Source organism: Carassius carassius, chromosome 5, assembly GCF_963082965.1.
Source record: "Carassius carassius chromosome 5, fCarCar2.1, whole genome shotgun sequence".
Taxonomy (NCBI): Eukaryota; Metazoa; Chordata; class Actinopteri; order Cypriniformes; family Cyprinidae; genus Carassius; species Carassius carassius.
Window position 1 is genome coordinate 12,949,066 of NC_081759.1, and position 72,089 is coordinate 13,021,154.

General features: G+C 40.2%; 1 protein-coding gene and 2 long non-coding RNA genes across 4 annotated transcripts; 2 read left to right on the top strand and 1 right to left on the bottom strand.

Annotated features, from left to right (window-relative positions):
- Window positions 1-30,582: 30,582 nt before the first annotated feature.
- LOC132140182 (rho guanine nucleotide exchange factor 15-like) lies at window positions 30,583-51,187 on the top strand. The gene is made up of 16 exons (XM_059548991.1): window positions 30,583-30,946; window positions 31,698-32,420; window positions 32,800-32,854; window positions 33,619-33,683; window positions 33,915-34,162; window positions 34,282-34,442; window positions 34,570-34,722; window positions 34,923-35,052; window positions 35,162-35,236; window positions 45,851-45,943; window positions 48,272-48,426; window positions 48,791-48,958; window positions 49,065-49,144; window positions 49,578-49,682; window positions 49,759-50,146; window positions 50,310-51,187. Exons 1-15 carry the CDS (start codon window positions 30,583-30,585, stop codon window positions 49,908-49,910), a joined length of 2,727 nt encoding a protein of 908 aa, XP_059404974.1. The 3' UTR covers window positions 49,911-50,146; window positions 50,310-51,187.
- Window positions 51,188-56,375: 5,188 nt separating this feature from the next.
- Window positions 56,376-57,846, top strand: LOC132140291 (uncharacterized). The gene is made up of 3 exons (XR_009433764.1): window positions 56,376-56,548; window positions 56,988-57,098; window positions 57,746-57,846. It is a non-coding gene; the product is annotated as an uncharacterized LOC132140291 (long non-coding RNA).
- A 1,900-nt stretch (window positions 57,847-59,746) lies between these two features.
- LOC132140292 (uncharacterized) lies at window positions 59,747-61,931 on the bottom strand. Of its 2 annotated transcripts, none has more exons than XR_009433765.1 (4): window positions 61,302-61,931; window positions 60,937-61,190; window positions 60,245-60,373; window positions 59,747-59,780 (listed from the first exon to the last, which is right to left on the bottom strand). It is a non-coding gene; the product is annotated as an uncharacterized LOC132140292 (long non-coding RNA). The 2 variants fall into 2 exon arrangements; XR_009433766.1 differs by having other exon boundaries at window positions 60,937-61,091; window positions 61,302-61,930.
- Between the last annotated feature and the right edge of the window lie 10,158 nt (window positions 61,932-72,089).

A 72,089-nucleotide genomic window follows, 5' to 3' on the forward strand; every position in this document is an offset into this window, starting at 1 on the left:
CTCTTCTGCTTGCCTCCGCTCTCTGCCGACCCGCTGCCATGCTGAACTTTTCCGTGCCTCGAGTCGTTCCAGTAACGTTATGGGGCCGGCTGCATCTTTGGAATCCGCCACTTTATATCCTCTATCACGCAGGTCTTTCTCCACTTATCCCGCTTCGTTGTATCTTTTTACTCCATTATCCCAGTGCACTCTCATCTTTGTAAATGGAGTCTGAAATCGAATCCCCGCTTCTTTCAATATTTTCTTGGCTTTAACATACGACTTGCATTGCTGCACCACAGCCGAGGTGTAATCATGTTCGAAGAAAATCCTCCGCTCTCCAAGTGTGACTATTTTCTTTTCCCAGGCTCTTCTCAGGACTTTCTCCTTCGTATTGTAGTGTAGGAAATTCACCACGATGGCCCTCGGTGGTTGATCTGTTTTAGGTTTCGGCGCCAGAGCCCTGTGCTCCCGTTGAATTTGACAGTCGGTTTCAATGTCAAGTTTACTCCGGATAAGTTCTTCAACGAACTGAGTAACAGACCCCTTCTCTGTCTCTTCTGACACTCCGAAAATCCGCAGGTTATTTCTTCTGGACCTCAACTCGAGGTCTGTCAATCTTTCCGTCATCCTTTTGTGTTCTTGCATGAAATCGTGTAGTAGACCATCAGTCTCGGTGCTCCAGCACTCCATTTCTTCAACACGCAACAAGGTGGCCTCAGCTTTTGCATTTTGCTCCTTTATTTCTTGTGTTGTTGCCACGATTTTTTTATTTATGTCCTCTTTAAACTCCTCTAGCTCGCGTTTCATCTGGGTTTTGAGTTCATCTTTAAATGTCCCGAGCTCCGCTCAGGTGGCTGCCTGGTATTGAGTAAATCCTGAAGCCCACCTCGCCGATTCTTGAGCATTACACATTGCAACACGATAGACACAACATACAACTAGTCTAACCGTTGAACAAAGACTAAAAGCATTGAGTGGGGGGACTAGGATCCTGTTGCTCACTCAGTCATCCTTGGTATAGTGCTGAATATTTCCCCCACATGGCGGTGGGATATTCCCCTCTGGCACATTAACATATAGTCTATAGATCAGACCATGGTGAGGTGTCTGCATAAACACTGTTGTACCGGCCCCGAAAGTCAGGAAGGACACATTTGAAGAAAAGGTGAAAGAATAATTAGAAGATTTAGAAGATTTTAGACTAGTTAGGACATTCATATGTTAAGTTACATCCTGACTAACTTTTCAATACATGTTTGATACTGCCAGTCAGGGTAGCACATTGCAAACCAAATACACAATAGCACAGTCAGCAGACAGGGGGCTACGCATGCATGTCTGGGAACAACTTCATTCACAGATGGGCAAGCGGACTGCGTGGATCAAATTTTTTAACTCCTATAAGTTCACTTAGAACCTTGTTGTTTTATTTCTTAAACTTATTCACTGCTTCTTCATTTGCATTCATGAGTGGAAAACGAGCTGGAGCTCTTAGGGTCTAAAAAGAACAAGGCAAGTTGGACCTCATTGCATGCACAACACAACAACTGACAATGGCGAACGCATGCTCGAACTATGTGAACTAGCAGACCTTCGACCAGCGCATACACACTTTCCAAACAGGAAAAGTCGGCTACTCACCTACTGTTCACCAACTTGGCCACATGTTGATCTCGACAAAGTGGTGGAAATCACTTAAAAACTACTGCGCTTACAAACCAATTCACGTCGGATCCGACCACAAAGTAATGAGCGCAAACTTCAAACTGAGCCTAAGAGCACCAAAACAACCAACCAACAATCGATGCAAGTTCAACTGGGAAAGACTAGCAGAACTGGAAATCAAAGAGTCTTTCAATTGCGAACTTAAGAATCGATTCAGCTTGCTAATGGACGAAATGGAAGCCCTACCAAGTAAAACTGCCATGATCCAGCAACACGCTGACGCACTGGATGCTGCTCTACGCGATACAAGCAAAATAGTACTTGGAAAGAGGCACAAAGCAAAGTTTGCGATCTGGGTCACTGCTGAAACTCTCACACTACTCGACATCTGCAACAAGGTCACGGCAAAGTACAAGCGAACACGATTGCCCTCGCACAAATTGATGTGGCAAAGCCTGCAGAACCAAGTGTCTGAAGCATTCACACATGACAAAGAAGCGCATCTCAGCCACCTGCTTGAAGCGCTTGAGAACGCAGACAAGAAGAGAGAACACGGCAAAACCTGGAAGATCGTCAATCAGATCTCAGGTGACGACAATAAGGCCGACCCAAGCAAAGTAAAGAAACTCGATGGATCAATGCCCAAAGATAAAAACGATCTACTCAAAGGCTGGCGCGAGTACTTCGATTCACTGCTAAACAACAAAAACAAAAACGCAGATCAAACAGTCCACCCAGTTCCGTCACCCGACTCTACTGACATCAAAACTGCTCAATTCAATCGATCCGAGATAGAGCAAGCAATCGAAGACCTAAAGCGCAACAAAGCGCCTGGACCAGACTACGCAATGACAGCTGAAGTGCTCAAAGACGGCGGCAATTTCATAGTCGACGAGCTGCTCTATATCTGTCAAATGTTCTACAAAAACTGTCATGCACCCACTCAATGGACATCGAATCTCATCATACCTCTACCGAAGAAAGGAAACCGGCAGCTAATGACAAACTGGCGCAGAATTACCCTGACATCAATTGCAGCAAAAATGTACAATCGCATGATCTTAAATCGAATTCGTCTGCCCATCGACATTATGCTCAGAAAGAACCAAGCAGGCTTCAGAACAGGCCACAGTCGCATTCAGCAAATTCATATTCTGCGACGAATAATGGATGAAGCATATGCATGCACAAGATATCCCACTTTACATCACATTCATTGACTTCAAGAAGGCATTCGATTCAATCGACAGAGAAATGATGTTCGCCATTCTCCGACACTACGGCATTCCAGCAAAGATCATTGATGATCTTCGTCATCAGTTAGGAACCTAAGTGTGCTACTTGATCGCAATCTTTCCTTAGAAAGCCACGTTTCTAGCATTTGTAAAACTGCATTTTTCATTTCATAACGCGAACAAATATCATGCCACATCACTGACAAAAGCAAGATTACTCTCAGCGAAAAGGAAATCAGCGAGTTGGCAAAGAACCAGAAACAATGGAACTGTCTTTTTGCCGCGCCTAGGCAAAAGAAACCGAAAGGAGAGAAACCTCTCGCCGACCTCTAGCCCAGCTCGACTGATGATGATGATGACCCTGCCTATTTAAACCGGTCTGTTTCTGTTTGTTTCATGGAGTCCTTACTTTCCATCACCTAGTTTCCTCACATTCCCTTGTGGTTCTAGTTTGTAGTATCTTGTTTCCCGTTTCCTGTTTGTTTTGTTTTTGGACGGATGTTTCTGGTTATGACCTTTTGCCTGTTTTTGGATTTTAATTTTGGATTACCCAATAAAACTCACACTGCTTTTGGATCTCTTGTCTCCTGTGTTCCCGAACGTTACAGAAGGACTCCATCATGTCTAGATCCAGCAGTGTGGGACTTTGTGTCCGTTCCCCAGCCAGTGTGGAGGAGCGGAGGGCCAAATTCCTTAAATTAACCACCCTCCGTCAAGAGGGGAATGAGGTGGGTGGTGTGGCACAAGTGTTCTTGACCCTGGCGGGTGGAATGAGATATAATGATGCGGCCCTGAAAGACCTTTTCAACGTCGGTCTGGATAACCCTGTGCCAGAAAGGGAAATGGATCAGCTGGACGCCTTTGATTTTTGGGGGTTCATCTTGTACCTACAACATCGGTCTCCGTTGGATACCCCAGTCACACCTGTCTCTCCCGGTGAGATGGCCGGGGTCTACAGACAGGCGGACCGCCAGCCCAGCACCACTGCACAATATGGCCGCCAGCCTAGCGCCACAGCACAAGGTTGTCGCCAGCCCAGCGCCACAGCGCAAGATGGCCGCCAGCCCAGCGCCACTGTGAAAGATGGCCGCAAGCCCAGAGCCATGGCACAAGAGGCTGCCTGTCCAGCACCTCTGCACAAGATTACAGCCACAGTTGACCCTCCAGAGTCGAGTCAGGTCACCGTTGACCCTCCAGATTTGGCTCAGGTCACCGTTGACCCTCCAGAGTTGGGTCAAGTCACCGTTGACACTCCAGTCAGGTCACGTCTCAGCCGAACTCTCTGAGCGCTCGACTTATCCTGTTGTGGCCATGGAGGCCACCCTTAACCTGTTCATGTTCTCTGTTTCAGACTTGCTTAACCAGACTTGCTCTCCTGTGTCATCGATCCCACTGTGGTGGTCTTCGGCGCCGCCCTGGTGGGCTCCTGTCCCGACCGCACGGCTGTGGTGGTCTTCTGCGCCGCCCTGGTAGGCTTCTGTCTCGACCGCACGGCTGTGGTGGTCTTCTGCACCGCCCTGGTGGACTTCTGTCTCGACCGCACGGATGTGGTGGTCTTCTGCACCGCCCTGGTGGGCTTCTGTCTCGACCGCACGGATGTGGTGGTCTTCTGCGCCACCCTGGTGGGTTTCTGTCTCGACAGCGCGGCTCTGTGGTCGTCTTCTGCGCTGCCCTGGTGGGCTTATGTCTCGACCGCACGGCTGTGGTGGTCTTCTGCGCCGCCCTGGTGGGCTTCTGTCTCGACCGCACGGATGTGGTGGTCTTCTGCACTGCCCTGGTGGGCTTATGTCTCGACCGCACGGCTGTGGTGGTCTTCTGCGCTGCCCTGGTGGGCTTCTGTCTCGACCGCACGGATGTGGTGGTCTTCTGCGACCCCCTGGTGGGTTTCTGTCTCGACCGCATGACTCCAGTTCCACCTGATCCACCCGGGATACTTACCCTGTCGGCTCGGCCCTGGGCCCCGAACTTTCTGTTCCCTCCTGGTCTTGTGTTTTGTTTCTTGTTTTTTTTTTTGTTTTCTATCGGTTACCTTCTGTGGACCTGGCCCTCCGTCCCTCCCCCTTGTCCTCCGCTGGTCCTCCTCCCTTCTGGTTTCCTTGTTGTTGTTTTTGTTTTTTGCACTTCCTGTCTCTGTTACCCTCTATTACCTCTATTGCCTATTTAAACCGGTCTGTTTCTGTTTGTTCCTGTTTGTTTTGTTTTTGGACGGATGTTTCTGGTTTTGCCTGTTTTTGGATTTTGATTTTGGATTACCCAATAAAACTCACATTGCTTTTGGATCTCTCGTCTCCTGTGTTCCCGAATGTTACATTTGGTTCCTGACTTGTTCGGTACTGAAAACATTCAGGATTCATTACCCTTTAGACACAACCACATATCATCCAAATCATCTCCCAAGTGGATGGCAGCAAGGATCCAGGATCAAGAGATCATTCTTCATGAAGACTGTTCCACAGTTAGCAGTTTCTCCTGGGTGAAAAACTAAACCTGGTGGTTTCACCATCACTCAGGCAAGTCTAAATACATTTAAATTGATTTCAGTTGGTTTCAGGTCATCCTGACCGTTCTGCTGTACTGGATGTAAGGCCATGCTGGAACTGCATTTCTCAATGTTGAAAGATTTCTGCAGCGGTATCCAGACATATAACGCCCCATTCACACGTGGCGTCAGCATCAAGGCCTCTCGTTTACTTTGAATGGAGTGACGTCAAGCATGGAAAAATTAATTGTGGGTCCATTGCTCGTCCCAGAAGTTGAAAACTTTTCAAGAGCCAATGCAGCCATCCTCCAGTCAGAACGTCTTATGCAAATACCCTAGCGCAGATGCAAGCCAGTCGAGTGCATGCAATACCAGAAAACTAATGTGATTGGCTGTCACTATGAGAAGAGACAGTATCTGCCAATTCCGATCAGATATCAGTGTCTTTTTTGCATTTTTTTTAATCAATGTAGAATTTCTATACTTCTGTGTAGGGATGTCAATTTTCATAGTTTAACCCTCTGGAGTCGATTAACGTGGATACGCGTTATGAGTCATTTTCTCCTGATAACCCCGAAAAGAACTTAAGTTACACTTTCAATTTTAATCGTACAGATAAGAGCAATACATCAATGAAATCTGTAAAGGGTCTACTTTTTTTGGATACAGACATAATAACAACAAAACTTTATGCACTTATAAAATAAAGATAACAAACAAGGTGTGCTGTCTGCAGCCTTTGTCTGCGCTGATCTTCATTTACAAACAAGTCATTAAAATGAACTGTAACTCCGTGAATACTCAACGAAGAGACATGAAAAATAAAGCCTCAACAAGTGTTGACATTTCCCAACACCACAGCAGTAATGACTTTATGAACTACCTTACTTTTAAAATCGATACTATTAGAGATAAAATTGCAACCATTCAGCCGTCAGCTACAGTATCACATCAGACAGTGCACTATAGACCCCCTGAGGAACAGTTCCACTCATTCTCTACTATAGGAGAGGAAGAATAGTTTAAACTTGTTAAATCATCTAAACCAACAACATGTATGTTAGACCCTATACCATCTAAGCTCCTAAAAAAGGTGCTTCCAGAAGTCATAGATCCTCTTCTGACTATTATTAATTCCTCATTGTCATTAGGATATGTCCCCAAAACCTTCAAACTGGCTGTTATTAAGCCTCTCATCAAAAAAACACAACTTGACCCCATAGAACTAGTTAATTATAGACCAATCTCGAATCTCCCTTTTCTGTCCAAGATACTAGAAAAGGTGGTATCCTCACAATTATATTCCTTCTTAGAGAAAAATGGTATATGTGAGGATTTCCAGTCAGGATTTAGACCGTATCATAGTACTGAGACTGCTCTTCTTAGAGTTACAAATGATCTGCTCTTATCATCTGATCGTGGGTGTATTTCTCTATTAGTTTTATTGGATGTTAGTGCTGCGTTTGACACAATTGACCACAACATTCTTTTGCATAGACTTGAACACTTTGTTGGCATCAGTGGAAGTGCATTAGCATGGTTTAAATCGTACTTATATGACCACCATCAGTTCGTAGCAGTGAATGAAGATGTATCATATCGATCACAAGTGCAGTATGGAGTACCTCAAGGCTCAGTACTAGGGCCGCTACTCTTCACGCTTTATATGTTACCCTTGGGAGATATCATCAGGAAACATGGTGTTAGCTTTCACTGTTATGCTGATGATACTCAGCTCTATATTTCTTCGCGGCCCGGTGAAACACACCAATTTGAAAAACGAATGGAATGCATAGTCGATATAAAAAACTGGATGACGAGTAATTTCTTACTGCTAAATTCTGAAAAAACAGAGGTGTTAGTTATAGGACCTAAAAACTCCGCTTGTAATAACCTAGAACACTGTCTAAGACTTGATGGTTGCTCTGTCAATTCTTCGTCATCATCTCAAAATATATCTAAATTACGGCCTATGCTCTCAATGTCAAATGCAGAAATGTTAATCCATGCATTTATGACCTCAAGGTTAGATTATTGTAATGCTTTATTGGGTGGTTGTTCTGCACGCTTAGTAAACAAACTACAGCTAGTCCAAAATGCAGCAGCAAGAGTTCTTACTAGAACCAGGAAGTATGACCATATTAGCCCGGTCCTGTCAACACTGCACTGGCTCCCTATCAAACATCGTATAGATTTTAAAATATTGCTTATTACTTATAAAGCCCTGAATGGTTTAGCACCTCAGTATTTGAATGAGCTCCTTTTACATTATAATCCTCTACGTCCGCTACGTTCTCAAAACTCAGGCAATTTGCATCAACTGCAGGCGGCAGATCCTTTTCCTATTTGGCGCCTAAACTCTAGAATAACCTACCTAACATTGTTCGGGAGGCAGACACACTCTTGCAGTTTAAATCTAAATTAAAGACCCATATCTTTAACCTGGCTTACACGTAACATACTAATATGCTTTTAATATCCAAATCCGTTAAAGGATTTTTAGGCTGCATTAATTATGTAAACCGGAACTGGAAACATTTCCCATAACTTCCCATGTACTTGCTACATCATTAGAAGAATGGCATCTACGCTAATATTTGTCTGTTTCTCTCTTATTCCGAGGTCACCGTAGCCACCAGATCCTGTATCTGTATCCAGATCAGAGGGTCACTGCAGTCACCCGGATCCAGTACGTATCCAGACCAGATGGTGGATCAGCACCTAGAAAGGACCTCTATTGCCCTCAAAGACAGCGGAGACCAGGACAACTAGAGCCCCAGATACAGATCCCCTGTAAAGACCTTACAGGGGGAGGACCACCAGGACAAGACCGCAGGAAACAGATGATTCTTCTGCACAATCTGACTTTACTGCAGCCTGGAATTGAACTGGTTTCGTCTGGTCAGAGGAGAACTGGCCCCCCAACTGAGCCTGGTTTCTCCCAAGGTTTTTTTCTCCATTCTGTCACCGATGGAGTTTCGGTTCCTTGCCGCTGTCGCCTCTGGCTTGCTTATTTGGGGTCACTTCATCTACAGCGATATCGTTGACTTGATTGCAAATAAATGCAAAAAGAAAAAGAATGAAGCACTTTATTCAGCAGAGATCATAAACATGAGTAAGTCTCTTTTTATTTATATACTTGTACTAGTTTTCACATAACGTGTAAACATTTTACTAGTTAGACTTTTTCCAAAGACTTCCAAACTATAATTCCTGACTAAATGTATAATCAAGTGAAACATTATGAGGTTTCAATAACAATATACAATACTATACCATTCAAAAGCTTGATGTAAATAATATAAATGTAACAAATAGATAACTGGAACAAATGTAAAAATAATGCTGTTCTTTCAAAATTCCCCCTAAAAAACCTGAAAAATATTCTCAGCTCTTTTCAACATTAATAATAATGATAATAATAATAACAATACATTTTGTTTTGTAGAAAATAAGATTGTTAAAAGGATTTCTGAAGGAAATTATTAGAATATATATTATTAGAATTTTTTTTTTTTTTTTGAATAAATGCAGTTCTTTTTAACCTTTTATTCATCAAATATATTAAACAGCAGAACTGTTTCCAACACTCATAATAAATCAGAATATTAGAATGATTTCTAAATGATCATGTGATAGACTGGATGTTACATGTGACACTGAAGGCTGGAGTAATGATGCTGAAAATTTAGCTTTGCATCACAGGAATAAATTATTTCTTTAAAGTATATTCAAATAGAAAACTATCATTTTAAGTTGTAATAATTTTTCACAATATTACTGTTTTTTCTGTATTTTTGATCAAATAAATGCAGGCTTGATGAGCAGGAGAAACTTCTTTCAAAAACATTAAAAATAGTAATGTTTCCAAACTTTTGGTCTGTACTGTATATATATATATATATATATATATATATACTTTTGCACATCCTGTCATACCGGTGACTGGGTGTTGCTGCAATAGATGCAGCATTTTGCAGTATTAAGGTTAACGATTAATTGATTCCAGTTTGCAAGAAATCTGAGTGTCTGACTCTACACTAGAGGAACTCTTTCCTGAAGAACATCAGGTGCTGAGAAGAAGCCTTGTTATTACAGCAAAACACTGCATCAAGCCTCCTGTCTTTATCTCAGAAGAGCCTGTCTTCTGCTGCTGGGATAAGAAGGACACTCTTCCTCTTCTCTATCGGCTGTCCGGCAGCTAACTCTGCCTCCTCAGCACTGTCTGAAAGAGTCTTCTCCACAGTCAGTAATCAGAAATCACAGATTCTATTGAAAAAGTCAATATGCTCATTTTCTTAAAAATTTTGTTTTTTTCGGGTGGGACAAATAATCAGTGTTGGGTATAGTTACTTTGGAAAGTAGTTAGTTAGGTTACAACGTTACCATCAATTAAAAGTAATCAGTTATGATACAGCGTTACCTATTCATAAAAGTAACGCGTTAGAGTACTCATGCGTTACAAAAAATTAAAAGCCGTTTGCAGCGGCTCACACATGACAGACACAGCCCCCGGCCCCTTTAAATGCACCTAAGTCGTGACTCCCGACAATGAATAACGTCAGTCATCCGACTAAATTAACACTGCAGGATAACAATAACAGGAAAGACAGTCAGCAATAGGCTATTCCACATGGCGTTTTATTTATTTATTATCACAGAACATATTATTAATCAAAATTCGCACCTACCCAGCCCGGGTAGCCTAGGCTACTGTATATTATGAGCACCACAAGATAACTCCTGATTTTTCTTTAACTTTAAATAATGCAGTTATCAAAGTACAAGTATGCTTACTTGTAAACACAACCTTTAACAGGCTTGCAGATTTAAATCCATTTAGAAATGCTGAACAACCAGCCAGCCAATGATCTAACAGAAATTAACAGCTGCCTGTCAAACAAAAATGATAACAAACCGAATTAAATCCTTCACTGCCACACAGGCAAATGACAAATTGCTTAATAGGCAAACTAATTATCAGAATCAGAATCAGAATCAGAATGAGCTTTATTGCCAGGTATGTTCACACATACGAGGAATTTGTTTTCGTGACAGAGCTCCGCAGTGCAACATAACAGCGACAGAACAAAAAACACAATAAGGAATAAAAAATACAAAAAAATACAAATAGGTGGGTAAGGATTGACAATATACAAATTGACAATGTATGGCAGGTATATTAAAATGAGCATTTATGTATGTACATGTATATTATGTGGAAAAATTTTAACTGTACGCTAAGTATGTGTGTTTGGATAAATAAGTGTATGTGTATATAAATATAAGTAGTATAGTGTGTTCCATGTATGTACATGTATATTATGTACAAAAGATTTACGTGTACGCTAAGTATGTGTGTTGGATAAATAAGTGTATGTGTATATAAATATAAATATAAGTAGTGTAGTGTGTTCCATGTATGTACATGTATATTATGTGCAAAAGATTTACGTGTACGCTAAGTATGTGTGTTGGATAAAAAGTGTAGTGTATATAAATATAAATAGTGTAGTGTGTCCCACAGTTATTATCAGCTGTTCATAAGATGGATTGCCTGAGGGAAGAAACTGTTCCTGTGTCTGGTCGTTCTGGTGCTCAGTGCTCTGTAGCGTCGACCGGATGGCAACAGTTCAAAGAGGGAGTGTGCTGGATGTGAGGGGTCCAGAGTGATTTTGACAGCCCTTTTGCTCACTCTGGATAAGTACAGTTCTTGAATAGATGGGAGGGTTGTACCGATAATTCGCTCAGCAGTCCGGACTACCCTCTGTAGTCTTCTGAGGTCAGATTTAGAAGCTGAGCTGAACCAGACAGTTACTGAAGTGCAGAGGATGGATTCGATGATGGTGGAGTAGAACTGTTTCAGCAGATCCTGTGGCAGGTTAAACTTCCTCAGCTGGCGAAGGAAGTACAACCTCTGCTGGGCCTTTTTCACAATGGAGTCAATGTGAATGTCCCACTTCAGGTCCTGAGAGATAGTGGTGCCCAGGAACCTGAATGACTCCACTGCAGTCACAGTGCTGTTCATGATGGTGAGTGGGGGGAGTGCAGGGGGGTTTCTCCTGAAGTCCACAATCATCTCCACTGTTTTGAGCGTGTTAAGCTCCAGGTTGTTGAGAGTGCACCAGACAGCCAGCTCTTTAATCTCCTGTCTGTAAGCAGACTCGTCACCATCCTGAATGAGGCCGATGAGTGTGGTGTCATCTGCAAACTTCAGGAGCTTGACAGAGGGGTCCTTAGATGTGCAGTCATTAGTGTACAGGGAGAAGAGCAGTGGGGAGAGAACGCAGCCCTGGGGAGCTCCGGTGCTGATTGTACGGGTGCTGGATGTGTATTTTCCCAGCGTCACTAGCTGCTGCCTGTCTGTCAGGAAGCTGTTGATCCACTGACAGATGGAGGTGGGCACGGAGAGCTGAGTTAGTTTGGGCAGGAGGAGGTTTGGGATGATCGTGTTGAAGGCAGAGCTGAAGTCCACAAACAGGATCCTCATATAAGTCCCCGGTCTGTCTAGGTGTTGCAGAACATAATGCAGTCCGATGTTTACTGCATCGTCCACAGACCTGTTTGCTCTGTAGGCAAACTGAAGAGGATCCAGCAAGGGTCCAGTGATGTCCTTCAGGTGGGCCAGCACCAGTTTTTCAAATGACTTCATGACTACAGACGTTAGAGCCACAGGCCTGTAGTCATTTAGTCCTGTAATTTTGGATTTCTTTGGGATGGGGATGATGGTGGAGCGTTTGAAGCATGAAGGGACTTCGCACAGCTCCAGCGATCTGTTGAAGATCTTTGTGAAGATGGGGGCCAGCTGGTCAGCACAGGATTTCAGACAGGCTGGTGTAACGCAATCTGGGCCTGGTGCTTTTTTCCTTTTCTGCTTCCTGAAGACCTGGCGCACCGCATCCTCGCTGATCTGTATTGCAGGTGTGGGGGAGAGGGGGGATGCAGGAGGTGTGAATGGTGAGAGCGCTTGATTGGAGAGGTGTTCAGGGTGGGTTGCAGGAGTTGTGAGTGGTGTGAACAGTTGTTTGGAGAGGCATTCAGGGTTGGTTGCAGGAGTTGTGAATGGTGAGAGCGGTTGATTGGAGAGGTGATCAGGATGGGTTGCAGGAGCTGTGAATGGTGTGAACGTTTGTTTGGAGAGGCATTCAGGGTTGGTTGCAGGAGTTGTTATTGGTGTGAACGGTTGTGTGGAGAGGTGTTCAGGGCAGGTGATGGGTGTTCTTTCAAACCTGCAGTAAAACTCGTTCAGATCGTCTGCCAGTCGTTGATTTTCCACAGTGCTGGGGGGTGGTGTCTTGTAATTGGTGATCTTCTTTAGACTTTTCCACACTGATGCTGAGTCGTTCGAAGTGAACTGAGTCCTTATTTTTTCAGAATAAATCCTCTTTGCCACTTTGATCTCCTTTTCCAGTGTGTATTTAGCCTGTTTATACAAGACATTGTCCCCCTTCACGTAAGCATCTTCTTTGGCCTGACGGAGCTGTCTGAGTTTTGCAGTGAACCACGGTTTGTCATTGTTGTAATTTAGTTGAGTCTTGGTAGGAATACACATATCCTCACAGAAACTGATATATGATGTTACGGTCTCTGTGAGTTCGTCCAGATCGGTGGAAGCAGCTTCAAAAACACTCCAATCAGTGAGGTCAAAACAAGATTGTAAATCCTGCTCTGCTTCATTAGTCCATCTTTTTACAGTCCTTAATACAGGTTTAGCTGATTTTAGTTTCTGCCTGTAGGTCGGTATAAGATGAACCAGAAGGTGATCAGAACGTCCCAAAGCTGCTCGTGGAACAGAGTGAAATGCATCCTTTATTGTTGTGTAACAGTGATCCAATATATTACTGTCTCTTGTGGGACAAGTAACATGCTGTCTGTATTTTGGCAGTTCACTGGAGAGATTGGCTTTATTAAAGTCCCCAAGAATGATTAAAACAGAGTCCGGGTGTTGTTGTTCTATCTCTGTGATGTGCTCAGCGAGTTTCTGTAAAGCTGAGCTCACGTGCGCTTGAGGAGGGATGTAAACACTAACCAGAATGAACGAATGAAACTCCCGCGGCGAATAGAACGGCTTGCAGTTAATGAAGAGCGTTTCGAGATTTGAGCAGCACGTCTTCTTTAACACAGTTACATCTGTACACCACCGTTCATTGATGTAAAAGCATGTCCCGCCGCCGCGCGATTTCCCCGTTGATTCTGCGTCGCGATCCGCTCTAAACAGCTGAAAGTCCGGCAGATGGAGCGCGCTGTCCGGTATGGTGTCATTCAGCCAAGTTTCCATGAAACACAGAGCAGCAGAGTGAGAGAAATCTTTATTTGTCCGAGAGAGCAGAAGCAGTTCGTCCGTTTTGTTGGGAAGAGAGCGGAGATTTGCCAGATGGATGCTAGGCAACGGCGTTCGAAATCCGCGTTTTCTGAGTCTCACGAGCGCTCCCGCTCGCTTTCCCCGCCTGCGCGTCCTCTTGAAGCGTGTGATCAGCGCAGCCGCTCCGCCGACAAGAATGTCTAGCAAAACATCAGAATAGTCGAAAACTGGTGAAATATCGAGAGATGTGTGTTGCCGAATATCCAGCAATTCGTCCCTGGTGAAACTGATTGCAGGAATATAACTAAAGACAGGACAAACTAACAAAAACACAAAAACAACTGCAGAGCACGTCACGGAGGCAGCCATCCTGTATCGGCGCCACTCGCCAAATATTATTAAAGTGTCACTCACAGTCACAAGCCTAAATTCGCTTTAACACAGTCCATAAACCAAACGCTGTCCTCTCTGCCATCTTGCCGGGAGTTCGAAACCCCCCCCCCCCCCCCCCCACACACACAGGGTCAGGCGCAGGGCACAGACGTATCACAGCCATTGACTTTACGATCACAGAGCTTCGGCTCCGCTGATACATCCGCAGGTGGCACAGTAGACCTAGGCCTACTGTCTGACAAAAAGCAGGCTGCAGTCAGGATTTTCCTTTCCTTAAAATAACGGATTACTTTTTTAAAAAAATAACGAAGTTACTGATTACTTACGCACAAAACTAACGCGTTAAGTTACACATTTCAGGAAAAAAGTAATAAGAGTACTCTAACGCGTTACTTTGTAACGCGTTACCCACAACACTGCAAATAATACAGGAGAGATGCTAGAAATCTCTATATTGTTCATTTTTCATTTCTTTACTCTTTATGAATGTTTTTTTCTTCTCAAGAATTATGGTTCTTTGGTAATTGCTTTATTGTTTAGGTTTATCTTCTGATAGTGAGCACAAAAAAAAGAGATCATGTCTATGATTTACTAATTCTTTCCCTCTATGTACTAAAATGTGCATGATTACTTTTACATTTCATCAATTTGCTAAATCGTATGCACAATTTACTAATTCGTTCTCTTGATTTATAAATATTGTACACAATTTAGCAAATCGAGGGAATGAAATAGTAAATTGTGCGCAGGAATTAGCCTTAATTTTTTCATGCATGGCATGTAATTAAAGCACATCACCACCAGACATTTATACCAGGAGCCTCATATACGACGCTTAAGAAACAGTTTTACTTTATTTAGGAAAAAAAGTTCAGTATCTGCTGAATTGTTTCATATCTACTTATCATGTATTTATTTGTTGCACCAAATTATGTAGAGTTGTATCAATAAGTGTACTGATAATTATTTATAATTTTCACTGATAACTTCATTAACTATCCCCATCCTTAATAAGACAAACATTTTTTAAACGATTGTTTATATTGTGTAATCTATGAATTGATGCGTTTAGTTTTCTGTGCTCATGACTTGCTCATGGTCATGGCTTAGTATTTGTAGAAAGTAGTGCTGAATAAATGTTGATTTGTGAATGAATGCAGTGTGTTTTTGTCTATTTTATAGAATTGAATGTTTTTGTATTGGTTTGCATTTCATGTATGTAATGAATGTATTTACTATGAATCCCCTATAATTAGATTACAATTAGATTTCATAAGGTTTATTTTTTACACCAGAGATGGATTGAGTTTATTAGTTCTTTATGTATTTCAAGGTAATGGTGAGGTGAAAATACGTTGATTGATTTATTCGTTGCTGCAACCAATATGATCCGGTAATGTCACATCATCACAACGTGCCAGTTTGGTCGTTACATGTCCCAGCGACGTTCCACTATAACGTCGCCCCGACGGATATGGGAATCACAAAGTTACGTCACTAGAACGTTATTTGGTATGTAGCTGCGACCAATATGGTACTTTATAATAACGTCCTCATACCGTGCCAGTTTGGTCATTAGGACGTACTTATCACGTTCCAGTGGCGTTCCACTATCACGTCGCTACGACGAATATGGGAATCACAAAGTTACGTCGCTGGAACGTAACGGAACGCTGGAATGGCACTCACCATGGGACAAGGAGGATGGACGGGGCATACAGTGATGATATGCCCCGGGGCTGCGCAGTAGAGGCATAGATTCTGGGCCAGCCGTCTTTGTCTTTCAGCCATTGAGAGTCGATATGAGTCCACTAGCATGGGTTCGTTGGCTGGTTCTGGGGAGCTGACGGCTTCTGGTCGGCAGAGTGGCGAGGTGGAATACGTCTGGCCCTGGTGCTCTTCTAAGCACAACTGCATACGGGTGGTGAAGCGGATGGAAAGCTGGATGAACCGTTCAAGTCCGATGGTGTCCTCGTATGCAGCGAGATGCAACCGCACTCGAGGTTCCAATCCCTGATGGTAGGTAGTCAGTAAAGCCTGTTCGTTCCATCCACTGGAGGCCGCTAGAGTCCTAAACTGAAGGGCATATTCATTGACAGACATTTTTCCCTGTTTGAGATTATACAGCTTCTCACCAATTGACGAGTCCCAAGCTGGTCTGCCAAAAACTTCTCAGAAATGGTCGATGAAGCTGGAATAAGACTGGATAACTGGGTTATTTTGAGTCCATATACTGTAGAATCTGCCCACAGTAGTGCTTTTCCTTGCAGTTGAGAAATTACAAATGCTACCTTGGATCTCTCGGGGGGGTATAAGTGCGGTTGCATCTCCAGGGCCAGAGAGCATTGAAGGAGGAATCCGCTGCACTCCTCCGCCGAACCAGAGTAGGGCGCCGGCCTGGCCATCGGACTGGCGTGAACGGAAGGTGAGGAAGTGCTGGCATCATTGACGGAAGTGCTCGCTGGTGTTGGGGATGCAGGTTGAGCTGTGAGTGTCCTACGGAGTGCATCGACCAGATCTTGAAAGGGGTCCGTGAGGCTCATGCTTGTGCAAGCGGTGTTGGTCTGGTCTTCTGTTACAGAATACCCGGGAGGCTGAGGAGTAAGAGAAAGATAGTTTTACTGAAGGCACAAGCAGAGGAGCGGGTAGTGCTGGGTAGAGTGATGAATGGTAGCGATGAATGGATTCGTGATAGCTGGGTGAAGACATCAGAGGAGGAAGGTGTACCACACACACGCACGATGGAGACTAGGATCTTCGGAGGATCGCTGGAGAGAGGTAAGTAGAGGTAGAGTTAGTCCTTAGAGTTAGCATACAGGTAAGACCTTGTCGCTAACGAGACCGGATGCTGACTGAGTGCGTGTGTGTGGTATTTATAGTGCTGATGTGATTGGGTCGTGATGAGGGTCAGGTGGAAGTGATTAGTATTCCGGTGAGGGCATGCGCTGTGAGTGAGTGGAGGTGGAACCTGGCGTGTTTGTAACAACAATATAGCTGGAAAGAAATATTTAACTTCAAGTTGTGCATCGAAACGTGGATTTAAAATCTGAAGGATCCTCTCACAACCTTCAGACGTCTCAAGCGTTACGTGAAGTTAGCGTTACGTGTAGGCCGCGTCACTTGGAGGGTCAGGGGGTAAAACTTTTGAGGCTACCAGAGCAGGAAACGGACAATACTCCGACCACCAGTCGTTTAAGGACTTCGGAGAATAATGGTATGTATTAAAGCAGAAAATCTTGTTATTACGTTTTATGTTTTGCGTTTTATTCAACAAAATAATAAAACCTTTATCAACATTTACAGAGCAAGGATATGTAACAGCGTGGACCGATTCGATGTTACATGCCTGGGACCAAGTGTCTTTCAACGATTGGGCAAGCGAGGAGGAGACGGAATAGTTACCTCACGAAAATCCTTAAGAACTGTTCTGTGAACGTTATTTAAATAGAAGGCTTGATTATGATATGCTTCGCCGTGTTAATCTACAGTTTGACACACTTTGATTTGAGCAGTCAAGCATTGTCCTATCGGGGTGCAGAAGAGATCGTTGGTAACGCACAAAGTGATGTGGTGTCGATTTTGAGGAACATCATAGAGTGTCAGCAACAGCACAACGAATCCTTACGTCACGCGGCAGAATTTTGGAGAAGTTGCCACGACAGCTATATGGTGAATTTCGGCAGTTTCAACAGCGCATGAGCAGGATACCGGGAGAAATCCATCAGATACAAGTCGAACAAAATTGATCTGTTAATACTCTTACGCTGATCACAGAACGTATAAATCTTATGCAAAGAATGTTATCAGATTTGTCCGAATGTGTTATACATGGTCGACCTTGATATGTATTGAATTGTTGCTTTTTTTTATTATTATTATTCTTTTTTTTTTTATCGATTCGTTATTACCGCCGGATATTTCTTACATTATTGTTTGTTATTGACAACGAGTCATTATTATCGTTAGTTATTTCTTACATTTATTATTGTTTTGTTCTTGGTAGTGAATTATCATTATCACTAGTTTCTTTCATTTATTAATATTGTTTGTTGTTGTCATTGATTTATACCTTACAGTATTGCATGTTATTGTCCCCCCCCATATTAGGTGTTGTTTTACTTGCGGAGAAAAGGTGTTTTGAATTTATACCTACTGTATGTTTCTGTTTTTGTTATCTGGTTATGTCACATTGTGAATCGGTGTTGGTGTTTTCAGGAGTGTGCATGCTTGTCTTTAAACTTGAAAAAGGTGTATTTTTGATTTAAAAATAAATAAATAAATAATATTTCAAAATGAGTAGTAAAAGATGTCACGATGATTTACATACCCACACTTAAGAAGATGATCAGAGATCATTAAGACCCAGATATGATTTTCAAAACATTACAGAGCAGTTACGTGAAATTAACAATCATTTACAGATGTTACCGCCTAATCCTCTTTACATGATAGATAGATTACATGAGTTTATAGATGAACAACACTAATGGTTGGGTGCAGGTATAAACAGCGATGATCAGGTCGGTGCAGGACCTTCTAATTGTAATGTATTGTGTTTCCACTAGACCGCGCTGTTACGTTGTCTGCGCCAGTGCTTTTTGTATACAGATCAGCATTAGCTGCAGCATTAGGTGCTCTTCAGTAAAATCAGCTATCGTGCAGTTACACTCGCTGTCTTTATTGTCTCCAGTATCTTACATGGTGTCAGAAGTGTAACATGGCTTCCCCACAATTTGAGCACCCAAAGATTGACTGGGAGGCTGCAGATTTATACCAGGAATTAGACCGTTTTCGGAGCCATGTCACGTTTGTTTTTGATGGACCACAATCCGAACTAACTGCAAAGCAGCAAGCCGGCTGGCTGGGTACGTGGATAGGCGGTCAAGGCAGAGAAATTTACAAAACGATATATTTGAAAATTTGTAAAGAGGATCCCAAAGGTGTTAGACAAATTTGAGAAATATATCAGACCAAGGAAGAATAAGAGGATAGCTCGCCATCGTTTTAAGCAGAGGAAACAAGACGTAAGTGAGAGTTTCGACCATTTCGTTAAAGACCTACGGCTACTGTTAATGGATTGCGCATATGCAGACCCTGACGACATGTTGATTGTCGCGGGTGTGCATGAAAAACGAGTGCAAGAGAGACTATTAGACAAAGGAGAGGAATTGACACTAGCCAAGGCTATTGAAATCCCTCAACAATATGAGATGTCTCAGAAACAATTGAAAATAGTCAGAGATGATGTCACATGCTCTCAAGTGTCCACTGTTGCAGAACGTGTTCAACCTAAGCCGCCTGGCCAAAGCAGAAAAACATGCTATCCAGATCGCTAGTTCACTCAGTCAAAACCATCAGCTTTCTGTGCTAGCTGCGGTAAACATCCCGATCACAAATGGAACGAGGGCAAATGCCCAGCCAAGGGCTCAACGTGCATTTACTGCCACAAGCCCAACCACTGGATGGCAGTGTGCCTTAAACGTGCTGTTCACACAGCCGGTGTATCTTTGTAGAACAAACTGGCTGAAAAGACACTTTTGAGTGTATCTTTTACAAAATTAATCAGAGCTTCGATCAAACACCTGTAGGGCTAGGTACTGGAACTCTGGGTTATCGGATAGTTTATTAAACCAATAGGTGATCCGTCCGGTATATTAGAACTGTCGGGTCCATTTATTTTGAGTCTAGTGTATAAAAGAGAGCTATTAAGGTCCAAATAATCCTTTCCCGTGCCAGCGATAAAGAATTCTAATGGTGATGAATCGGTTATTGCGGATAGAGGTGGTATTTCGACGTTAGTATTTTTTTCAATGGACATCTGTGTCATGGGAATCGTGAATAAATCTAACTCTGATTTAATTCACTCCTCGGAGAGGTGAAGGAATAGAGCCATGTTTAGAAAATAGTGTTCAGAGGTCTTTTGGCACGGACGGTTTTCTTTACACCTTTAGTGCAGGATCGCCGGTTACGTTTTGGGGCCGCATGCTTGTTACTGCGACGTTTAGCTTTCTCCACACGGCCACTCCCCCTACGCAGACGCTCACCCGGTGGTTTAAAAGAACCTCGTGACATCACCATTAAGCCGTTGCCATTTTGTCCATTATTATTATTATTGTCGTTATACGATTTTGATAGAGCGCTGGTCACAACATCGCTAGCTATATTTCTAGCAGCAGTTTTTAGATGTGGTTTTACTATACTAAAACCTCTTTTCAACAGCGGTAGTGCCATCCTAAAAAGAGATTTGAAGATGCCACCTATGCCTGCTCCATTCAAAACTGGACCGCCAGCGTACCCTGGTAACCCGTTACCCGCCTGGTTCCGGTAGTATGTGACATATCGTTCGGGGTCCATAGTTGCGTAATAGTTTTGCTAAAACTAAAACTTATTTCACCGGTCTGAAGTGAAGTTTAGCCACAACTTTACCATAAGTAAAACGCACGTGTTTGTTCTGATCATCTTTAACCTCAATGCAAATATCTGTAATATTAGATTTATTCACAGGTACATAATGCGGCTTGTCGAATCTAACACTGACACTGTCATTAGATGTACTGTTTATATGTACAGTTCTCAGTAGCGGTACATACGAATCAACTACTGATTGATATTTGATCATATCACTGTATATATACATGCTATAAAATGCGCCTCTTATGTCAGCTTGATGTGGTGCGTATGTGACGACAGGTGCACGGTCTGAACAATTTTCGTATTGTTGTTTTGCAGTTCCTAGAGACACAACAGACTATAATCCTAGAATAATAGCCAACTTCCCATAAAATATCAAAGATGTGTTTGTCGGTGCTTTTAGAAATATCCTGTTTTTGATGTGATCGTAACCAAGTGTGACTTTCGGTGGAAGGTTGGTGTTGATTTCTCTAACCAGAAATAGTACATCTTCATAATAACCCGGTTTTAACGTATTGCATACTTTAGATACATTTTGTAGATTTTTTTCTTTAAAGTAGATAATCACATCACTGTCCTCACATCACTGTCCCCCGTAATGCTTCTCATCATATCCCAGTATATTAGTGTCGGTGTTAATAATAAAGGTGGCATCCTCCTCATTAAATGTATAGCAGGAAATAGGATAATAAAATTTGATTAAACCGACTTCCCATTGACCTTTGAGGTTCATACTTCTTGTGAGTCTCGTTTTGTAATTTGAGATACGGTTGTCAAGGTAAACATCCGTAGATGCATTACAAGGTAGCGTGATATAAAATCCGCCCTCACTCATGGTGTAGTTTTTCACAAATGCTACTTATGACACCTCCGGTAGTTACTTTAATGGATTCTGTATGTCCACGATTTCCTTTTCTGGTAACCATGAGGAAAACTTAGTAGGCCAACCCAGCCACTTGACAAGACAAAGCACTTTATGGCCGCTCTTTTTTCGATCTAAAATATTTTCTATTTTAAACGATTTGTCTTGGTTCACAATGATTTTTTGTAATTCTTTTTCATAAAAGCAACCGTCGATAACATCACCGTCATAATCTTGTAGTCTGTGCACTGGAGGGTTTCGTGGTATACAGGCGGCTATAGTGAAAATTTCTCTGTGTAATTCTGTTCATTACCCTTCGAAAATACCCTTCTAACTTTTGACGCTCTAACTACATCCCCTATTTTATACTTAAAGACAGGTGTACCTTTACGTAGCTTTCCATACAGATTATTAAACACATCCGTCTCATTTTCTTTATTAACGTCCAACGGTCGCATTTTAATACTTTTGTGATAACTGGCGTTATCTCCTTCTATAAGATCTTGTAAGATATTGTAGTAACGCTTTGAATTGATAGCTGTTAAAAAATGCCACATTTTTTATTTAATCGTTTGATTAAAACGCTCAACACAAGACGCTTTTACATCACTTGCTGTAGCAAAATGATGTATGTTATGCTTTTTCATCAGTTGTTGGAAATGTTTGTTGAAAAATTCTGTACCTTATTGGTCTGTAATTTTTTAGGTATACGGTTTTCTTTGAGTATAGATGCGAATGCTTTCGTAACCTCTGCACCTGTCTTATTCTTCAGCGGACACACCCAAGCATACTTGCTAAAAACAAGTAAAAGTCAGTAAAAATTTGATACCGTCGTTTTCTTTCGAATAAGCAGACATGTCAACCAGATCTGCTTGAAACTGTACATCTTTTCCATACACTACCACTCAAGTATTTTCATGTCAAATCATGTATTTGATAGGTGCTGTCTTGTGTAATGTATAAGTGTCCTGAGATGATAGCCAATCTGATATTTCTTTATCCTTCAGAGTTACCCCGTATTCCTGTAGTACACCACATTTTAATCGTTCTTTACCTCCCAAAGAACCAGGGTGCGCTGGGTTGTAGTACACTTTTTTTCATTAATTCAGACATCTTACCAACACTACTGTTTACACAAAACAATGACAGTTATTAGAGTTATTAGTGCAATCGTTGCAGAAGACACATACAAGTTCAATATGATTGGTTGTACATTATCTAATTATACATCATCTAGATATTGAAGGAATTTCACACACATTAAAAAAAAATTCTCTATCATATACTCAACTAGCATGTCAATAATTTTATATACATCTATGGCAATATTTCTTGACAACAACATTACACACACATCGGTTACATAAGTACAAAGACATAAAATGTTACCTATTTTAAGAATTTCTTCACATTCAGGCATAAGTTCGAGAATATTTTAAACAGTCATGCGAGTGTTATACCTGTTTGTGAGGCACTGAGTTGTCATAACACACCACTCCTTCAACATGCCCCTCACAGCTAACATTTGTTTTTTTTTATTTCATTAAACGTTTATTGTCCACATAACATTCACTCTCATCATCTATAATCTTATACAATAAACAAGTTATTTCACTCTTAATTCTTTGTTTAAATATGAGTTTTCCCAGACAGTTTGTGCTGCAGAGGTTACCCATGTCCCCCGGTTAATAAGAATCAGCAGGTGTACTCTTCTTCCAGCTGTCAACAGCGTCGTAAATGGCCTGCTCGCAAGTTTCTTCCACAAGTTTCATCCGGAGTTCTGCCAGACCTTCCATTATGTATATCTCATCTCTGAGCTCACACAGAACGCCATCGACAACACCCTGAATTCTTTGCTGATGCGGTGTTAAACCAAACAGTTTCAAGGTTTGTGCCAGAATGAGTTTCAGATCAGGTTTACACAATTTATACGAGAGTTGTTCAAAACACCCCAGAAAATAGTATGCAGGTGCCTCATAGAGACATGAATGTTGTGTTTGCGAAGGATGATCGACCTGACATCCATAACAATCTTTCTTCAGCTGCTTGTCAACCTGTTGTTCCAGAATTATGGCGACAACAGCTTTAATGACCTTATGTCCAATCACCCCGATGCATCCATCGACTGTGTCCGAGACGTTTTCAGAAATTGCTGTGCCAGATAGACCAGCATGGGGAGGAGGTGGATTGTACTTTGCAAGGAAGGCGAGGTTATGGTATCCAAGCTCTGTACAGAATTTGTTCAGCCAGGCGTCATTGTCCGTCGCTGACCACGGTGCGGATGCATTGTCATCGCATACAAAGTGTGGAGCTGGCGAAGTATTTTCTTGAGTCATTTTGGTGGTGGTGATGTTGCTTGAAGTCTATTTCGACAGAGGCCCCTGACGCTTGTATTTAATGATTATAGATGGTAGGCGGGGCCATATGAACCCCTCTCCGGCTGGACACACACCATTCAGGGTGAAACAGTTTCACTTTTATGTTGTTGTATCTGTCAAAACAATCTTTCCAAATATTTCCTCTAACAGAGGCACGTCTTTCCACTGAAACAAAAATTTTATGTTATAGTATTTAAGATGGTCCTCTTCAGATATTGGCTATGCACGTTCAGGTAAATCCAAGAGGCAGTCACTACAAAGAATATATACATTCTAAGTGTGTCAGCGGTGCTGTGAGGTCGATTCAACGGAGATGCCTTAACACTTTGCTGGGAGATCTTTTTTTCTTTTGTTTAACTCTCTGTCAGTAACAGTTTTGATTTTTAAAATTGTAGTTAGTGGTAAAGTACCAGTGTTGGGGAGTAACTAGTTACATGTAACGGCGTTACATAATTTAATTACAAAATTAATGTAACTGTAATTAGTTACAGTTACTAAGAAAAAATTAGTAATTAAATTACAGTTACTTATGAAATTTTTAACGATTACAAAGGGGATTACATTTGAATATTTACACACATCCACATACAGATTTAACTGATTTCTTTCCCAAATTGCACTGACTATTCTGAGACATACGCCCTAATAATTTCCGGGATGCGGAAACACTGTCTGTTTCGTAGAATCCAGTCATAAAAACGGAATGCCTAACGCGGACGCAATATGCCACATTTTGGATGACTAAATCAAAAGTAGGTCAGTACACTTGAATCAAAACATGACATGGACTAGTGTATGTGAATATTAAGCCCCAAAAATGCAATATATGACTCCTGCACATTCTGCGTGTCTATGGAAATCAGGCGCGGACTGGAAACCGGGAGAACCAGGACAATTCCCGGTGGCCTGGCAGCCGATTTGGCCCGCAATTTTAATAACATTATTGTATAATTGCCTGCCGAATGTACTAAAGGGATCATTTGCGAATCCGACATTTGATAATTAAATCTCTAATAAATCATGAATTGTTAGTCGTGACTCGCATGTTCTCCGCGCCTCCGCCAAACGGTTTGGATCAGACTCAGATTAATCAATGCGAGAGAGAGAGAGAGAATAGAGTGGACTGTGGAAGCGCACAGCTGGAGCAGAGAAGCAGAACTACTGTTCAGGGTTTCAGGTCAGTTTCATCTGTAAAGATGCTTTTTTGTCTTAGTTTTTTTATTTATTTAATCAAGCAGCAGCACGTTGCTCATTAGTCATCACTCAAAATACTATATAAAGGACATCATTATTATCTGTTGTAATGTTACAGTAGTAATTTAGCTGAAAAATAATCAGATTTTTTGGGGAAGCTATGACAGACAACAACACAACCCTTACGAAAATTAACGTTTTATTATTTTACTATAAATCCAGAGAAAATGGTTACTATTGTTTAACTGTGGTAACCAAAAATGTAAAATTATTTTACAAATGTATTTATTTAAAAATAAATACAAATCCATTTGCAAAACAAAAAACAAAATAAGGTTATTGTACTTTTATATAGGCTAATAAAAGCATGGTAAATTTTTGTAAGGGAAAAACATGACTCGTGTACAGTATTAGGATTTTTCTATAAATATATTGTAGTATTGTACAGTATTGTAGTATTGTTAAGTATAGTTTTGTTCAATCTTGAGTATTAAAGTCATGAGAGAGATGGATAATGGGGCAAAATAAAGAGACTGAAGAGAAAAATGGAAGAGAAGGTGCAGTTCAGGAGATAACTTTTAATTATTTTGCATGTCCCCAAATTAAAGATTTAAACCTTTTTTATGTCAGGTCCATACAAAAAATAGTTTTGTCCATGAATTTGTTTGTATGAGTTTGAATTTTCCAGTCTGAATTTTTTTCCCAGTCCGCCCCTCCTGTAAATTAATGGCAAAGACATGCAGCTTCATTTACTGCACATAGACCTACTGAAGCTCGCAGTGTTTTCAACCTCTGCCGTCTCAATATATGAGTACACAAGCACATAAACATAATTTCTAGAACTGCTCTGTGTCACTTCATGCATTTTACTTATTTTGAGAAAACTATCATCATATCATATACAAAGAAACAGCAGTTAAAAAAAAACACCAATGTTTCAGGAGTTTATTATACAGAATATGACACATGCTTATTAGATAACTGTATTTGAGTTGATGTATATGCTTTTATTTATTATTATTTAATTTTCACAAATTTAGAAAAGTAATCAAAAAGTACTCAAAAGTAATTAGTTACATTACTTTAATAAAGTAATTGAAAAAGTCACACTACTATTACATTTTAAACAGGGTAACTTGTAATCTGTAACCTATTACATTTCCAAAGTAACCTTCCCAACACTTTAAAGTACTGCATAGATTTGACAAGTATCTTGTCTGATGTATTTTATTTTAGATCCGTGTAAATGCCTACCATCTTTTTTTTCTTTTGTTTTAACTTTTCATCACGTTGTGACTAACACCAACTTTTCTGGTTTGTATCGTTGCTTTACATTCGCTTCTTTTTTTTAGTTTGAGGTAAGGTACAAATTCTATACAACTCTGTAACCTAGTTTTCTAACTGGTAACAAACCTTAAAAGTTTTTAAATTGTAATGCTACAAGCTCTCACATATTTTTCACGTGTTGCTTAACGAAACGTATCTGATAGTTTTTGGCTTGTTTAGTTGTTTTAAATAAATATCCAGTAACCTAGTTTTCTTTTTATTTAATTTGTAACAACTTTAACAAAGTTTTTACACCTTTTCCAACTACGAAAACGATCATTACATTGTTTCCATTTCGTCTATGTTTATAACCTTTTTCTTGAAATGAACTGTGTATTTAAAACCTTAATAAAAACTTCCCTGATACCATTTTCACGATTTCACATTTTAATGTTAAAAAAAAAAACACATAGTTTCCCAACACAAAAAACACATTTCCATCCCTCCGAAATTCCTTCTTAGGTTCATAAGTTCAAATTTAGGTCACTGGGCTGTACAGGGAGGGGAGGGGGTGTACAAACAGGTGTCCATAACAGATGGCTTTTATATTACCTTCATCAATCAAATTTTTCGAGACAAGGCGCCCAGGACTCTCTCGAGTGTGTAATATGCAGCAAATTATAAAACTATTTTCTTAACAAGCTTGTTCTCTACAGTTCATCTGAGAAATAATAGCACATTCACAGCTGTTACAAATGCCAATGCAGAGCAAAGTTTAAGTACAAATAATTACAAAGATTACAATTCATAAATGTAAAAAAAATATATGACATTTTGAAGTAAAATACTGAAAAGGTATTTTCTTGTGAAATGTTTAATGCCCTTATTTTCCTCTTCTTTTTTTTTTTTTAATGCAGTACAAGTGATATCAAGCCACTTGACCGACCTGAACAACACGGTCATACCACAGCTCATGTTTCTGAGATTGGCTGTGTCCAGTTCCATCTGAATTCTCTTCTTCTTAAGGTAGTATAGTTCAGAATAACTGGCTATACATTTAAATCTTATTTTATACTGAAAGGCCAAAAAAGGTCGCTGTCTGGATTTAAATGAGGATAAAATATACCTAAAATTTAAGGATTGACTCATTACTTGAAGTGATTCATATGTTTCTGGCATGTTGTGTGTTTGACGACAAATTCTTTAAACCCTAACTGATGCAGTGTGTAGCATTGAATTTCAACAGCCAGGCCGCAGCTCGTATCCATGTCTATATTCGAGGATAACAATGTCAAGATTCATTAGGCTAAAACTGTCAAAGGTGACCTAATCCCTATTGAAAGTATTTAGGATGTGCTGGAGTTGACATTGTTTAAACAACATTATGCAACATCACAACATTTATTTTCATTAAGAGTTTCTTTTTTTTCTTTGGCTATTGTATTGAATGGGAGAGTCTAGCCACTCTGTAAAGTTTACTCCAGCACATTCTCAAGACAATCAGTAGAGTTAAGCTCAGGACTGGTGATCAATTCATAAATGAAAATGATTCCTTGTGCTCACTGAACCACTATTTCAGAAATTGAGCCTGATGAATTTTGTTGTTGTCATGCTGGAATGTGTACATTGGTACGTCCTCCGACATGGTTGTTTAAGAAATGAAAAGCTACACATTGCATCAGTTTGGGCTAAAAGAATAATTGCCAAACATGCAATAATACAGAAACATAAAAATAACTGCAATAATCATTAAATTCTAGACTCTTCAGTATTTGCTTATTTAAATCCAAATAGTGACTTTTTTTTTGACCAGGCAGTGTACATTTGAATGAGTCTACATATCCAACATTTCAGAGTTTGTAAACAATGTACCCTTGACATTTCTGAATCTGACATTGTGACTGGCATTGGAACAATATTCATTCTCTTTGTCTATCCTCCAGGACTGTGAAAGTGTAGAGGCTGAGTCTGGAATCACACAGACAACAGTGGGCATGTACATCTTTCGTTCGAGGGTGCTGGTGCTGGTCCTGGTGTGGAAGTTCTGCAGTGTCACTCTTGGGTGTTTGATGATTGTTGGACTGATTTATGTGCTTAACTTAAGCTACGCAACGAAGCTCAAGTGCACGTTTGAAGAAAATCCTTGACACAAACAAAGCTGTAACCAAAGAACTCTTAAGTAATGACAATTGAGATGTCATTTTTGGGATGTCAAATTTTTGTACTTGAGTCAATTTAAGTGTTAAACATTTAAAATGCAGAATGTTCCTTTCTACTCAGGGACTCCTAACATGTAATTAAATATGCATGAAAAGTGTGGTTGTGCAGAGACTCTCAACCCCTTATGGCATTTTTTCATTGTCCTAATGTTCTAAATTATTGCATGTCTTAGATTTTTTTATATATATTTTTTTTCCAATTCTAACCCTAGCCCTGGGTACATCTTGTTTATTAATATTACTTATTACCTAAAATATACATTTACTTAAGTTGACATAAGGACATTTTAAAATAAAGTGTAACCGAATATGGTAGTAATAAAGAACAAAGATATGTATCAAAGTATCATCTGAGTACAATGGTACTCCCCTTTATCAGGTATTTTAATTTAAACTATTTTTGACATCTTAAAACATATTTTTTTTACTTATTTTGCACAGGAATGCTTCCTCCTCCTTTTGTCCCAGATCCTAAGATGATCTATGCCCAATACATTGATGATGTAGGAGCAATCAGCACTATCAAAGGTGTTGTTATTGACAACAAAGAAAACTAATTCTACAAGGAGTTTGCAACTGGGAACGTACCAATTCCATGGCAGGAGAAGATGATTGAGACAGGTGTGTTTGGGGAGCTTAATGTCTGGGGAAAAAATAGAAAACTCCCCAACGATCTGGATCGCAAATATGTGGAAGCAAAGAGAGGGGGAAGTGTTCTACTGTGAACTATAAAAATAAATGAATAAACTTGTGGGCACAATGATTCATGGTGAACAACAAAGGCATGAATTATGTACTTAATGTGAAGAATGCTTATGTAACTTAGAAGGTCTCCCTATGTTTGTACTGGAATTTATTCTTTCCTTAAAAATGTTGATAAAAAGTAAGCGAATCACCCCAAGTTCTGACATTTTTTAAACAAAACTTTCTAATAGCTGAATTATTGTAATTTGAATAGCTGAATTATAAGTAATGAAAATTACTTATAATGTTATGTTTGTACGTTTACAGTTTCATGAGGGAATATTTGGTCATGGAGGATGTTAGCATAAAAAGAGGAATTAAATCTAGTAAATGGAAAATAAAGGAACTGAAAAAGTAACACATATCAGCTTATATTTCATAGAGGAAGTGAGATCCTTGTTTAATTTTATGGTTAAAATATATTTTTTCCAGACATTTCAGAAGATATTCTGTTTACTGTTTGTCAACACATTGATTTTTGGGGGGATTTATAATACATTTAATGGTAGAACAGTCTTGTTAAACTTGACTATAACAATAAAATATTTTAATGCATGAAAGGCGAGTCATGTGCTTTTATGGTAAGTCTGGAATCAGCTGCCTTGCTGAAATATTGAACTGGAAGTTTTCAGTTGTTTCAAGCTAAAGCGAGACATGGAAGTTCATGCATTTTTGTGGTATTCAGTTCCCACAGTCTTTGTATAATATAATATAATATAATATAATATAATATAATATAATATAATATAATATAATATAATATAATATAATATAATATAATATAATATAATATAATATAATATAATATAATATAATATAATATAATATAATATAATATAATATAATATAATCCAAAAACCTCTGCAGGTAACTTCATTATATGTTACAATGCTTAAAGAAATTAGCTAAATAGATTTTGCATCATACAGAAAATCAAATAATCTTTCTAATCAAAGTAACACTGTATTATCTTATGTCCAGCATCTACAGTATATGTCACTTAATATTCAACAACCCATTTTGTGTGGTGACCTACTTCCCTTTTAAGCCATGTGAGGGACCAGAGGACAAGATCTGAAAGAAGAAATGACCTTCATTAGTGACATTTATTAACAACACTCATAACAGCTTTGCTCACAAGGATAGCACACCGGGGGAGCGAAATTATTTCTTTACATATTGTGTGTGGCAGCTTTGAATGCTCAATGTAAGGTAAATGAGCTGCTTTTCTTGTTTTTTTAAATATTGATATGACAAGAGAACAGAGCGTGACAACACAGGCTTCACTGACCAAGAAGACACTAAATTGTTGATTATGAAATCAGCACAATCTTGGATTGTGGATCAGTTGATACGTTTTGCACTTTAATATCAGTGCATCCATGTGTCTATGGATTTTGATCTGTAAATCTTTCTCACTTGGACATGAAAATTATTTCAACCAACCAAATCATGGATAAGTCAATCTGTAACACATCCAATGGAAAACCTACCATTCCACCAAAACCAAACCTTAATGCTTCACACCAGTCAAGCCACTTTGGTCCCTCTAGCAGTGTGGCTCACGCTTTGCGTAACTTTGAAAAAGGAACGGGCAAGCAAACGGCAGTAAACAACAGTAAAGTGAGAAGATACTCTGAAAATATGAGCCAAGATGGAAGGTCTGTGGTAGCTGGAACTAGATTGTCATGTCCACCCAGGGCAAAGGACCAAGCAGAGGATATATCTTTAGTTTCTAGACTCGGGAAAAGTGGACAGATGTTGAGGGAAACAAATCTTCAACTGGCAGTAGATGATGTGGATGTTGGTCGATCAGGTAGTGAACATTTTGGAATCTGTTTCTAACATATATTTTCTCTATTCTGTATATGCCTAAATATGAAATAATGCTGAAAAAAGTGATTGTTTTACATTGTGTTTGCTATTACTTGATGTAGGATCATGTTATGTAGATATCACATGATGGATTTTTAGAGCCATTAAAATAAAACCATATAAAGCCAATATAAATCCAAAAAGTACAGGAATTGCTTGTAAAATGTTTTTAGATTTTCTAAAGATTTTTACTTTATTTAAAAGAAATGTGTGTTTGTCTTTGACGCAAATGCAGATGAACTTGCAAGCAGGATCAACATGTCATGTGCAGTGTCATGTTGCCTGCTGAGAGAATGAAACCACTGAAATTTAAGAGATTTTTAATTTTGTTTGCTTTTGTATAGCATTACATTTTAAACTGATGTCCAATGTTAAATGTGGGTCTTAAAGTCATAAAAATTCACAGTAAAGTGAAATCAATTAAGGGCCACTGGCTTCGCGCATTGTAGAAGGCAACTGATCACAAACCCCTGCCCCTTTCCATAGTCAGTAATTAAATATTTTGGCTAATCAGATTATGTTCTCACCTACCAAAAAGGATGCAGAACTATCAGATTAATACACTATACACTGTTTAATACACTATACCATTTTACCCTCACAAAAACTAAAATGTGGGGAGAAAAATGTAGATTCTGTCTGAGCCTGCTGATAAGCTTAATAAAGCACATTGCTACTCTTCTTTCCCTCAGCTCCTGATGGCAGTGAGGTAAATAATGTGAGTGGCACCTTAGAGAATCATCAGGGCTCAACTGCACCACCTACCCACTCAGAGGAGAGACACTGTCATTGCCTCTGCCATCTTCAAAGGCCTGGTATGAAACTAGTCTGGGTACCTCTACACGAGGAGAAAAATAACATGGATACTGCAATTGAAAAGAATCACAAACATCAAAACATAGGAGGTCAGATAAATGAGCATGTTTTACACCTAACCAGCAATGACATCAGATGGCCACTGAACAGCCCATCATCCAATTCAAAACCCCAAGCATTGCCTCCATGTATAAATTGCCAAAGCTTCCTGCTTCACCACAGCCCTAACAAATTAGCAGGAAATGGGTTTGCATATGCTTATGAATCATTTCAAAGCCATTCAAAACCCCCTTTACCACCAAGGACTTATCAGTCATCTGAGTATCAAAATACCCAGCAGTATGCACAGCTAGAACACACAGATGATCATATATATTTGGATATTTTGCCATCAAATGACAATAAAGTTACCCCTCCAGCTGTCCCCCCTCGACCTCCCCCACGACTTCCTATACATCCTCAAAATACAAAAAAACGGTCTTCCCACCCAGTGCTGGCATGTGTAGTTTCTCTTCGAGGCGGCGGGCCACCAATCAGAAACACCAGCAAAAGAGAGAATGGAAAATCGTCTCGCCACATATCTATGTCAAACCCAACAGGTGAGTGCAAAAGAATTTCCAGATACTGCTATTTTTACTAAAGTACAGCACACAAAGCAGTTTCAACAGAGAGAAACATAAGTTGTGCATGATTATATTTTAATTTATGCTCTTTTTCAAAATATTGGCAGAGATTTTGCCAAGTATCTTCTTGGATCAACGTCTTATCCTAACATGACATTTTTTTCAAATAAACATAGTCTCTTAATAAACATAGTCCTAAACCTAAACAGCAAGACCCTAACCTCCTGACCATACCTTAATGTTGATCCAGGAACCTCTATCAGTTATGAATATATATTTAAATTATCTGCTTTGAAATATTTTATTCAGAAACAGATGTCTAGATTTTTTTAAATGCTTCATGTTTGTTTTTTAGGTAAGAGCAATGAAAATGATGATTTTGAAGACTGGGAGTCTATTGACAAGGAAGCGTAAGTTTACAGCATCAAAAAGTTGACCTTTGCTACTGTTAAAAAGTGCACAAATTACCCAGTGATTTTTAGAGGGGTCAAAGAATTTCTATCAGTAATTTTCATGCTGTAGGTTGTTGTTGTGTGTTGCTCCTAGACTGGTACATTAAAGACATTGTAAGGAAAACACTACAGATTTTCACACAATATCAAAATCCTTTAATGAAATGACTGTTTATATTTGTTGATGTATGCTCAAATACATCTTTACTAATGGGAAGTGAGACCGTCTGTAGATATATTTCTAACTCCTCACATTATCAGGACTTCAATTTGTGACTGTCTTTTTAGTCCACTTTGAAAATGAACATTTGTGGTTACTGAAATGTACTTAAATGTAAAATGAATGCATATTTTTTATGACCCCCCCCCCCCCCCCACAACTATTTATTCTGCTTCCTTTTTACTGTATTTCAACATCAACAAGTAGTAGGCTAATAATTTGATTTCCTCTTCCCCTGAAATATAAAACCTGACATACCCTTTACGGATTTGAAAAAGAGAGGTTCTATTTTTGACTCACTAATAGCCGGAAAGGGTGGTCAAAACTAAAATATGTGGTGAGAATGCCCTTTTTTGTCTCCCAGCACATCCAGGGTTTTTTTTTCTACCGGAACAATGACATTTTAAAAAATTCAGTCTTTTCATTAGGCCTTATCTGTGACAGATATTCACTTGAGACCAGTATTGTGTGGCCAGATTAAACTGTTTTGAGTTTCTTACAGGCTGTGTGACAAAACAGCAAGCCCACGGAGAATCTCCAGTGACTGGGAGCCAAACAGTGACTATGGTGAGATAATTAAGTGAATGTATAACACACAGACATAGGAAAGTTTTCATCCATTTTAGATGTCTAAAACCAACAGTTTTAATTATTAAAAATTTAAAATTATTTCTGGTCTAATATAGAATTTCAAAGTAGATTTTGGAGCAGGATTAAATGAACATCAGGTGCAAAAACATTTATTTGGATCTTTTGCTGTTCAACTAAGGATTCTCAAAAACAATATGTCATCCTCAGAACCTCTATATCAGATCTACCAGGCAAAGGTCCTGAAAGAAGCCAGTCAAATCCAGTCTGATAGTCCTAATTGCAACAGGAGGAGTGTTAGTGAAACCCTGGGTCTTGAGGGTCCCGGAGGGCTTGCAGTGGTTGGCACCCGATTCAAGAGAGGCCCTGAAGAGATTACACTCTGGCAGGATTTACCAGTGGTCGAGGAAAGTGGAGTGTTACATAAACTCACTCGCACTGAAAAACAGAGACAAGAGGTGAGAGTAATAGTTTACCACTATTAGAAATAACTTTACCACTATTAGAAATAACATCTTTCTTTGCTAAATTCAGCTGTATTACATATTTTTATTTTAGATTTTATGTGTGTTTTCAGAGCATGTTTGAGGTCCTCACCTCTGAAGCCTCCTACCTGCGCTCCCTGCGTGTTCTGAAGGATCATTTCTTGGGATCACGCGAACTCAGTGAGACTCTGGTCATTCATGATAGGAGGGCCCTCTTCTCCAACCTCTTGCAGGTCTATGAAGTCAGCGAGAGGTGAGAAAGAGAGACAAGTTCAAGAGCATGACACATGAAAGAAAAAACAATTCTGTTATCATTTATTTACTCTCAGCCAAATCAGTACTATCCCACAGGCATGAATACACATCTCTGTTGTTCTTAGGTTTATAGGGGATCTGCTGAAGCGAGTAGATGAGAGTGTGGTGATATCTGATGTGTGTGACATAATTTATGAGCACTCAGAGAACCATTTCTCAGTCTTTATTGATTATGTTCGAAATCAGCAGTACCAAGAGAAAACCTACAGCAGACTGATGTGAGACTTTTACCCATACCTAAAAATATGAATAATAATAATAATAATTTTAATGTAAAACATTTTAAAAATGCATAAAATAAATTTTATATTACATTTACTTTTGGAGTTGGGTGACCAAAAACAGAGATATACATAATATTAGTAATAATTAAACAGTGTGTAGACATGTTGCTTATGTGTATGTGTGGTACTGGCAGGGAGAGTAACAGAGATTTTTCTCTTGTGATGAGGCGGCTAGAGTCATCTCCACTTTGTAAACGTCTGCCCTTCACATCCTTTATGCTTCTGCCTTTCCAACGAATCACCCGCATCAAAATCCTTATACAGGTGAGATACACACTTCTAATGTCCTCAAAAAATACTTGTTCCTCTAATTTTTCTAGTAAATGTGAAATGATAAGAAAATAGCGGTTGGATTAATTTAAACTTTTTGTAGAATATTCAAAAGTGGACTGCAAAGGGCACAAAAGAGGAGGAAACAGCTTCAAAGGCCCTGGCTTCAGTCTCCAAGGTACAATGAAAAAAAAAAAGACATTGATCCTTGAGTCTGAGTGACAGAGTGCTGATGTTTAGTATAACAGCAGTAAAACATTTCAGCATTTGCTACTTAGAATTTAAGTACACAACACAATTACTTTTGCTCATGTGTTATTGCTTGAATATAAATGTGTTCTAAATCCAAAATCTGATTGGGAGTCACATTCAAATCTGTTTTACAATGGGTCAGTGACATAAAAATAAAGAAGAAACTTTTAAAAACCTAGTTTTAAACACATACACCAAGCTCTTAAAAATTTTCTCTTTTTATTTATGTTAATTTTATCTGGTTTTGAAAAACGTGTTGTGTAATGTCAAGTATAACAAAATCACATACACAATAAAAAAAAAAATGTGAGTGTGTACAGTACATCACTGATTCTTGAGAAGTGGGACAAAAAACTGCAAAATTGAAAAAGTAAAACCTTGTACTCAGACAAATGAAACTAAATTTTTGAAACTTACATGTACTAAGCTACAGAGCTAGGCTTTGATGCAACCTCCTAACTTTTCTCTTTTTTACAAAATGTGCTTTTTTACCTTGCCATCACTTATTCTCCAGTCAAGCAGTCAAGATGTTTTTAACATTTTCATAGCAGTATTTATTGTGTTTAACACATTCTCCTAGCAGACAGAATGCATTTTCACATGTGACCAACAATTCCTCAACAAATATAAAATATCATCATTCTGACGGAGATGACATAGACCTGACAGAGTTTGTATTCCCTCAGCCTCAGTACCGCCGTTCCCTATACGCAGAGTACGTCTTAGTTACGTATGTAACCCCTCGTTCCCTGAAGGAAGGAATGTTACGTCATTGACTGACAAATTGGGATCTCGCTAGAGAGACGAATCGCTTTTGAGTGTTAACAAAACAAGCCAATGAATGTTGGCGTGCGAGATTTGCATAGCGCACCCTGCCCTGCAGCGGGGGTATATAAGGAGAGCGCGAGCAGTCGCGCATTCAGTTTTTGCTGAGGAGCTGAGACGGTGTGCCCCGTACTGTGGCAACGTAACGTAACGTAACATCTCCGTTCCCTCCTTCAGGGAACGAGGGTTACATAACATAACAGGGAACAACGTTCAACGTTACATCAGTGACTGACAAATTGGGATCCATATGGAAAATGCCACTATTGCTGACCCCCTCCAGTGCCCTGCGAAAGATCCTTCCCAAGAGGAATACGCCAAGGAGAGGCTGTCATGAGGAGCATCAGTTCTGGGAACCAAGTCCGACTGGGCCAGTATGGTGCTACTAAGAGGACCTGCTCCTCGTCCTGCCTGACCTTGCACAGCGTCTGTGTGAGAAGGCTCACTGGGGGAAACACATACTTGCGTAGACCCCGAGGCCAGCTGTGTGCCAGCGCATCCGTGCCGAGAAGCCAATGCTGAAGCGGTCTCATGAGAAGCAATCTTAATTGCATGACAGCAGCAATGAATGCCATATGCCCCAGGAGCCTCTGAAACTGTTTCAGTGGAACTGCCTTCCTGCCCCAAAATAACTCCAGGCAGTCCAGCATCAGCTGAGCACGATCTGTCGAGAGACGTGCTGTCAGGTCGACCGAGTCCAATTCGACACCGAGAAGAGATCATCTGCACAGGGGAGAGTTTGCTCTTTTCCCAGTTGACCTGAAGCCCAAACCGGCTGAAGGTGACTGAATACCACGTTTCTCTGTTTGCACAACCGAGCTCAGGATTGGGCCAATATTAGCCGAGGTAGTTGAGAATGCGAATATCTGTTTCCCTCAAGGGGACGAGGTCCGCCTCCATGACCTTGGTGAAGACATGAGGCGACAGGGACAGCCCGAAGGGGAGGACTGATATTCCCACCCTTCGTACACAAAGCGGAGAAACGGCCTGTCTCAGGGGAGAATCGAGACATGAAAGTACATGTCCTTCACACGATCGCTGCAAATCAATCTCATGGACGAACACATAGAAAGATATGCTTCTGCGTTAACATCCTGAATGGGAGCTTGTGAAGGGCCTGGTTCAGAATGCTCAGGTCCAGGATTGGCCGTGACCCACTGCGTTTCTTGGGTACAATGAAGTATGGGCTGTAAAACCTCAACTTCATATCGGCTGGAGGAACCGGCTCTATCACGTCCTTCGCCAGCAGGACCACGATTTCTGCTTGCAAGACGGGAGTATCTTTGTCCAACACAGAGGTGAACCATATGTCCCTGAACTTGGGATGACGCTGGGTGAACTGAATTGCATAGCTGAGTCTGATGGTTCTCGTGAGCCAGCATGATGGTCTGGGCTAGCCAGGCCCCCAGAGGCTGAACGAGCAGAACTAGGGGAACCACTGACATACCACTGCAGTGGGGCAGCGAGGCGGAGCACAGGGAACCGACACAGAAGGCACAGCATCCCGGAGTGGGGATTTGAGTGAGTGGTGCGACTCTTACCTGGCTCTATGATTGCCCGCTGGCGAAAGGAGAGGGGGACAGGAGTGTAGAGGCTGTGCCTCGTGCACCTCTATCTTGGCTCTCTTGATACCCAGAGAAACAGGAAACTGCTCTTTTATTGAATGTTTTGTTACCGCTGGCTGGGGAGCCAGTGGCGGAACACAACAAAAAGTTCCATGCCATGGCCGTGAAGGCTACTGCTAAGGCTGGGCTGGAGTAGAGGTGGAGGCAGCAGGAGGGTGCCCTCAGAGATGACCAGGCGGAGAGGCTGTGGCCAGCAGCTGGGTGACGGCATCAGTGGCTGCCGGGGCAGGATATGTCTGAACGCCTCTGTCCATCGCATCACCGAAGAAGCCAGCCTGGGAGATTGGAGAGTCCAAGAAGCGGTGCTTGTCAGAATCCCTCATATCTCCCAGGGTAAGCCAAAGGTGGTGTTCCTAGACCACTAACGTGGACATCGCCTGACCCAAGGACTGTGCGATGACTTTCATCGCCCGTAGGGCAAGGTCCGTCGCAGTGTGCAGCTCCTGTATCACACCTGGGTCAGAACTACCCTTGTGCAGCTGCTTTAACACCTTGGGCTTGTAGACCTGCAGGAGGACCATGGCATGCAGGGAAGAGGCGGCCTATCCAGCAGCTCTGTAAGCCTTGGCCATCAGTGTGCACGAGAACTTACAGGCTCTGGAGGGGAGGCGTGGGTTACCCTGCCAGGCAGCAGCGCTTTGCTGGCAAAGCTGCATCGCAATAGCGTGCTCAACTGGGGGATCTCCAAATACCCCTTAGCCACATCGCCATTGAGGATAGTGCGGATGGAGATGGCACTAGATCTGTTTCAGGCAGAGAAGGTGCCCTCCAGGACCTAGTGACCTCCTAATGCATTTCCGGGAAGAATGGAACCAGAGGTGGCTGCCGATGATCGGTGTGCAGCACCCCCAAGAACTAATCATCCATCCTGGAACATTCGGGAGATGGAGGGGCCTTCCATGGCAACCCGACACTCACGGCGGCCCGGGCTAGCATAGCAGTCAGCTCTGGATCTGACTCAGGCAATGTCACTCTCCCAGAAGGAGGCAATGCAGCCGAATCCTCATCTTCAGAGCCTAGTTCTATTAGAATTGCTCTTTTTCTAAGTAAACACTGAAGTGTTGAAGCACCCAGGAGGAGTTGCAGTTTGACCGCAGAATGGGAAGCTGCAGCACGCTGAGATCAAGCAACAGCTCTGGCAACCCCCGCTGACCCGCCGTAACACCAACACTGCGACAAAAGGCTGTCTTGAAGACACTCGCTTTAGGAAGCTGAAAGGCTCAGCTCTGAAGCGAAAAGCTGTATGTGCACTCAGCTTTTCGCTGTATGTGCGAAAAGCTGTATCTTGCACTCTCCTTATATAACCATGCTGCGGGGAAGGGTGCGTGATGCATATCTTGCACGCCAACATTCATTGGCTTGTTTTGTTAACACTCTAAGACGATTAGTCTCTCTAGCGAGATCCCAATTCATCAGTCACTGACATAATGTTGAATGTGACTGACTGAAAGGGAACGCACTCTCCTTATATAACCATGCTGCGGGGAAGGGTGCGTGATGCAAATCTTGCACGCCAACATTCATTGGCTTGTTTTGTTAACACTCTAAGACGATTCGTCTCTCTAGCGAGATCCCAATTCATCAGTCACTGACATAATGTTGAATGTGACTGACTGAAAGGGAACGCAGTTTGCGTAGGGCACTTACTCCCAGGGGGGCACCATCACAATTGCACCATTCCCCAATCCGCGCTCGTGACCGCTCACACCTAATGTTTGCGGCTGAATGCTCATAATTGATGGATTGACATCTATGCCTGGTTAAAAGACATCAGCAATCCGGTGCAGAGAAAAGAAAATGCTAGAAAGTTAAAAAAAAGGCATAACACTTTAAACATAAAACTGGCTTGACCTTGGACGTTCGATATTCACAAGTTTAGGGAGAATGTTACAGTCATAAAAACAACTGTATTTGTTCATTTAGGTGTCAACTATAATGCACACCTTTTATATTTACACCTTTTATATGCACACCTTTTTATATTTATTAAAATAAACTGTAAATCATATGCTATTTTTTCACAACTGAGTTGGCTCAAATGCAAATTTGAAGCTCAATAGCATTTGAGGAGAAAGTAGGGTGACCACCTGCTAATAAGCCCAAGGGGGGACAAGGGGTATGTTTCTGATGGACAATGTGGGACACTGCCTTGCACGGCGGTACTCCCACCCCATGGGCAGACTCACTGATAGTGGTTTACCAATTTCTAGCACATACCACCTTACATGGTATATTAATAATGCCCTATTCCCCTAAACATGTGTAATTGCTGTTGTATGCTCATGACAGAATTGACAGATGCACTTCCGCTTACAATTTACATTAGCTATTTTATTTATTTTTCATTACAATTTATTCACTTTAAATAAATTATAATATAAAATTATAGGATTAAAATGAATTGTAGTTGCTCAACACCAGAGGAACAGTTAAAAAAAAAAGTCTAAACTCACAACTCCAGAGGTTCACGGAACGAGAAGGGGGAGAAAGGATGGTGAACTTGCATGTTAGTAAAGTCAGGCGCATGAAAAAAAAACAGTTTGAAACAGGACACAGTCTCAATTTGTGGGACGCATGAATTCGGATTCAAACGCTGTGCGTGCACGCGCTACGCGGGACGGGTGGTCACCCTAGGAGAAAGACGTACAGTCATAAAAACAACTGTATTGTGTTCATTTAGGTGTCAACTACAATGCATACCTTTTTTATATTTGTTAAAATAAATTGTAAATCATTTAGGTAAAGATGAGGCCCGTGTATCACTTTCAGGCACATTCCTGTGAAAAGGTTTTTTTTTTTTTTTTTTTGATGTTAAAAACATCTCGGTTACGTATGTAACCACGGTTTTCTGAATAGGGAACGAGATGCTGCGGTGACGTCACCGAATTGGAACACCACTCGGTCGAATGTCTGAAGCCCTATACCATCCCGCCAATCCTATTGGCCAAATAGCGCTTGGCACCGCCCTACGCATGCGTACGCATTGTATTCCTGAGTGCCGCACGCTATTTCGCTCAGATTTCATGAACTGAAGAAATGCTTTCAAGGTACGGAACGGCACTAACTCCTAAGGGCGAAGCGAGTCCGCGCGCCTCATAGGCTAAAGATATAGTCTCCACCAGCCAATGGGACATGCTCTGCTTTGAGACAGCATGGCCTCTATCTTGTGTCCTAACAGACAAGCTGGTCGGACTCACGCCATGGAGCTGTTCGGTCAACATAAGTCTTCAAGCGCTCTGAAAGGGCAAAGACTCAGATCTCCTGACCCCGCCTCTGCAGGGGGTAAAGCCTCCAAGACCACTTGTTGAAAGTGAAAAGGGTTCAAAGCGACCTAGGGACATAATTAGGCCTCGGTTGCAGCAATACTTTCACAGAGCCTGGTGCAAAATCCATGCACGAGGGCAAAACAGAAAAAATCCTGTAAATCCCCAACTCTCTTGAGGGAGGATAAAGCCACAAGAAGAACTGTCTTTAGTCAGGATTCTATCCGGTATAGTTTCAAAGGGCTCAAACGGATGCCCTGATAAACCTTGCAACACAATGGATAAATCCCATGAAGGAACTCGCACAGGGCGGAAAAGGCCTCAGCCGTCGCGCACCTTGTATAAAACAAGAGACCAGCGGATGACGGCCCACTTAAGCACCATCTATATATACGTGGTTAGCTGAAATGGCTGCCACGTAAACTTTCAGAGTGGCTGGCGTTACTCCATCAGAGAAACGGTCTTGAAGGAACTCCAGTACTGAAGCCACTGGGCAGTAAACCGGATCCAATTACGAATTCCACACCAGGTCGTAAAAAGTTTCCATTTGAAAGCATATAAGCGTCTCGTAGAAGCTGCCCTAGAATTCATTATAGTCTCGATGGTTTCAACAGAAAAACTGGGACATACTCACTCCGCTCAGAGGCCACACCCACAGCTTCCATAGATCTGGCCTTGGTGCCAAATCATTCCCTGTGCTTGCGATAGTAAGTCCTGTCTGAGGGGAATCTCCATGGAGAGCCCGCTAACAGACTGACCAGGTCCGCAAACCACGGCTGTGTGGGCCACCACGGAGCCACAGCAGCAGCTGCTCCACTCTGTCCAGCCGTATCCTGGATAACACTGCTGGAATAGACGAATCGGGGGAAAAGCATACAAGCTGGTTCTGGGCCAATTGTGAGCTAACGCATCCAAGCCTAGGGGCGATGGAGGGCATAGGGAGAACCACAGCGGGCAATGCGTAGTCATGCTCGACGCAAATAAGTCCCCTCTGAAGGCTGGATTGTGCAGAGTGTCTGAGGGGGCGCTCAAGTGATAGCTCGATCCAATGATGCTGCGAGACAGTCAATGTTAGAGCATTGGGACTGCAGTGAGAGGGTTGGATGTGCATTAGCAGTCCAACAGCACTCTCTAGTGGAGGGTACAGTCCCTGACGAACAGAAAGGGAAGCGCATGTGTAAAAGTCGCCGCTTTTCGTTGTGTATAATCCTGAAGCGTATCCACGGCAGGATTTAATTCAACAAGATAAACATCGGGCCATGCCACTAGTGAGAACGCGGCAGCTGTGAGCCGTTCATAAACTGGCCGTCTTTGTCAGACTCTTGTGCCGTCCAAATGGCGCTCAAATGATAGCTCAATCCAATGATGCTCGAGGTGCCTTTGCTGCAAGACAGTCAATGTTAGAGCGTGGGGATTGAGGACAAGAGGCTTTTGCCGTCCAACTGTTTTTGTAATGTCGGCGAGATTAGCCAAGGTGGCGCTCGACCGTTAACATCCCCGTCATAGAATGGTTCACTGCTCGGGCAGTATGTTTTGGTAGCACTTAGCGCCAAATCTGTTGTCCCCGCAGCTTTTTCACAGCCTCCGGTTGTAACATCTTTCTTGTTAAGAACCGCCATAAGTGAAGTAAATTTGCAGAGATTAGACGTGACTCGACACGCCTTCGATGAGACTTTAGGCCGCGGCCGAGTTCGGCGCGATCCGTTCGGCTAGAGAGTTCTTCCACAGCGGTATCGCTGTATAACAGCAGTCAGCCATGTCAGCAATGGTGGCGAAACCCGCGGCGTTCATGACGTGCGCTGATTAAAGCTGCTTCCAGGACCTCAAAACCTCTTGGTGGAGGTCCGTGAAGAAGGGTAGCGGCTCACGGGGGGGATAGTTTATCCACCACGCGGGTAACCACATTCAACAGCTCAATGAAGCTCGGAGGGAGAGAGCAGCATGTGTCAGCCAGAGCCTACTCTGAGTCCGAAGCAGCAGTGGACAAACATAGTTTGAAAAAGCAAATCTGCTGATTAACACGCTCGAGTGGGGGAGAGCGAGCAAAGTGGAAAAACTCCAGTGCATCACTGTATTCATAGTCAAAGCCGCACACATCGCCCCAAACCACCACCTCGTGCGGCGCCTCGGCGACCGCAGAAGCATAACGTTGGGGGTTAGACGCGAGGCGACCTATAGAAGATACACTACAGAGTGCAGATTCTTTTTTTTTTTTTTCACTGTAGCCGTAGGCTATCACGGAGAGAATATGTAGAGAGGCTGCTAACGAACCTCTCATGAGTGCCTCCTTGTGATAAACCCATTATACAGCTCTTAACTTTCGTTGACTCATCGCGTCCACGAAGAGGAGTTGAACACTGCTCGAAGAAAAAACCGCTGAGAACACGAGATGGTTTCCTTAGGGCACAGATGATTCACTTTCCTGAAGGAATGAAATCTGAGCGAAATAGCGTGCGGCACTCAGGTATACGATGCGTACGCATGCGTAGGGCGGTGCCAAGCGCTAATTGGCCAATAGGATTGGTGGGATGGTATAGGACTTCAGACATTCGTCACACCGGGGGATGTTCCCATACGGTGACGTCACCGCAGCATCGAAGTGACCTGAAAAGGGAACAAGTTTTAATGTCGGAAATAATTCCACCACCAGAAAAACATGCCATGGTTTTAACAAGAAAAACACCAAAAATCATTGTTCTTTTGTAGCCATGGTAACTGCAAATTAACCATAGTTTTGTTACTTCAAAATAATAATTTACAAAGTATTAATAATGATTGGTTAATAACACTTAAAAAAAAACATAATGTAGGCTAATGCAAAATAAACAATTTATGTACATAAAATGTTATTACAAACATTTAATTCAAATATTCACTTAATCTTTCATTGTTGGCCTCCTTTTTGTCATAGATGACACAGCCTCTATAATTTCTTCAACAAAAAAACATGTGGACATCACAACCCTTACAAAAATTAACCATGGTTTTATCATAGTAAAACTTCTTAATATTATTTTGCATGATTTCTGAATGCTTGAGACTAAAAAATAAATGAGTCATAAAGTTATACCCATACGTAAATGTCGAGAGCTACAATTGTAATTTGTAAATAATACAATTTATTATTTTATTTATTTACTTTTTTATTTTATGAAAGTTCTATTTTTATCCCTATAGGAAGGTTTTGTTGTTGTTGTTTTTTCCATCATATTTGAGGAAGGGGGGCACAACAATACAATCCTGCTTAGGGCACCCATTAGGCCAGCAGCGGCCCTGCTCAGCCTTATGTTCCCTGAATCTTATGTTCCGTCCACCCTAACTCTATAAAGAAGAGATGACTATCAATCTACAAAAGCAATAGGCGTATATACTGTACATTTTACACATTATTAGAAAAATTAAACAATATTTTACACTATTTAATATAATATTAATATTATGCATAATATAAATATAATATAAATGACTTTAAAACCACAAAAATATGATGACTTCATGAAGAATGTCAACTCCATCATTAGCCCTTCACCACCATCAGACAGAAAATATTTTGGTGGTAACATCTGACGGTTTTGACAAATTTGGCATTTCTTTCACAAAACAAAGGAAGTTCATGTAGTAGCTATTTCGTTTTTTCTGCTGATGTTAGATGCTAACAGAACCTGTCTCAGGAGATTCAAATGATCTGAAAATTTCAAATTATTTCCTCAGAAACTGGAAGATGATGTTGACATCATGTTGTGACACAGAAAACAGTAACATTAGGATTTGAAATATTCTAAAACTATAAAAACTATCATAGCCTGTCTGTCATTGATGCAGAGGCAAATTGTGGCAAGGGGATTCGTCAGAGATACAGTTGCCCCTGGTATACCCTGTTTTTTTTTTTTTTTTTTTTTTTTTACATTTTAATGAATGTCTGACACAGTGTTCACTAAAATCTTTGACACAACCAACTAACCTTATGAAAAACGTCATTAAAAAACATTTTTGTTTAGATGAAACAAGCTCTTTTTACCATTAATTTTTTTTTATCCATTGTATAGCAATGATTAGAACTCTTCTCTGTGGACACACTGTTTTAGAAGTTGTGAGAAGACAAGTGTCAAAGTTTTGATATAATAATAATACAATTCAATTTAAGAGGATAATTGTGTTATACATTCTATTGTTAATCCCTCATAACATTTACAATTGAAAATATTTTCATTTCATTTACAATTGCTGGACATGTTTTAAGAATCAGTGAAATCTTAATCACTATTTTCAAAATCCTTTTAAAACATTTTTAAACATCCTTAAATGTTTTGACAACCTAAACCATCAGTGTCTTATCATAAAAGGTAAAATTGTTTGATATTTTCTGCATGGATCAATCTATTAGTTGCACCACACTATACACTTAATTTTTGCAGCAGAAAAAAATATATATTTTCAAATATTAATAAACAGTGAAAGAATAAAGGAATAAAAAAAGATTGTCAGATTGCCCCCAACTCAGCAAACTGTATTCCTTAAATGTGTCTTCATTCTGATATGAGTTGTATTGCCCTGATATATTTAACTTCAAGTTGACTTTATATATATATATATATATATATATATATATATATATATATTTTATGAAACATATGTCTCATGTTGGTAATTTCATAACAGCTTCAAATAATGTCTATTGACGTACCTGTATTAATATAACTATAAAATGGGCACAACATCTATCCCACCTTTCTACTATGATTCATAAATGTTAAATATCTCCATTTGTGTTTATTCTGTCCTTCATATCCAGCTTTGATTTTCACTTGTCATCATTCTTAATTTTAGCTAATCATGCAGGCAAACACACAGGTGGGGCAGATGAAACAGATGGAGGAGCTCATTCAGATCTCTAACAAGCTGGAGTTTGACAAGCTCAAGGTCTGTTAATGCATTACTGAACTAAATGAAAAATACTCATAAATTAGAGTTTTCACCAAAGGTATAGACTAATGCCATAGATATATACAGGTGCCTCTAAGTCAAGTCAAGTCAAGTCACCTTTATTTATATAGCGCTTTAAACAAAATACATTGCGTCAAAGCAACTGAACAACATTCATTAGGAAAACAGTGTGTCAATAATGCAAAATGATAGTTAAAGGCAGTTCATCATTGAATTCAGTGATGTCATCTCTGTTCAGTTAAATAGTGTCTGTGCATTTAGTTGCAATCAAGTCAACTATATCGCTGTAGATGAAGTGACCCCAACTGAGCAAGCCAGAGGCAACAGGGGCAAGGAACCGAAACTCCATCAGTGAAGGAATGGAGAAAAAAACCTTGGGAGGAACCAGGCTCAGTTGGGGGGCCAGTTCTCCTCTGACCAGACGAAACCAGTAGTTCAATTCCAGGCTGCAGCAAAGTCAGATTGTGCAGAAGAATCATCCGTTTCCTCTGGTCTTGTCCTGGTGGTCCTCTGAGACAAGGTCTTTACAGGGGATCTGTATCTGGGGAAATAGTTGTCCTGGTCTCCGCTGTCTTTCAGGGCAGTAGAGGTCCTTCAGCCTGGAATTGAACTACTGGTTTCGTCTGGTCAGAGGAGAACTGGCCCCCCAAATGAGCCTGGTTTCTCCCAATGTTTTTTTCTCCATTCTGTCACCAATGGAGTTTTGGTTCCTTGCCGCTGTTGCCTCTGGCTTGCTTAGTTGGGGTCACTTCATCTACAGCGATATCGTTGACTTGATTGCAAATAAATGCACAGACACTATTTAGCTGAACAGAGATGACATCACTGAATTCAATGATGAACTGCCTTTAACTATCATTTTGCATTATTGACACACTGTTTTCCTAATGAATGTTGTTCAGTTGCTTTGACGCAATGTATTTTGTTTAAAGCGCTATATAAACAAAGGTGACTTGACTTGACTTGGATGAAGCTTTCCTACGTGTTCGGTCTTTCAGCACATAGAGTTATTCAATTTAGGTTAAACTCAAATCTGACTCCATTTTATTATTTAATCTGACTCCATTTTAGTATGACCTTGAATTTAGGTTGAAATGCAAATTGGTTGTATGCCTTTTTAATTAGTATTCTTCTGACATTTGATTATTCTAGTTAACTCTTTACTTTTTTATTAATTCGTTCATTCGGGTGCTCATGTTGCTAAAAATGATACAATGTAATCTACTAGAGTCAATAATTACAGAGTAAAACTGAATAAAATCAAATGTAACAATTTATTATCTGATCCTTTTGCTGCAAACCTTGAGATGAGATGAGGACAGAAACTAACAATTGGAATTTGATTAGGTTATGTCCCAGACAAGGGTAGATTACACCTCAATGGGAACAGAATGTAATTTACATGAAAGACCCTGGAAAAGGGCACTCCCATTACAGTAATCAAAATATCTCTTAACTCTTAGGATCTGTATTGTCTTTTAATCTACTTTTCTAAGGTTGAGACCATTGTACCAGTCGCCCTGAGACAATTCAAATGACACCAAATATGACTGTAAATATCACTTGCATTAATGCAGAATATTATACTATTTGCAATTCTGAGTGAAACTAAGTGGAGGGAGTGTGATGGTGAGGTGTGAACTACTAGGCGTGGTGCGTCTTCGATGGCACTGTTACTTATGATGGAGGGTGTTCAAGAGAGTGTTCAAATGTTAATTATCAGGAAAGTCCTTTGTTTTCTTAAGGAGAAGTCGTCCCTCAGTCCAGACGGTCCGGCTCCAGTCTTACAAGCCCCTACCAAGTATTGAGTACATGTACAGTTATAACATACTTTCCAGAAGGCCAACAATTCACTAAAAATTTTTATTTTACTGGTCTTATGAAGAATTCTAATTTGTTGAGATAGTGAATTGGTGGGTTTTTGTTAAATGTGAGCCAATATCATCACAGTTAAAAGAACCAAAGACTTAAACTACTTCAGTCTAGGCACTTTTCTACGACATTCTATTTTATTGAGATGCACCTGTGGTAATATTCTGACCTTAAAATGTTTAACGTGACAATGTAAGTATCACTATAGGATCCATATAGTAACAGATTGTGCTGCTTAAAAGAACCATCAAAAATCATTGTTCTATTTGCATCAAGAAATTTAGTTGTAATGTTCACTTTTGGGTTAACTATTTAATCAAACGTCACCTGTAACTGGTTTTCATATTGTGGCTGATCAGTTTATATTATTTCAATATGCAAACAAAAATTTTAATTCTGTTTTTGGCTATTTGTGTTTCCGGATTCCTACAGGCAATCCCAATTGTTTCTAAAACACGCTGTCTAGATAAACAGGGAGAACTCCAAGAGCTATGTAAAAGAGGGTCTCTCTTCAGCATCCGCAACAAATGTACCCCTGTGTACATGTTCCTCTTCAATGACCTTCTCATTCTCACCATGAAGAAAAGGTTAGAGGCATGTGATCATTGAGATAAATCTTCAAAATGAAGAGGGGAGAAAAAAAAAATCTTAGTAGAGATGACATAATTTTTTATAGGCAAACCTGGAACTTAATATCAAGCTGGGACCCATCAACAAAATATCAATAGGATTTTCCCATTGCATTTTTTAAAGCTCTGTGACCAGTAAACGTTATAATTCTTATACCTTATGTTCATCGTGATAATCTTCAAAAGTTTTATTTATTTTAAATCCTAAATGCCATCACCAGACATAAAAAGATAAAAAAGAGCAACAACAAATACTGTGGCATTCTAGTGAGTGAATCTTCTGACTCATGTGTTGTCCTTTCATGCCTCCCTCTCCTCTCAGTGGCTGTCCAGACCGCTTTGTGGTGATCGATCATGCGCATCGGTCTCTGGTTCAAGTAAAGGCCACAGAAAACAATCTTGGGCCACACTTGGATCACTGTTTCTGTTTGACCCTACTGGAAAACCATCGGGGGAACACCTGTGAACACTTGCTCAAGGCTAATACAGAGTAAGATGCATATAGCTCAGTTTTATTCATACTAGTCAAAAACAGCAATAACTGACATTTTACATTTTTATCATTCCAACCTCTCTCACTCTCACCCTCTCCCCAGGTCAGACATGCATAGGTGGATGGCTGCTTTCCCATCGATTAAAGCAGCCCTCGGGGAGGACAAGATTTATGAGGACTGGGGTGAGCTTTCCATTCAATACCTCACAGACACTGTGGGAAACATCACACAAATCAGTAGCACTGTCTTTTAATGGAATACTCTCCCCAAAATAAAATAAGATCAACTTTACTATCTCAAAGGAAATTTGTATTGGACACACACAACACAATATCTGCTGTTTTATATAAATAACATATTAAAATAAAATCATTGGTCCTTTACTCCCCTTCATGCTATTGTGTATATATGCCCAAATATTTCAAATTTTTCCATGTCACACAAAAGGACTTCTTTAGCAGAACAGTTGATTTCCATACAATGAAAGTGAATGTTGACTAGTTGCTGTCAAACTCTGAAAATGGGTCTGTGTTAACACTTAGAGGAAGTTTCTGAAATGATATTGTGTGTGTGTGTGTGTGTGTGTGTGTGTGTGTGTGTGTGTGTGTCAATCAGACTGTCCCCAAGTGCAGTGTGTCAGTCAGTATGTAGCAAAACAGGCAGACGAGCTAAGCTTGGAGCCATCTGATGTCATCAATGTGCTGCGCAAAACCAGTGAAGGTACAGTTAAAATAAAATCACTTATTGTTTTTTTTAATTCTCGAAAATAAAATTGATTTCCGTTTCACTTGTCAAGGTTGGTATGAAGGCATGCGTCTCTCTGATGGAAAGAAAGGCTGGTTTCCAGCAAAGAATACATCAGAAGTAACCACTGATCACCAGAGACGACGGAATGTGAGGGAGAAGTACCAAATCGCAAAAGCAACCAGTCAAAACACTTCAAGTTGACTCCAATATACTTTCTGCCCATCCCATTCATCCTCACTCCTCACTAGCTTCCTGTCACTCACAAACACAAACACTATGAAGTTGTCTGGCACAAACACTCATTTCCTATTGAAGCAGGAAGCTGGGACTAATTAGTATCATTATTTTTGATTATAAAGAACATCAAGAAGTTCAAAAGGTTAAAAATGTTCAAAAGGAAGCTTGGATTGTGAAAAATTAATTTTATTAGATCTGCTGTTGTCATAAGGCGACGAGCCATTGTGCTGTCAGGCTCCACCTTCAGCTCCATAGAAACAGTGCAGGCAAGTTTTATTGCTACATTTATTTAAAAACAAAAAAACAATCAGTTTTTTTTTCACATTTATCCTGAAGAATGCCTGTGTTGGCTGATAAGACAAGTCTTCTTTGACTTTACTGAGACCTATCGCATCGAATAAAGCAGAACACAATGTTTTTTTGATGATAAATGCCTATGTAGAACACCTTCTTCACAGGTGACAATAAAATGTTAACTAATATGTGTATTATAATTTTTTTTTTTAAAGGGATAGATTTACCTTAGTAAATACTGATTGCATATTCAATTCTTTCTCAAAAGTATAAACAATTACCTTTAGGAGTGTCATCCTCCAACTGGCAATGAGTGCATTTTATGATCTGTAAGAGTATTTTGAATGTAGAAATGAATGCATTAATTAAGCATGGATTTATGTAAAGTTATATTAATCTCAATAGCCTGTTAGCCTGTAATCTTTTTTTACATTGTGAGAACACAATAGAATATCCCACAACACAATACTAAAGTACCATGAGATTTATATATCCAAACTAACCAAATAATAGTATATAGCAAAATAACTAGGATAAACACAAATTGACTACAATCTAAAAACTGCTGGTTTGAAAACAACCCAATTTTGGTTATTTTAGCAACCCAGCGCTAGGGCAAAAAGGGACGAACCCAACGCTGGGTTATTTTAACCTAACCAATTGGGTTATCATATTTAACTCAGCAGGATTTTTTATGGTTTAAAATGACTACATTGCAGGGTTTTAAAAAACCAGAGCGGGTGTTTTTTTATCACTGTATTTCAGAAGGAAAACTACTGTTTAGAAAATGTTCAAATTCAGTTTGCATGTAATGCTTGATAAGGCAGCGTTTGTGAGCTCAGCGCTGTTTTGCAGCCGTTACCGGAGAAACCTCTACCTCTCCCGCTCTTAGCGCCTCCTGCTGGCAGAAAATGAACTTGCGGAGGATGGGATTAATTTCCTGCCATGTTTCAAAACTGAAAATAAAGTTCTGAAAGGTTGAAAATAAGTGTTCGAAAACTCAAAATCTTACAAAAAAAGTTTTGCAAGATCGAAAAATAAGATTTGCAAGCTTGCAAAATGTAAAAAACATCCAACATTTTTTTTACGATGCTGCACAAATAATTATTCAGAGTTTCAAATTTGTCAGTGTTCTCTCACTGTATTAGTTTATTTTCCAGGTTTGAAACCTTATAAATGGTGATCTGAAAACTGGTGTGCGAATCTGTGAAAAAAAGTTTTGAAACTCTGAAAACAGAGTTTTGCAGGCTTGCAAAGAGGTAAAAAAAAAAAAAAATCTCTGCAAACATAATTTTGTTTTTGAGATTTCCTTCTTCAGAAGTCCAACACCCTTTTTTATGTTGTGATAATTTATGTTATGATTGTTGTGCAATCATTTTTTCAGAGTTTCAAATTTGTCACTGTTCTCCCAGTGTATAGTTTGTTTTCCAGATTTGAAACCTGGTGTTGCGAATAGGTGAAAAAAAGTTTTGAAACTCTGGAAACTGAGGTTCGAAAGGGTGAAACTTATTACATTACATTACATTTGCACTCCTATTGCAGACTATTTTTTCTGAGCCGAGTTTACAACACACACTTTGCGGAGATTGCAACTCAGGTGATTTGTGGCAGCGTTGTCACGCAGCTCTGCTCTGAAACTCTGAAACTCAGACTGAGCGAAAATTAAGCTTCGCAATCTCGCAACAAAAAAAGCCTGGAGGGAGGGCCTTCTGCTCTTGGCCAATGCTTTGCTGTCTGCTGACGTACAGTCAAATCACAAGTCGTATTTACTGGAAAGGTGGGATTGACCGACTGCTCTGCCAATGACGAAAGCGCACAGGACACGCAAACAGAGGATGCATGGATCACTGGCCACAAGGCGTTCCAGTCTAGAGCTGCAAGAACCGTGTCCATGGCTGGGAGAGAGGTGAAAAACTTTGTTAACTGTACCACGTTGTTAACATTAACTTTAGCTAACTAAAAAGCTAGCTAATACCTGTGAACTTATTAGCATGCTTGTGATCATCTCTATAGTCACTAGCTAACTGAGGCTGTGATCGAAACTTTAAAGTAAAGTTATAGTGGATTTTCCCGGGCAGATTCATCACTCCTCCTGACCATGCCGTTAACCCTCAACATGCCATACTGAAATGTTCATTTTCCTTCATTTGCGTTTTGTGAGGGGAAATAATAGCCTACATTTACTGCCGATGTATGCATATACATTTGCAATTATGATGTTGAAAGACTATTATATTTTACTGCTCACAGCTGTCTTGTTTTTGTAAAAATGACAACTTCTAAGCTTGATGTCAATCACAATATAAAAATGTAGGTAGAATCTTGAAGGTTTGAGTTGTTTGGAAACTGCATACAAAATTATAGGCTATGCTATGCATTTCATGTATAAATCTTTTAGCATTGTTCTGTATTTGCAAGTTTAGTGTTGTTTCTGTGAATTTCTTGGAGTGCTAATTTCTAACTTATTTCCCTTTTATTGGCAGGATGTCCTTTGGGAGGAATTACTTGAGCGGCTGCGGTCTAGAATACAGCAAGCACTTTCAAGACAACCTGTCGATTTGGACTTCCTCGAGTTTGTCTGCAACAATGAATTAATTTTAATTCAGTCTTTTGCTGATCAGATACACATTGGCACTGACATTTTGCAGCAGTTAAACCATTTGTTGAAGCTGGTCCAAGCTGCAGTTGAAAACAATCCAGCTGTGTCACATTTAGACACAGCTGTGGGGTTAAGAGGAGGACTGTAACGATGGGTCAAGAAGTTTGAGGAAGCAAGTGCGAGTTTTAGAACATTTAATGAAATAACACAAACAATGAACACGAAGACAGGTGATGCTGGGAATCTTGATGGGAAGGGCGAAGTCCAGGAAGAGGCAGAGCTCACGGGTGAATAGGTGGGCTCCCCATCTACGAGTCGCGGCGGTGGGGGAACCGGGGTCTCGAAGGGACAGACAGCGGTTTTGAAGAAGCCCATCCGGAGGTCGATTAGACGACTTACCACTGGCGCAAACTGAGCAAGCCAAAACAAAATTGTGAACGTCGCGAGCCATCAGTGGCCACCAGAATCGTTGCTTTACTAAGCACTTGGTGCGGCTTATCCCTGGATGACAAGCTACATTAGAGCAGTGACCCCACAAATAACCGATTCGGTGGGCACCCGGGTGGAGGCGTTACCCCTTCTAAGGCCGTCTTGACCTTCGATTCGACCTCCCATACGAGTGATGAGACGACTATACTTTCAGGTAAAATGCACTCGGGAGTCACCGGCGTTCGGAAGGATCAAAAAGACGTGACAAAGAATCGGGTTTGACGTTTTTGGAACCCGGATGTTACGATAGAGAAAAATCAAAAATGACTGAAAAAAAAGTGCCCACAGAGCCTGCCTGGAATTGAGTCTTTTGGCAGTTCTATTGTATTCTAAGTTCTTATGATCGGTCCAAACGATGAAAGGTACCCCCGACCTCTCCAACCAGTGATGCCACTCCTCTAATGCTAATTTGACGGCCAACAATTCTCTGTTACCAATGTCATAATTACGTTCTGCAGGAGATAAATGATGAGAAAAAAACGTGCATGGATGCATCTTGTCGTCTGAGGCAGCACGTTGGGAAAGAACTGCACCTACTCCCACCTCTGATGCCTCGACCTCCACCAGGAACTGACGTGTGGGATCAGGGGCTATTAAGATGGGAGCCGAAACGAAGCAGCTCTTGAGGTTGGAAAATACAGTTTCGGCTGTATTAGATCACCTGAATGTAGTACTGGGGGAGGTCAAGGCGGTCAGAGGTGAGACTAGTTGGCTGAAATTACGAATAAAACGTCGATAAAAAAATTGGCGAACCCCAGAAACCGCTGTAGGGCCTTACGGGAATCTGGACTTGGCCAATCTATCACAGCCTTAACCTTGTCAGGATCCATACGTATTCCCTCAGACGAGACAATGTACCCTAGGAAGGGAACAGACTGTGCATGGAATACGCATTTCTCCGCCTTGACAAAAATACCATTCTCAAGTAATCTCTGGAGCATTCGTCTGATGTGTTGCACATGTTCCTGGAGAGATGAAGAAAAAATCAGTATGTCATCCAGGTAAACATATATAAACTGATCTACCATGTCTCTCAACACGTCATTCACGAGTGCTTGGAAAACTCCTGGTGAGTTGGAGAGCCCGAACGGCATCACCAAATATTCAAAGTGCCCTCTAGGGGTGTTAAAGGCGCTTTTCCACTCATCCCCCTTCCTGATGCGGACCAAATGATAAGCGTTACGTAAATCCAATTTTGTGAAGACGGATGCTCCCTGTAACCTCTCGAACACTGAAGACATCAACGGCAAAGGATAGGTATTCTTTACCATGATGTTGTTCAGCTCTCGGTAATCAATACAAGGTCGCAGGGAACCATCCTTCTTACCAACAAAAAAGAATCCCACCCCCTCTGGAGAAGAGGAAGGGCGGATGAACCTCAATGCCAAAGAATCAGAAATATATTTCTCAATGGCCTCCCTCTCCGGAATAGAAAGAGAGTAAAGTTTCCCCTTAGGCGGAGACTTACCTGGAACTAATCTATGGCACAGTCATGTTCCCCATAAGGCGGCTCTACTGGAGAGTAAAGTGAGGACGAATGCTACCTTGGACTCCTCCGTCACGAAGGTGCGAGGCTGTAGGGAAAAAAGCATGGAACACTTGGTTAGGAATGTTCTGCAGAAATCTGGCTCACCAGAAAAACTCTCTGGCGCCAGAAGACGAGGTTCGGGTCGGAAGTGGGCTTCGGGGAGGTCCCGGGGGGCGGGCGGTGCGGGTGGCGCAGCGGAAGAGGTCAGACACCTGTGTCACGGACTGCGCATCCGGTGTTGACTATACTCTCCTGCTGCTGATCCATACGGGCAACACTGTGATGGATGAAGTCGGTGAGAGAAGTGGTGCTCGCTGCTTCCATTACTGGTCAGAGGATTCTGTAACGATGGGTCAAGAAGTTTGAGGAAGCAAGTGCGAGTTTTAGAACATTTAATGAAATAACACAAACAATAAACACGAAGACAGGTGATACTGGGAATCTTGACGGGAAGGGCAAAGTCCAGGAAGAGGCAGAGCTCACGGGTGATCCGAGGTGCGATGGTGCATTGGCAGCAGGAGAGTGTGACGAGAATCACAAACACAAGAACAGCAGAACATGAGAAACACTGAGGATGACTAACAATGCTCTGACAAACACAAGATGCCAGACAGGGCAATATATAGGGAAGGGTAATGAGTGGCAGCTGGTGATCATGAACAATTAGCGGAGACGCCCACATGAAACAATCAGTGCTGATGCAAAACACACACAACTCCACCCACATGCAAAACCTGAGACCACGGTTTACCAACCGTGACAAGTACCCAGGCTGATTAAACAGAGAGATCAGTTGCATTACTTACTAGAAGCACAATTCTCAGTACCCTCAGTACCCTGATAGCTCAGCTCAGGATCCAGGTAGGCATTTCTCGGATCTACATGGGTCCGGGTCCAGCTTCTGAAATAATAGACGGGTCCGGGTCGGTTCTGTGTAGTACATTACGGGTCTCTTTCGGGTTCGGGCACAAATTTTTGGACCCGTGAAGACCTCTACCCTACAGACCTTATTTATATTATATTATAGTTACTGTTGTTGATAATGTAGTAAACTTAAACATACTTAAATATGACAAGCCTGTTGAAAATGTTAATCCTCAGCAAGATGCATTACTTAAGCTTCTGCCATGGTTTACTTGCCTGATATGGATTCAGGTAGAAATAGAGTAATTGACAATGTGAACAAGATGCCTTCACCTAACGATTATTTTAATTGTGTTTTCGATTACTGAAAACATTTTTGAATGTAAATTAGGAAAATGCATTTCACAAGTTGCAGAGCACAAAGTCACATCCACTAATTGCGAACTTAGTCTTACAGGTTAAAAAAGTTTCATTTTATCATAAGATGGATAGAGTGGATAGAGATCAGCAAATAAATGTTAGCATTTGTGAGGTTGTAACCAGCAAATGTTGATAATTTTATTTCGATCATGCTGTTTAAAATAATTGGTTAATGGAATTGTTTCTGCAATACTGAACATCATCAGTACATACATGATTACTGTTTCCTTTTTAAAACAGTTCTAAACTTTGTTGTTGATTTTAATTGCTGTGTCACTAAATCTTTTTAGTTAATAATCAGTAATTATTTACACAAGTCCTGTATTTGGATGCATCAACTAACAACCGTGCCAGTACAGCATTCTCCTTTTTCTTTGAGGTCACCCAGCTCCATGGTGTTCCATCAAGGTAATTATTATTATTAGATTGTTTTATTTATTTTTCAAATAATATATATTATCTGCCTGTCTTATTATTGCGGGCAGCTGTGGCTCTGGAGATAGAGCGGGTTGCCCGTTAATCGGAAGAATGGAGGCTTAATCCCCGGCTCCTCCAGGCTACATGACAAAGCATCTTTGGGCAAGATACCGCTGTTCCACCAGTGTGTGAATGGGGAATTCAATGTAGTGTAAAAGCGCTTTGAATGGTCGCAGAGACTAGAAAGGCGCTATACAGAGCATTTATAAATTTTTAATTTGAATTAATTAATTATCCCTAAATACAGAAAAATGTTGTTGAGGAAACACTGTCAGTCATTTTAGTTGTTTCATCTAACTGTCAGATTCACTGCTAAGGGTTACTGCTGCAGATGTTCTTGATTACACCTCATATTATTTCTATGTTACAGGGTTCGTGGAGATCAAGGAGTTGAAAATTTGGACATCGCCTACTTCATGTTTGCGAGACGAGGAACCGGCCGAGCTAGCTTTATCTTGGGAAAAAGTGTACACAATCAAAGGTAATATGAAATACCAGCTGTCCGAAGATTATTACGTTAGAGATTTTACTTTTTTAGCTGTCCTAACTAAAACCCACTATCTTTACATTTACATTTATTCATTTAGCTGTCACTTTTATCCAAAGCGACTTACAATTGTTAAGTATGTTACAGGTCGCACACCTCTGGAGCAACTAGGGGTTGCTCAGGGACACATAGGTGTGTCACAGTGGATTCAGACCCAAAACCCTCAGACTAAAGGCATGTCTTATCGACTGTGCCATCAACACCCCCCATCAATTGTTTTTTTTTACAGTATATTCAAAAAATAATCTAACAAGTGATCCAACATTAGCTACTGTCTTTGTTCTGATATCTGTGATCATATACAGTTGAATGGCTGGGGAAGTCCCATTTTTCTTTGTACACTTCCTTGTGCAAACCTTCAATGAAAATGTTGTGTTCTGCACAGAACTCTCCCCATTCACCTTCATTTCACTCATTGCCACATTTTGGCATTCAAGTTTCCTATGAGGTACGCACTGTCTCGCAGCTTTCTGGACCAGAGTATCTAATTATTATAAATGATATAGCACTTATTAAATAAATGAGAATTGCATTACATTTTGCCAATACCCATGTCTGATAGACATTTTGTACTTTTGAAGAATGGAACGGATGTGGCGAGACGTGTGGATGGCTGTCACCTGCATATTTTATGATGTGCTTCACACACTGGAGGAAGATGGTTTCCTGGATATTTCCAACAACACAACAGCTCTGGCATATGGGGCAACTCAACACTCCAGAGGATGAGGAAAATCTTGAGGTAGGACAGCTTTGTTAATGATTATCACTGTAGTATAAGCTGTTTTGTATTCTTTGCTTGTCGGCTAGCATGAAGCAAACAATGTTATTTTTAAAATTATTATTAGGGTTAAGGCTTAAAGTGTCCACTGTGTGTTGTGCCTACACTAAAATCTCTCCATACGTTTAGGAGCTGCAAAACCCAAAACTACACTGGGAGGATGCCCCGATGACCCCTGAGACCTCTGTCAGTGGAGTTCAGGTCCCAGAATTTGAGGTGCCTCTGGCTGATAAAGATCTGGCAGCACTTCAGTCCGCAATTGACCCTCTAACTGATTCAGATTCAAATGGCTGTGACCTTTATATCGAGGTGCTAAACTATGTAGACTAAACACTTCAACACCCATTGATTAGGCAATTAAGTGTCCTTAAGCACAAACACCTCCAACATCCTACATGTAATTGGCCATAAACTATATGCTATAAGTCGCATTCACTTTAAATTTGTTAATTTCATCCTTGGGCAAAGGTTTAACAAAATATGCTCAGCCAGCTTTCGTCATTTTTAAGACAGGGTTATCCATGTTCCAGCAAACCAAATTCTGATTTGTATGTGAAATTCAATACCTTTTTTTCTGTGACTTTTTTTGAAAATGATTTTATTTTTCATTAACAGCAAATGTCAATTTAGATTAACATTACACATGAACACATTTGTGACCAAGCTGGAGAAAAACGAGAATGGTATGTGCAGCAATGCAACTTTAAATGCAACATTAAAACTGCAAAATTGTCTTTACTGTAGTGAACATTCTCTTAAAACATTTGGTTTAAACATTGTAATTGTAATCCTGAATGAATACTGGACACAAAGGGAATACTGTGAATAAACACTTACGGAACATGCATTTTGTAATTTATTTTTTTTAAAACACCATTCATGACAAAATTATGCTACAACTCCACGGCCTGTAAAGATGCCATTTTCTTTACTTAAACATTGTTAAATATACGTTGGCCTAAAATAAATGAAATGTGAATAAAGGAAATTTAGAACTGACATGTTTCACACATGTATTGCATGGAGCTGCATTATATCAGTGCAAATCCAGTATCGGATGTCCCGATAGATGCTTCAAGTGCTTGTTTAAGTTCCTCATAAGTTGAGAAGTGGCCAGGGATGCGTAGGCTCTGGTAACAAGTCAAGGATTTTGGGAACTCCCCATGTACCACCTCCAGCTTCAACTGCCCAGAGAGAACTTCCCATCCAGTCCAAAACTTGAGTAGGTTCATCCGAGATGCTGCTGGTGCTAGAAAAAGAAAAGCTTTTTTCACAATAACTCAAATTTAATTATTCAACTCATAAAATAAATGACAGGAAATTGTATTAATTGGGCAAATCATCAATATTTGGACGTATAAGGGATGGGTTGCTATGCAACACAAGGTTCAGGGTAAGGACAACATCTCTTTAAAAGAAACAGGAGTGTGGTCAATACTGTCAGAAAGAAGAGATGTGGCTGAAGCTGTCTTCCCGTGTGAAAAAGAAGTTATCTGCAGCCCCCAGTTAATATTCCTATGGATATCCTATATATTGATCACATCATCTGGCCAACAATTGAGGTTGTTGAGGATGAAGACGAGGGATTTCCACTTGAGACAAGAGCCAAAATTGGAATGTACTTTCGGCATTTCATTGAAACGGGTTTGTCATATCCATATACTTGTCATTATGCAGATGTCAATGAACAATGACACAGCATAAAACACTTGTAATGTAAGTGCAAAGTTGTGTTCCCCGTGTATGTTTTTTTTCCCCCTTAACCCACAGCTTAAAGTCATAGTCGCATTACGCTTCCTCCTTAAGCCCCTTCTTATCTGTTTGATTCATAACCACTGATTAGAACTCACTTTCACCTCTGGGAGTATATCACATGAGAAGAAAACAGGGAGTGAGAGCATGAGTAAAATTTTTCACCAAAAACAATTCCATTGCAATACTGAAATTATGGCCTGCTGACAGAAGGTCATGGGATCATAAACAGAAATAATCTATAATCAATGGAGCAGTGCTGAGGATGAATTTGAGCTTAAAAGTCTAAATCAGCTTGGTGATAAAAGCCGGTGGTGCGGTAGCTGAAACTTCTTTATCTCTTCCCAGAAGGCAGCAGGGTGAACAGGCTGAACCATCACCCCTTTTATATAAGGTATAGGTAGGTATAGTGTCCCGCTTCCCAGTGGACAAAAAGTACTGACTAATGAAAAACAGCTGAGTCGTGTATCATAAGCAAGACAAAAGATGGTTTCAGATTCAGTACGATGATATAAAAGTGTTAGGTTATGTGAACTAATGTCATTACCGCATGCTGCAACAGCCTCTGATGAAAATATTGTCTGTTCAGATTAGTCAGTCGTGTCAATTCCCACATGTCAACTAGGCTATTGACAGCCGCTTTCTGGTCCTCAGAAAGCTCCCTGTTGCCATCCAGCTGAGGGAGAGAAATACCGTATTTTCCGGACTATAAGTCGCACTTTTTTTCATAGTTTGGCTGGTCCTGCGACTTATAGTCAGGTGCGACTTATTTATCAAAATTAATTTGACATGAATCGAAAGAAATGAACCAATAGAAAACATTACCGTCTCCAGCCGCGAGAGGGCGCTCTATGCTGCTCAGTGCTCCTGTAGTCTACACTGAAGACATAGAGCGCCCTCTCGCGGCTGTAGACGGTAATGTTTTCTATTGGTTCATTTCTCTCGATTCATGGCAAATTAATTTTGATAAATAAGTCACACCTGACTATAAGTCGCAGGTAATGTTTTCTCTTGGTTCTTGGTTCTAAATAAATGCGACTTATAGTCCAGTGCGACTTATATATGTTTTTTCCCTCATCATGATGTATTATTGGACTGATGCGACTTATACTCAGGTGCGACTTATAGTCCAAAAAATACGGTAAGTTCCCCACATTAGTCTCTTATATTATCACACACACACACACACACACACACACACACACACCAAAACAATCTTCACAACAAAACACTTCCTACCAACTGGATTATGTTCCTTTGATCGATATCAGGGCAATCCTCCAATACCAATGTCGCTGTCTCCAACTGGCCCCCTAAGAGCACATGGACTACAGCAGGACTGATCCCTGGCAATCCCAGGCCACCATGTATAAATGAATATCCCAACATTCTACCTGCCATCAGAAAAAGGTCAGAATCAATGAGTGGCTGGGAGGCACATGGGATGAGGTGATCCTTCTGTCCCTCTTACAGCCTAGTCACATCAGCATTTCCTGTAAATAAAGATGAAACAATAGTTAGCATAAGGCACAGTACAGGTCTTTTCAAAGTTTAGGTCATGAAAAAGTGTTTATACTTATAAACAAAACTAAACTAAGACATACCAAAATTGATGTGGAATCCAGACTGCAAGGTCTGCATAGCAAAGCTGATGAAGTACCGACTTACACCATCACCGATGGCAGCATCACCTAAACCGAAAGGATAATTGTTAAATCACTACAAAAGGGTATGTGATTGACTGTCAAGGACCTGGAACCACTCACAATGTAGGGTGAAAGTAAGAGGCATTCATGTCAAGCTAGCATTGGCTTGGGTTTACTTTGTTCATAGCAAACACTGAAAATGTGTAAAGTTTGTCATTCAAACATTGGCCCACATCTTTTATAAGGCTGTGTTACAAAATCTCCAACAAAGAGACATATGTCAATGATAGAAAGGAGCAATCTCTTTTTGAACCTGTTACACCTGCAGGAAGCATCAACTATTGTTGTCCGAGTCTGATGAGATACAGTACAGGCCAAAAGTTTGGACACACCTTCTCATTCAAAGAGTTTTCTTTATTTTCATGACTATGAAAATTGTCGAGTCACACTGAAGGCATCAAGGGCTATTTGACCAAGAAGGAGAGTGATGGGGTGCTGCGCCAGATGACCTGGCCTCCACAGTCACCGGACCTGAACCCAATCGAGATGGTTTAGGGGTGAGCTGGACCACAGACTGAAGGCAAAAAGGGCCAACAATTGCTAAGCATCTCTCGGGGAACTCCTTCAAGACTGTTGGAAGACCATTTCAGGTGACTACCTCTTGAAGCTCATCAAGAGAATGCCAAGAGTGTGCAAAGCAGTAATCAAAGCAAAATGTGGCTACTTTGAAGAACCTAGAATATGACATATTTTCAGTTGTTTCACACTTTTTTGTTATGTATATAATTCTCTCTCTCTCTCTATATATATATATATATAATTCATATTTTGATTCCTTCAGTGTGAATCTACAATTTTCATAGTCATGAAAATAAAGAAAACTCTTTGAATGAGAAGGTGTGTTCAAACTTTTGGTCTGTACTGTATGTGTGAAGTGAGGGGGAATGAGAAAAACACACTTCACCTAGAATTTATGCACAATATAATTTGCAATTTAATGTAGTCTGCGTGATAATTAAAAGGAATTAATAACAAACCGAACAGATAACTGAGTAACTGTGAGTGTGGCCAACTCGAGAATGTAATTTCAGCTGTATTTTGCATGCATGTTGGTACAGGCTTATACCTGCATCCCAAATTATTGTTATATGCGTTTCTAAACCCGACAGGAAGGTCCCAGTTTTGCCAACCTGAGCTAAACGCTGTGACGAGTGGGGCGGGGCCGAGGGACGTGGGAACGAGGAGCGAGGCCAGTGTAGTTCATCTCCAATCACTCCACCGGCCTCGCTCCTCGTTCCCACGTCCCTCGGCCCCGCCCCACTCGTCACAAACGCATATATCACTAAAGGTTACATTGTTATTATATAACAAACAGTGCTTGCAGAAGCACAAGCACTAACCCTTATCAATTAATCAATATCAATAGTGAAATTGTGACTAGGGCTGCACGATATGAGGAAAAGCTGCGATGTGCGATAACATTGTTTAATACTGGGATGACAATATGACTTGTGATACAGTAGATATTCATATGTGAATGCTATACTGTTACCATGTCTTAGTGCTTTAATCAGAGGTGTAAAATACTTATTATTTACAAAATACTTTTAGTAATTTTACTTGATTACTGTACTTAAGTATTATTTTGGGGGATTTGTACTTTACTCAAGTACAATTTAAACTGGCTACTTGTACTTTTACTTGATTACATTTCTGAAGAAAAAACTGTACTTTTTACTCCTTACAATTTTATTTCATCTTGAAAAGTACATTATATTTTTATTTTATCTTATGCACATTAAATATGGTAAACAGAAGCTCAAACGTAATTAATCTAATTAATTAACGTAATTAATTAATTAATCTAATTAGTCACAAATAATTATTTATCAATAATTGCTAAGAAAAAAACTCTAAATGCCCAAAATAAACATTTAAAATATTAATTGTCCTTTTAGACAGTGATGTTGAATAGACAACACAAATAAAGTGGCCTTTAAAAACATTAAAATTGTATGTTTTAATTCTATGACTCTCCTCATTTAATTCAACACATTCTTGTATTCAGTCTGGAATATATTTCTAGCCTCTCCATCACATCTTGCTCTTCAAAGGGATAGTTTACCCAAAAATGAAAATTCTCTCACCATTTACTGAACCTCAGTCATCCCAGATGTTTATGACTTTCTTTCTTCACATGAACACAAGCAAAGATTTTTTTGTCCATATAATGCAAGGGGACATGACCACTTCAGAAACCACACAAAGTGAACATGACGGTCAAGATTAAAATATTTATATTTATATTTTTCTTACATATGCCATATCGTTTCACTTAAGAAGAAAGTGATTCATTAAAAGGGGTAGCATGAGTTACTGTCATATTCTCTTTGTGTATAGATTTTGAAGTGTCATTTTTTGATGTCCCATACACTTTCATTATATAAACAGAAATATTTTTTTTCCCTAAAACCCTTAGTTTGTGTTCATCTGATAAATGAAAGTCATATAGGATGGCATGAGGGTGGAAAGGATGGAGTTTTCTTTTAATGCCTTTCCCTATATTATTATTATTATTATTATTATTATTGGGTGTTCCGCAGGGTTTCATTTTAAATGTTGTTTTTGAACTAAATATACATGTTTGAATTGTGCCATTGCATTTATTCATTCACTCCCTTTAACCGTTCTTCTGTATGTCTGTCAGAAAAAAGTACTTTTACTTCTTTTTATACCTGAGTACAATTTAAAGTTGTACTTTTTTACTTTTACTCAAGTATGTTTTTGACCAGATACTTGTACCAGATACTGGTCCTCCACGACGGGTTGAGTAAGTGAACAAGAGTGAGTGTGCGCAAATGAGAGCGCGAGACAGTGAGCAGTGAGCGAGTGTGTGTGCGCGCCAGTGAGCGAGTGTGTGTGTGTGTGTGTGTGTGTGTGTGTGTGTGAGCGGTGAGTGAGCGAGGGACAGTGAGTGTGTGCGAGTGAGTGAGTGAGGGACAGTGAGTGAGTGAGCGAGGGATAGTGAGTGAGGACCACCAGGACAAGACCACAGGAAACAGTATGGGAAGCCGTTCAGGAAATAATTCATGTGTATTGTGTGAATATGGATTGGTTTACTGGTTGAATGTATGGTTCAATGACAAACACATTGGTTTATAATACATTGGTATAACCAGACATATACTGGTTTAGATACATCGTTCTGATCAAGTGTATATGGGTTTGCTCCTTTATACACTGGTTTGTTTGAGTAAACATTGGGCTCCTCAAATATGCATTGGTTTCCCCAACTATATATTGGTTTAGATACATTGGTTTCCTCAATTATATATTGGTTTAGATACATTGGTTTCCTCAACTATATATTGGTTTTCTCAATTATACATTGGTTTTGATACATTGGTTTTCTCAACTATATATTGGTTTCCTCAACTATATATTGGTTTTCTCAACTATATATTGGTTTCCTCAACTATGTATTGGTTTAGATACATCGGTTTCCTCAACTATATATCGGTTTCCTCAACTATATATTGGTTTCCTCAACTATATATCGGTTTTCTCAACTATATATTGGTTTCCTCAACTATGTATTGGTTTAGATACATCGGTTTCCTCAACTATATATTGGTTTCCTCAACTATATATTGGTTTAGATACATTGGTTTCCTCAACTATATATTGGTTTTCTCAACTATATATTGGTTTCCTCAACTATATATTGGTTTAGATACATTGGTTTCCTCAACTATATATTGGTTTTCTCAACTATATATTGGTTTCCTCAACTATATATTGGTTTAGATACATTGGTTTCCTCAACTATATATTGGTTTCCTCAACTATATATTGGATTAGTTATATTGGTTTCCTCAACTATATAATGGTTTTCTCAACTATATATTGGTTTAGATACATCGGTTTCCTCAACTATATATTGGTTTTCTCAACTATATATTGGTTTCCTCAACTATGTATTGGTTTAGATACATCGGTTTCCTCAACTATATATCGGTTTCCTCAACTATATATTGGTTTCCTCAACTATATATCGGTTTTCTCAACTATGTATTGGTTTAGATACATCGGTTTTCTCAACTATATATTGGTTTTCTCAACTATATATTGGTTTCCTCAACTATATATTGGTTTAGATACATTGTTTTCCTCAACTATATATTGGTTTCCTCAACTATATATTGGTTTAGATACATAGGTTTCCTCAACTATATATTGGTTTAGATACATTGGTTTCCTCAACTATATATTGGTTTTCTCAACTATATATTGGTTTAGATACATTGGTTTCCTCAACTATATATTGGTTTGTTCAAACACACATTGGTTATATAAGTTTGGATATTTTCAGAATTCATGTGTGAAATTTCTGGTCACATGATAAGATCACATGATCACAGAATCAAACTAACTTCCTCATCTATTCAGAAATGGTTAAAGGTTGTTGAAAATGAGTTCAGATGAAGTTCGGGCATATTTTGATGGATTGCAAAGAATTCTTTATAGTATCATCTTGCCCACTTTGGAGTTTTCAGAAACAGAAGTTTTATCGCTGACCTCCTGCCTGCGGGTGTCGCTGTTGGACAGTGTTTTCTCTACTTCCTGTTGGCCTTCTGTAGCAAATTGTAGCTCCGTTTAGCTGTTTTTATTTTATTATTTTTTTTCTCTAGAATCTTTATCTTACTATCACTCTCTGTTTTTTAAAGTGGTAAAATATAACTTAATTCACACCATATTTCTGATATTATCGATCAATCTTATCAGATTAACTTTGATCGTTCACTTTTATTTTATTTCCGTGAGTGCAGTACACCTGCAAAGCGTTAGCACTCGTTAGCTTGTCATTAGCGTTTTCATTCTAACCTATCGGTTTTCTTTTCTCCTCTCCCTCGCTCCAGTTTTTCACAAGTTCATCAAACAACCGCAGTAAGAAGTTTCATCAAGCACGGTGAGTAATGGCTTCTCCTATCATTGTTTCTTGCACCTCTTGCCACATGTACAGTTTATCTATCTCTGTCGCTGATGAGGGATTCACATGTGATAAATGCAGGGAAATAGTTAGGCTGACAGAGAAGATTTCAGAATTAGAAACAACGCATCCAAACTTTAATTGAGGACAGTAAAAATGTTAGGGCTCTAGATACGGCTTTGGATGTGTCTAGCTCAGGGATTCCTGTACATTGTTCGGTTCCGGAAACAGAGCCCCAGCAGCAGGGCAACTGGGTGACGGTGAGGCAGCATAGTCGTGGGTCAAAACACCGCTCTTCTGTTCCAATCAAAACATTAAACAGGTTCTCCCCACTCAGTGATGCACCCACTGAGAAACCTGATGAAAGTTATTGGTGATTCTATTGTACGGAACGTGAATATAGAGACACCAGCCACCATAGTCAAATGTTTACCGGGAGCCAGAGCGCCTGACATCTTGGCAAATTTAAAAGTGCTGGCTAATGCTAAACGTAAATACAGTAAGATTGTTATTCATGCCGGCGCTAATGATGTACGACTTCGCCAGTCGGAGATCACTAAAAATAACATTAAAGAGGTGTGTGAACTTGCAAGCACGATGTCAGACACTGTAATATGCTCTGGTCCCCTCCCTGCTTACCGTGGTGATGAGATGCATAGCAGATTGTCATCACTCAATGGCTGGATGTCTAAGTGGTGCCCACAGAATAACATAGGTTTCATAGACAATTGGACGAGCTTTTGGGGCAGACCTGACCTGTTTAAAAGAGATGGTCTTCATCCCTCCTGGGGTGGCGCCACTCTTCTCTCTAGAAATATGGCAAATAGTCTTAGTGTTTATACTTGACTAACTGGGGCCCAGGTCAGGAAGCAGACAGACTGGCTAAACCGACCTTCTGCTAGCTGCCTCCCGTCACAGAGGTCAGTTAATTCTCAGCACATAGAGACTCTTTCACCTAGATATCACACTATAGAGACTGTGTCTGTTCCCCGAACTAGAAAATACAAAAAACATCCAAACCAAGTTAAGATTAACAATTTAATTGAGGTTCAACAAATAAAAAACAGAAGCAATATGGATAAACAAATGTTAAAGCTTGGCTTATTGAATATCAGATCCCTTTCTACGAAAACACTTTTTGTAAATAATATGATCACTGATCATAATATAGATGTACTCTGTTTGACAGAAACCTGGCTAAAACCTGATGATTACATTATTTTAAATGAGTCCACCCCCCAAGATTACTGTTATAAACATGAGCCACGTCTAAAAGGGAAAGGTGGAGGTGTTGCTTCAATTTATAACAACGTTTTCAGGATTTCTCAGAGGGCAGGCTACAAGTATAACTCGTTTGAAGTAATGGTACTTCATATAACATTATCCAAAGAAACAAATGTTAATGATAAATCCCCTGTTATGTTTGTACTGGCTACTGTATACAGGCCACCAGGGCACCATACAGACTTTATTAAAGAGTTTGATGATTTTACATCCGAGTTAGTTCTGGCTGCAGATAAAGTTTTAATAGTTGGTGATTTTAATATCCATGTTGATAATGAAAACGATGCATTGGGATCAGCATTTATAGACATTCTGAACTCTATTGGTGTTAGACAACACGTTTCAGGACCTACTCATTGTCGAAATCATACTCTAGATTTAATACTGTCACATGGAATTGATGTTGATGGTGTTGAAATTATTCAGCCAAGTGATGATATCTCAGATCATTATTTAGTTCTTTGCAAAATTCATATAGCCAAAATTGTAAATTCTACTTCTTGTTACAAGTATGGAAGAACCATCACTTCTAACACAAAAGACTGCTTTTTAAGTTATCTTCCTGATGTATCCAAATTCCTTAGCATATCCAAAACCTCAGAACAACTTGATGATGTAACAGAAACTATGGACTCTCTCTTTTCTAGCACTTTAAATAAAGTTGCTCCTTTACGCTTAAGGAAGGTAAAGGAAAACAGTTTGACACCATGGTATAATCAGTTTGACACCATGGTATAACTCGCACCCTAAAGAGAGCAGCCCGAAAAAAGGAGCGCAGCTGGAGGAAAACAAAACTAGAGGTATTTCGTATTGCTTGGCGGGAAAGTAACATATCCTACAGAAAAGCATTAAAAACTGCTAGATCCGATTACTTTTCTTCTCTTTTAGAAGAAAACAAACATAACCCCAGGTATTTATTCAATACAGTGGCTAAATTAACAAAAACAAAGCCTCAACAAGTGTTGACATTTCCCAACACCACAGCAGTAATGACTTTATGAACTACTTTACTTCTAAAATCGATACTATTAGAGATAAAATTGCAACCATTCAGCCGTCAGCTACAGTATCACATCAGACAGTGCACTATAGACCCCCTGAGGAACAGTTCCACTCATTCTCTACCATAGGAGAGGAAGAATTGTATAAACTTGTTAAATCATCTAAATCAACAACATGTATGTTAGACCCTATACCATCTAAGCTCCTGAAAGAGGTGCTTCCAGAAGTCATAGATCCTCTTCTGACTATTATTAATTCCTCATTGTCATTAGGACATGTCCCCAAAATCTTCAAACTGGCTGTTATTAAGCCTCTCATCAAAAAACCACAACTTGACCCCAAAGAACTAGTTAATTATAGACCAATCTCGAATCTCCCTTTTCTGTCCAAGATACTAGAAAAGGTGGTATCCACACAATTATATTCCTTCTTAGAGAAAAATGGTATATGTGAGGATTTCCAGTCAGGATTTAGACCGTATCATAGTACTGAGACTGCTCTTCTTAGAGTTACAAATTATCTGCTCTTATCATCTGATCTTGGGTGTATCTCTCTATTAGTTTTATTGGATCTTAGTGCTGCGTTTGACACAATTGACCACAACATTCTTTTGCATAGACTTGAATACTTTGTTGGCATCAGTGGAAGTGCATTAGCATGGTTTAAATCGTACTTATATGACCGCCATCAGTTCGTAGCAGTGAATGAAGATGTATCCTATCGATCACAAGTGCAGTATGGAGTACCTCAAGGCTCAGTACTAGGGCCGCTACTCTTCACGCTTTATATGTTACCCTTGGGAGATATCATCAGGAAACATGGTGTTAGCTTTCACTGTTATGCTGATGATACTCAGCTCTATATTTCTTCGCAGCCCGGTGAAACACACCAATTTGAAAAACTAATGGATTGCATAGTCAATATAAAAAACTGGATGACGAGTAATTTCGTACTGCTAAATTCTGAAAAAACAGAGGTGTTAATTATAGGACCTAAAAACTCTGCTTGTAATAACCTAGAACACTGTCTAAGACTTGATGGTTGCTCTGTCAATTCTTCGTCATCAGTTAGGAACCTAGGTGTGCTACTTGATCGCAATCTTTCCTTAGAAAGCCACGTTTCTAGCATTTGTAAAACTGCATTTTTCCATCTCAAAAATATATCTAAATTACGGCCTATGCTCTCAATGTCAAATGCAGAAATGTTAATCCATGCATTTATGACCTCAAGGTTAGATTATTGTAATGCTTTATTGGGTGGTTGTTCTGCACGCTTAGTAAACAAACTACAGCTAGTCCAAAATGCAGCAGCAAGAGTTCTTACTAGAACCAGGAAGTATGACCATATTAGCCCGGTCCTGTCAACACTGCACTGGCTCCCTATCAAGCATCGCATAGATTTTAATATATTGCTTATTACTTATAAAGCCCTGAATGGTTTAGCACCTCAGTATTTGAATGAGCTCCTTTTACATTATAATCCTCTATGTCCGCTACGTTCTCAAAACTCAGGCAATTTGATAATACCTAGAATATCAAAATCAACTGCAGGCGGCAGATCCTTTTCCTATTTGGCGCCCAAACTCTGGAATAACCTACCTAACATTGTTCGGGAGGCAGACACACTCTTGCAGTTTAAATCTAGATTAAAGACCCATCTCTTTAACCTGGCATAACCATAACATACTAATATGCTTTTATTATCCAAATCCGTTAAAGGATTTTTAGGCTGCATTAATTAGGTAAACCGGAACCGGAAACACTTCCCATAACAACCTATGTACTTGCTACATCATTAGAAGAATGGCATCTACGCTAATATTTGTCTGTTTCTCTCTTGTTCCGAGGTCACCGTGGCCACCAGATCCAGTCTGTGTCCAGATCAGAGGGTCACTGCAGTCATCCGGATCCAGTACGTATCCAGACCAGATGGTGGATCAGCACCTAGAAAGGACCTCTACATCCCTGAAAGACAGCGGAGACCAGGACAACTAGAGCCCCAGATACAGATCCCATGTAAAGACCTTGTCTCAGAGGAGAACCAGGATAAGACCACAGGAAACAGATGATTCTTCTGCACAATCTGACTTTGCTGCAGCCTGGAATTGAACTACTGGTTTCGTCTGGTCAGAGGAAAACTGGCCCCCCAACTGAGCCTGGTTTCTCCCAAGGTTTTTTTCTCCATTCTGTCACCGATGGAGTTTCGGTTCCTTGCCGCTGTCGCCTCTGGCTTGCTTAGTTGGGGACACTTCATCTACAGCGATATCGTTGACTTGATTGCAAATAAATGCACAGACACTATTTAACTGAACAGAGATGACATAACTGAATCCAATGATGAACTGCCTTTAACTATCATTTTTGCATTATTGACACTGTTTTCCTAATGAATGTTGTTCAGTTGCTTTGACGCAATGTATTTTGTTTAAAGCGCTATATAAATAAAGGTGACATTGACATTGACATTGACATCCTACACTAACTATACCTGACCTGTTGATTTATAACATAGCCAGCCTCCGGACAACTGCTTCAACTTGGGGTACTGCTCTTCAAGTTGACAGACAATCTAAACAAAGATTTCACATGAAAAGCAGTGATGCTTAGTGTTAGAGTAATTTTATTAAATATGCAACTGCACTTAAACTGTTGTATGAATTACTCAAAAGGTTTGTATATATAGTGAAATATAGTGCCCTTACTTTATAAAAGCAATAATTATTTCTATATTATTCTTCCATCTAAATTTCGTTACCCAACTACTTTTACACTGTTCAAGCGAACTACAACATGAAGATTTCATTCAGCCATTTCTGAATTAAGTTGCCTGTATTATGAAGCAATGTGTCATGCATTTGTCCCTGTCAATTAAACAATTACATTTCTTTACTTTAAGTATTTTAACCCATTATACTACTACTACTTCCAGCACTGCCTCAAGTACTGAGATCCTTTGTGCTACTACTTGTTCCAGATCTACTTTAAGTACTTATCTACTACATCAAATATTGCTTAAAATACCTCTACTATATACTTTTTTAAGTTGCAGCCGGCACAGACTTTTCTTGTTTTCCTTTTTCTCACTCCTTGGCATGGTATGACTTTTTTATGTACCTTGGATCTGCATTAATAACAACAACATTAGAATATACTTTTAGAATTAGAATATACAAGTTCCTCTTCAGGAACTCAAGCTGCATCGAGAACGATTGGGGAACGCCCCCAGCGTGACGTCTCTGAATCATGTGTGTAATCAGTCCAATGGAAGGGCGAGACGTCATAGGCGGGTGACGTCAGAGACCAGGAAGCATAAAAACAGGAGAGGCGCAGCCGGCACCAGCCGGCACCAGCCTTTCTGTCTTCAGCAAGCGCTCTCTGTGTGTGTGTACTGTTCAAAAACTTTACGTTTGTGAGTCTTATTTAGTGTTGTTTGTCATCCCCCATAAGTATGCCAAAAGCACCCTCCAAGAC

What these genes read in the sequence shown, in the direction of transcription:
- LOC132140182 (XM_059548991.1), top strand. Translation starts at nt 30,583, where the DNA reads ATGGATAAGTCAATCTGTAACACATCCAATGGAAAACCTACCATTCCA. An exon ending in GGAGCCAAACAGTGACTATG is followed by an intron (nt 33,684 to 33,914) that starts GTGAGATAATTA and finishes TGTCATCCTCAG; the next exon opens with AACCTCTATATCAGATCTAC. An exon ending in ATTCTCACCATGAAGAAAAG is followed by an intron (nt 48,427 to 48,790) that starts GTTAGAGGCATG and finishes CTCTCCTCTCAG; the next exon opens with TGGCTGTCCAGACCGCTTTG.